This window comes from Pteronotus mesoamericanus, unplaced genomic scaffold, assembly GCF_021234165.1.
Source record: "Pteronotus mesoamericanus isolate MK-2021 breed Mesoamerican mustached bat unplaced genomic scaffold, CSHL_Meso_final contig_226, whole genome shotgun sequence".
NCBI classification, from domain to species: Eukaryota; Metazoa; Chordata; class Mammalia; order Chiroptera; family Mormoopidae; genus Pteronotus; species Pteronotus mesoamericanus.
Window position 1 is genome coordinate 607160 of NW_026555093.1, and position 72089 is coordinate 679248.

Sequence of the window (72089 nt, forward strand, 5' to 3'; positions counted from 1 at the left end):
ACTCAACCTAGTAAGTGAATTTGGCCAAACAGGAATACAAAGTCAATATTCAGAAATCGATGGCCTTTTTGTACACCAACAATGAAAGATCAAAAACAGAAATTAGGGAAAAAATCCCATTTGATATTGCAACAAGAAAAATATAGTACCTAGGAATAAACCTAACCAAGGAGGTAAAAGACCTGTACTCAGAAAACTACAGAACACTGAAGAACAAAATTAGGAAGTCACAAATAAATGCAAGCATATACTGTTTTAATAGACTGGAAGAATTAACATCATTAAAATGTCCATACTACCCAAAGGAATCTATATATTCAACACAATTCCTGTTAAAATACCAATGACATTTTTCACAGATGTAGAACAAATATTTCAAAAATGTATATGGAAGCATAAACAACCCCAAATAGCCTCAGGAATTTTTAGAAAGAAGAACAAAGTAGGAGGGATACCTGATATTGGAACATGTATAAAGTCCTTATGAACAAAGACAATGGGGAGGGTAAGATTAAATGTGGGGGCATGAGTAAGGCAGGGTAGGGTAATGGGAAGGAAATAGGTATAACTGTAATTGAACAACAATACAAAATTTTTAAAAAGAAAAAAACCAATACCTGATATCAAACTATATTACAAGTCCACTGTAATCAAAACAGTCTGGTACTGGCATAAGAACAGACATATAGATCAGTGGAACAGTATAGAGAGCCCAGAAATAAACCCATGTATCTACAGTCAATTATTATTTGACAAATGGGGCAGAAGCATAAAATGGAGTAAAAATAGACTCTTCAACAACTGGTGGTGGGAGATCTGGACAGCTACATGCAAAAAAAATGAAACTTGGTCACCAACTTATACCATACACAAAAATAAACTCAAGATGGATAAGAGACTTAAATATAAGTTGTGACACCATACCAGCCCTAGAGGAGAACATGTGAGGGAAAATATTAGGTATTCCATTGCAGCCATATTTTCACCGATATGTCCACTAGAGCAAGGGATATAAAGGAAAGAATAAACAAATGGGACTACATCAAATTAAAAAGCTTCTGCACAGCTAAAGAAAACATAAGCAAAATGAAAAGGGAACCAGCGATATAGGAAAATATGTTTGCCAATGATACCTCGGACAAGGATTTGATCTCCAAAATACATAAAGAACTCACATGACTCCACACCAGGAAGACAAGCAATCCGATTAAAAAATGGGCAAAGGACCTGAACACAAACCTCTCTAAGGAGGCCATACACAGGGCCCAGAGACATATGAAAAGATGCTCAGCATCACTAGCTATCAGAGAGATGATGCAAATTAAAGCCACAGTGAGATACCAGTCAGAATGGCCCTCACAAACAAATCAACAAACAAGTGCTGGCAAGCTTGTGGAGAAAAGGGAACCCTAGTACACTGTTGGTGGGAATGCAGGCTGGTGCAGCTACTGTGGAAAATAGTATGGAATTTCCTCAAAAAACTAGAAATGGAACTGCTTTTGACCAGGCAATCCCACTATTGGTATTATACCCTAAGAATCCTGAAACACCAATACAAAAGAACCTACACACCCCAATGTTCATAGCAGTGTTATTTATAATAGCAAAATGCTGGAAACAGTGTAAGTGCCCTTCAGTAAATGAGAAGGTCAAAACACTGGTACATTTGCACAATGGAATACTATGCAGCAGAGAAAAAGAAGGGACTCCTATCCTTTAGGAGAGCATGGATGGAACTGAAGAGTATTATGCTAAGTGAAATAAACCAGGGAATGAAAGATAAATACCATATTATCTCAACTATAAGTGGAACCTAGTGAACAAAACAAACAAGCAAACAAAATAGAACCAGAGGCATGGAAATAAAGGACAAAGTGATAGTGACCAGAAGGGCAGGGGGAGGGGGCTAATGGGAGAAAGAAGGGGAAGGGTCAAGTCAAAGAACATGTAAAAAGTACCCATGGACAAGGAGATTGGTGGGGGGGGCAGGGTTGAATGTGGGAGAGGAGGTGTGGGCAGAGCAGGGGAGTGTAATGGGGGGAAAAATGGGGATAAATGTAATAGAACAACAATAAATTTTTAAAAAATAAAAAGAAAAAGAATTTAAAGGTCATTGTATATTTAGAATTTGTCATTTTTATGTATATTGTCCAAGTATGTAAAACTAGAATATATTCAAGAAAATTTCACTCAGAAAATTTACCTTAACAGCATATTTTGTGCCATAAAATAACTTAACAAATTTTAATATATTGAAATTATAAGAACCATGATCTTTTATTAAAAAAAGCAGTACTTAACCGTAAGTGACTATATTATTAAAAGAGAAGAACCTTAAGTAAGCTAACTTACCTTAGGAAACCCGAAAATAAAGAGCAAAAGGAAGTGAAAGCAAATAGAAGGCAAGGAATAATAAAGAGCAGAAATCAATGGAATATTAAACAAACTATAGAGAAAAAAAGTCAATGGAACCTAAAGGTGGTTCTTTAAGAAAAATCATTCAAAGTGATAACTCTCTAGCCAGGCCTATCAAGAGGAAAAAAAAAGAGAGAGAGAGAGAGAGGACCTTTACATTACCAATATCAGGAACAGATGTTAACATCACTACAGATCCCAGAGTCATGAAAAGGATAATAAAGGAATACTATTAAACAACTGTATGGACTTGTGTATTTGAGCACGTCACCTCAGGAAAGATACTGCCCCCATAATGTGTAACTGAACCCTCCTAAAAATGCCTCACTAAGGATTCCCAAAGTACCGTCATACGACTGCTTAACTTCACAAGATCTAAACATACCCAGACCTTTCATCTGGAGCCCCCAAAATGTCCCCCTCCCTCAAACTATTCATTCTATGGTTGTTTGTTTTGAGCGTTTACTATGCAGGGGGTCTACCTTACCCCCACTGGATATGCCCCGCCCTAAGCCCGATCCTGTCTTCAGAATTTGTACTCAGACCCGCGGCCATCTTTCCCAGCTTTCTGCAAGAAACCCGGCATCTCAGACTTTAAATCCCACCTCATAGTGCTGCAGATCTGCATCAGGCTCCACGAGAAAGTCATCTGGTGAAAGTTACATGCAGAGCCAGTTCTTTCTTCCGTCACCTCAGGCGTCCCATCGGTTACTAGGGATGCTGTTCTTTTGCTCAGTCAGTTGGTCCGGAAGGGGTGGGGCCAGGCTCAGCAGCCATCACCCTCGTGGCTGGCGGTGTACGACGACGCACACATGGGGTCGTCTGTGTCCAAGGCTGCCCTCGGGGCCACCACGGATGAGTTCATGGAACCGGAGCCGAAACACCTAGCTGGTAAGTAGGAGGTCTAGTGCAGGTGGCTCACAGAGGGCTAGCCTGCTCTGAGTACCTCTAATGGTGAAACCTCCCCCTCTTCCCCCTCCTCCTCCTCTCCCCCTCCCCAGCCCTCCTCTCCGTACTCCGTGTCGTTACAGGACCAGTGAGATTGGGTTCTCACTTCTAGTAAATTTTGATTGCGCCTAGAAGAGAACCACTGGGTTTTTAAACTCCAAGCTGTAATTTCGAAATAACTTAGTACACAAGAGGTGGTGGATTAACACCTCAGGTTTCTGAGAGAGGTCTCAATTCCAAAGTCCACCTCAGGCCCTTTTATAAATCATGACATTAGCAAGTCTTTTGAAATGAAGGAAAAGACAATCAAGCAGGCCTTCCCATAGGTAGTCCTTATCTAAGTTCCATGAATAGACATTAGAGCAAGGGTGTCCAACCTTTTGGCGGCTTTGGGCCACACTGGAACAAGAAGAGGTGCCTTGGGGCACACATTAAATATATTGTGACTTGTAAGCACAGAAAAAAATCTCATAATGTTTTAAGTAAATTTACAGTTTTGTGTTTGGTTGCATTCATAGCCATCCTGAGTTGCATGTGGCCCACAGACCACAGGTTGGACACCCCTGCTTTACAGTGTTCACCCCAACATTTTTTTTTGTCCTGTGTATGTTTCCAGGGAAAAGAATTTTGATTCTTAAAGCTACCTTTTGCTCAAAGACAGAATAGCCTCCAGGATCTCCCGACTCCCTATTGTCTGAGTTCATTGTGAACAAGGACTTATTTGAATAGTATGTGCTGTTGGCAATATACCTAAATCCTACTGCTGTTGAAACTCTCGTAGCTGACTCAGTCAGTCTTTTCATCGCCTCTTAGCATTTTGCTTTAAAACTCCATTGGCTTAATATATATTTGCCTTCTGAAATTTTATCTTCTTATCATCTTGACAATGTGCATGTATTACGGCAATTTCAAATCCCAGCCCTGCCACTTAACTACTTGTATGTCCTTGGGTATGTTACTTACCTTATCGAGTCCTATTCATTTAACAATTATTTACCATAACCTGTTATGTACCAACTGTTGTGCTGCATCTTGGGGGGACAGTGGTGACCAAAATGAATACAGCCCCCACCCTCGTCAAGTATACAGAACTCTAGGGTAGATAGGCATTAAATGTCATGTAACATGTCATTACAAATTGTAATACTTGTAATGAAGAAAATGTTTTGGATTATTCCCTTTGTCATTACTCTGAGATTTGATTCTGTGTTTAAATTAAAGTTACCAGTTTTGGTTTTGAAAATTATTTCTCACTCCGCATTTTAATACTTGTCACTTTCTCTAATTTAGATCTAATACAGTACATAAATGAAACAAATATGAGTGTTAAAGGCCTGGCTGATGTTCTTTCTGAGAAAACTAGGAGCAGCAGCTGGGTAGTGGTGTTCAAAGCCCTGGTTACTGTGCATCACCTTATGGTGCATGGAAATGAGGTGAGCATGGTAGATACAGAAATGGTAGTCATTTGCAACTGCAAAAATGTTCTTGATTTGACAAAGGCTTACCGCCTTTTACTGTCAACTGTGACAAGTAAGGGAAATGAGCAGTGGATATTAAAACTGTTTTTTTTTTCATTTTACATATGAATATATCTTTATAATCAGTATTTAAGGTATACTATTTTAGCCACTGGATAATAAAGTGGACAATAGGTTGGGTATTTCACTCAGTTCTTTAAATGATTTAGACCAAAAAGAGAAAGCCCTCAAAAATGTATTGCTACATAACTGCTTTATATTACCAGAAGAAACTGAACACTTGAGTGTATTATATCATCACTTGTCCACCTCTTCCCACATATACTTTTTTATTTTGTGGAACAGATGAAATGTTCTATAATATTAAATTACTTACTGTTTTCTACTTCAAATTAACATTTTATCTCAGTAAACTTTGCATTAAAAATTAGGATTTGGAAATTTACTGGATTTTGAAACTTACTATAAAGCAGTAGTAACTACATAGCATAGTATTGGTAAAGATGGAACCTTTATATAAATGCATCACAGTGGAGAGCTCAGAAGTAGAACTGTACTTATATAGGAGTTTGGTGGCACTAAAAACATGGGGGAAAGTATGGAATTAAAAATAAAGCCTTTTGGTACAAGTAACATCCCTGTGAAAAAAATAGAATGAGATCTTTATCTTACCTCATATACAAAAATAAATTCCACATGAATGAAATATCTATAAATGCAAAAACTTAAATTTTAAAATAAAAACATGTAGGAGAATGTGCTTAAGATATTTTAGTAAGGAAGATAGTATAAAGTTGGAATAAGATTTTTTATATTACAGACAAAAGATTAATATTTAGAATATATTATCAATAACAAAAGGGCAGTCCTGGCCAGGTAGCTCCGATGGTTGGAGCATTGTCCTGTGCACCAAAGGTTGTGGGTTTGACCCCTGGTCAGGGTTACATACCTAGGTTGCAGTTTCAATCCCCCATCAGGGTGCATATGGAAGGCAACCAATCGATCTTGACCTCTCTCTCTCCTCCTCCCTTCCTCTCTTTCTAAAAACTCATTAAAAAAAACATACCCTCAGGTAAGGGTTAAAAAGAAAGAAAGAAAATGGCAGTACAATAGAATAATACACACAAAAAATGAACAGACAATTCATGGAAAGGGAAACCAGAATGATAGCCATCAGAGAACATGCTCATATGAGCAAAATTTAAAATGTATGACAGTCTCAAGAGTTTCAAAGACCTTGAGGAACTGGTAGCTGACAAACCGTTGGATGACATGCAAATATTAGTTGCTGCAGTTTATCACTATCAAAGGAGAGCACTGAGACATGTTTAGTAAAACTGAAAATGCCCAGCGCAGTAACCCAGCAAATCCACTACTCATAGCATATTTATAATACTTAGAAAGTAAAAATCACCTAAATTTCAGTAAGTAGGGAACAGAGAACTAAAATGAGGTGTGTTTGTACAATGAAATACTACATTGCATTAAATGGGACGTATACGAACAAGGCTACATCTTAGGAAAAAAACCAATGCTAATAGAGGAAACAAACTGCAAAATGATAGAGTATAGTATCATTTATATAAATTTTAAAAATGCATTTAATATTTTTCCATGGAACAAATATATATGAAGCTATAAAGAAAATAGACTAAAGATAGCACATTACAATTATGATACAGGTTCATTCTAGGTAAGAGAAAGAAATGGAACTTAGGGATGGGGTTAAGGACATTTTTAACTTTATCTGTAATACTTTAATTCTCTTATTTTAAAAATAGGCTTGAAGCAGCTATGTCAAAAAGTTAGCAGTTGCCATTTCTGGGTAGGGGAGTGGAGTACACGGACGTATAAATTTAAAAAAATTTTCTCTAATTTATTAAGTAATGTGCTATTAAAGTAAGTATATAATTAATTAAATATTCTCAAAATAAAAAAGGAGGAATGGCTAGATAGAAAGTCTTGCAGGGGAAGGGTATGTATACACATGAGCTTTAATGTTTAACTCCTTATTTACTGGGGAGGTATATAAACAGAGGACAACACTGCAGGTCCTATGTTGTGTTGCCCAGGAAGTGATCATGCTCACCTTAATCAATGCTCATGAAGTACATAGACCTGGTAAGAATTATGTTAAGGATTCGTTCACAATGACAAAATCATTAATGAACTCTGTTTGTGGGAAGAAACTAATTTTTGGATTTGGCCCATTTGTTTGACAGCGTTTTATCAAACATCTTGCATCTAGAGACTCTTTGTTCACTTTACACAACTTCCTGGATAAAAGTGTCACAGAAGGTAAGATGATTCTTTGATGGAAATATTTTTATGTGGCAAGGAGGGAAAAGTTCTGAAAACCATGCCTGTTTTTTAAAAATGGTTCCAAATTATTGCACTAGCTGGTGTGGCTCAGTGGATTGAGTGCCAGCCTGCAAACCAAAGGGTCACCAGTTTGATTCCCAGTGTAGGGCACATGCCTGGGTTGCAGGCCAGGTCCCCAGCAGGGGATGCGCAAAATGCAACCACACATTGATGTTTCTCTCTCTCTCTCCCTTCTCTCCCCTCTCTAAAAATAAATAAATAAAATCTTTTAAAAAATGGTTCCAAATTATAAAGAGTGTGGTGTGTTGTACATTTTATGATGGTAGATAATTTCTAAATGCATTGATACAGCACATTCGGGTGCTTATTGAGAGTAACAGAATATGCTAAGTGCTAAAGAGAGAGGAAACTGCTCTCTCCAGGTATCAGTATTTACTCAGTAAGGTCTTCCTTGTTCAGTCTACCAAAAATTGTGGCACATCCCTGGGTCCCTTCTCTGCCTGAGTTTTATTCTTTTCATTTCTTGCTGACTAACCATTTCTGTGTTTTTCTTTCCTTTTGCTTGTCTATCAGTTCCACATTGGAATGTAAGCTCCATGAGGGCAGAGATTTTTATCTATTTTGTTCACTGCTGAACTTCCAGCATCTAGCATAGTGCCTGGCTCGGTAGGCACTCAGCAATTGTTGAATGAATAAATAAATTCAATAAATGAATCAAGGTATGTTTGGAAGTTGAGTTTCCATCATGGCCTCTTTTTCTCCATTTTGCTTTTGAAGTAGGAGTCAAGGTCATTTGCTTCATGGAGTGAAGGTGAGGGAGGGATGACTACAATGAGATGGGGAGTTTTAGGGAAATGCTAAGAATTTACAATAGTTTTTGTGGAAATGTGAAAGAAATTGATAAAGTTTAATTATTTCCCCTGTTCAGGAATGTTAACATCAACACCACATCATGAAGTGATATAAAGGCTTTGAGGAAATAAAAAGTAATATTTAACAGGAAGTTTGAGGAATGTAGGACTAGATGATTAATGAAGGCCATTCTAGCTTTTGTGCTTCAAAGATATTGTTGAGGTATACGGGTGAATGTGGAATGATAAGTCTTTGTGTTTATTGACATATATTGCAAATGGTTAATATTGGTTAAATTAAAAATAATTAAAATATTTTATTTTTAGGCCCTACTATGTCAACTTTCATCAGACAGTATAGCAGGTACTTGAATGAAAAGTCACTCGCATATAGACTGATCTCATCTGACATCACCAAAACCAAGAGAGGGTCAGTAAATATCATTAATGTGTAAGCAAGAAATACTGAAATAATTACGTGCTCTGATATGTAGTTTGTCAAAAACACAGCGGTATTTAAATATGCTTATGTCATAGTACTTCTCAAACTGTTAATTATTGATGTTATAAATTTCTTTGATCTTTTACAGGATGGATGGTATGATGAGAACTATGAATACTAAAGAGTTGCTCAACACACTTCCAGTAATTCAAATTCAGTTTGATGCTCTTCTTAATTTTAATGTAAGAGCTTTATAAATTCTTTTTTAAAATATTGGTAAATGGCATTGTTTAACTATTGGTGGGGGAAGAAATTTTTTTAAACTGTGTTAGTAATTGATTTCATTTTTACTTAACTTTCAGGCAAATCCTGATGAACTAACTAATGGTATAATACATGCTGCTTTCATGCTTCTCTTTAAGGATTCTCTTTGCCTCTTTGCAGCCTATAATGAGGGAATCCTTAATCTTCTAGGTAGGCTAAAGAATAAACATTACATACTTTTTAAAAAACTGTTAAAAACAACTTATTTGTAAAAATCTTTTATGTCTAGATTCATATTTGTTTCAGACTAAAGATAGAAGATACTTTCAAGGTCATAAGTGCTAACTGATATTTCTGGGAAATTTACCAGGGAATCAATATGGGTTGCCATATTTATGCACTACTCATTAAGGCACACTCCACCAAGGTCAAAAATGCAGTTCAGACTTTTCTAAGAAAATGTAGCCTATAACATAAGTAACCGTTATTGATTAGATAGAAGCATATATTTTGTAGGCTTTTCAAGAATTAACTGTCACCGTCTTTATAGAAAGCATTCTCCAGACTTCATTGATGAGAATTAGATTTTTTTTGTTATACTGAAGAAGTACCTGTACATTTGTAGAGTTATAAAAGAGTAGGAAACACAGCCCCTTCCCTCAGAGAGCTTCAGAGTTTTCAAAAAGATTACAGGCTAGAAGTTGTAGAAATTGAAACTAAACTATCCAAACAATCTCTGTATGCTATTAAATTTTAGATGTATTCCCAGCACCAGTGTTTGGCATGCAGTAGTTACACCATAATAATCTGTTAAATATATAAATTGAGCAGCGTTGTTGCTTTTAAAAACAAAATAACTGGATTAAAACTGTAATTATTTTGAACAAGTTAAAATAATATCCAGGAGCAGCTTAAAATAGAATAATCAGAATGAAATGAAACTTGAAAATTGCTAAGTTATTGGCTCCTACATGATAATATTTTTTCTATTTTAGGCAAGTTTTTTGACATGAGGAAAAGCCAATGTGAGGCAAGTTTGGATATCTACATCAAGTTCCTTGATAGAACAACCAAATTAGCACAGTTTCTGAAAGTTGCAGAGGTATACAACTCTATTTCTATCCCAGGCTTTTCTGTTTTGTATAGTAGCTTAATAACCAATATAACTATCCCCCCTACCACTACCAGCACACACACACACACACACACACACACACACACACACACACACGGAAATTGATAGTAGTTTAAACTATTTTGTAAACAATAAAACGGAAAACTAAATTAAAGTACCTCAAATGTACTTAATTCAGTGCACTTGTGCGCAAAAGCAATCTGACAAGGATTTCTGTTTGCAGCCATGAGGATAACCGTTCATAAGCTCACCCTCAGCAGAAACAACTCTAAAACTGGGCCAAAATATATATGATGTCTTTTCAGGTAGAACAGGTCTGTGGTCAATGAGAGAAGGAAACACATAACATGAGCCTCATATCTGCCCTGATATTTAGAGGAATCCAAGTAGGATAAATACAAAGAGAACCATGCTTAGGCAACCAATAGCAGAACTTCTGAAAACGGGGGAAAAAGACATATTACCCACAGGGGAACAATATGAATAATAGCTGACTCTGACTAATTGAAAAATTAGAACACATTTGTATGATGTCCAGACAGCAAAGGCTCAGTATCTGACAAGTCTTTTGTTTTATAGTTTTATCCTTAGGACAAGTATAAGTTTGTGCTTAAGTGCACAAGGCCTACTTTATTTAGCCTGATAGTTTTCTTGATCTATTGGATTGGCCAAAAAGTCTGCTTATTTTTTTCCATAAAATAAAAGACACATTTTTTATCTTCACCAATAACTTTATTGATTTGGCTGTTTTAAGTATATCAGCTTTCTCCCACATGGTATAACATTGATTGTTCTCAATTAATGTCCCGATTTGATTGCTATCAACTTCAACTGGCCTACCCAACTGTGGAGCTTCATCCAGCACAAAACTTCACAAACCACTTTTGACACATTCAGTTGGTCACAGCACCTTCTCCATACACTACACAAATCATTTCTTATGTTTCAGTTGCATTTTTACCTTTCTTGAAACAATAAAGCATAATATGCCAAAAATGTTGCTTCTTTTCTTCTGTCTTAAATATTAAAATGGCTACACAAAAATTCACCAGTTTTTTAAAAAGAATTTATTTATTTATTTTTAGAGAGGGAAAGGGAGGGAGAAAGAGAGAGAAACATCAATGTGTAGTTGTCTCTTGCATGCCCCCTACTGGGGATCGGGCCTGCACGCCAGGCATGTGCCCTGACTGGGAATTGAACCAGGGACCCTTTGGTTCGCAGGCTGGCATGCAAACTCAATCCACTGAGCCACACCAGCCAGGGCAAAAATTCACCAATTTGATAAGTTATTTTTAAATGCACGCTGATATGGCAACTGTCACAATACACTCTCTAACAAAATTGTTTTGAATGAAGTTAAAGACAACTAAGTGCTACTAGAGACATCTTTTAGTAAAAAACCAAATGCACTTTTTGGCCAACCCAAGTAGATAGGTACCAGCCTAGCAAGGCATTCATGTTCTTGCGGCATTTTCTCTTTTGTGGATACATTGGTCTCACAGTTACTTTTCTTTGTTGCCATGCTCTGCTATAATGTGTGCTTCCCTCTACCTTTTTGTGAATTCAGGAAGTTGGAATTGACCAAAACAACATTCCATATATTACTCAGGTCAGTGTATCTCTCTTATGTATTTAAATGACTTTTCTATCTTTGTGTGTTTATTATATTAATTATAATCTGAGAATCTACCCTTTGTCATATACCTATGTGTGTATTTTTGTTTCCACGTGAATAACATATGTATATACCGGCAATTTCAACCTTTTTCATATGGCACACATAAACTAGTAAAATTCTGCTGTACACCAAAAAAATTTATCTTTGCCAATTAGACCAAAAAATAGGTATAATTTTGATTCGTTCATGCTGGAAGGCTGTTGTGTTGGCTGTTGTCTTTTTTATTTGACAGTCTAAGGGAAAAGAAGTCAGTGTCCCTGACTAATTAGGTATTGCATGCTGTATTTTTATTTTTTTAAAGATTTTGTTTATTTATTTATTTTGGAGAAGGAGAAAGAGAGAGAGACAAACATCAATGTGTGGTTGCATTTCGTGTGGCTCCTGCTGGGGACCTGGCCTGCAACCCAGGCATGTGCCCTACACTGGGAGTTGAACCGGTGACCTTTTGGTTTGCAGGCCAGCACTTAGTCCACTGAGCCACACCACTGAACTAGGGAGGTATTGCATGCTGTACAAATTCTCATGGCACATCGGTTGAAAATTGCTGGTCTATACACATAGACTTATATCTTCTGAGTAGATCTGTGAGCTATTGATCTTATAAAGAGGTTGTTTCCTTTTGAGTGCTAAATGATGATTCATAGTATGAGTTTAACAACTAGAATATGCTTTTTAAGTGGGCAAAACTGATCAGTGGAAACAGCAAAATATTTGGAATAATAAACTTAGGTTTGAGGCTGCCTTGTCCACTTTTCAGGATTGTAACCTCAAACAACTTATTCCATTCTCCATGCCTCATTTCTGCAACTGTAAAATTGGTGTGATAGTATTGTCTATCTCATAGCAGCATTGTAAAAATCAAATGAACTCAAGTTTTTTCCTTCCCTAGAAGCTGGTCATGGGGAATCAATCCCTCACATGGCAATGGGTGTGATGTGAGGTAAAGGTGGAAATTCAGCAGGTGTGGATGAAATGAGGGTCTGGCAACCTGCTCATGCAGTCTGCTTGTGCCCTCTGGACCTGCCTGTACTCCATTCCAGTTGTACCCTAGGGCTGGCCCAGCCAGAACCTGTACAGAGACCTTTTTTGCTCTGGGCCCCAAACTAATGTGGCAGGATTTTAGATAACCTGGGCTATGGACCAAAGCAGTCTTCCTTCTGTGGGAAATTGTTGTCTCCAGAATCCAAAGGACCTACCAGGTGTTGTGTTTCCTTTTAAATGGTGGAAGGTGCCCGATGCCTACTTTATGTTTTAGGGAAGATTTCCTGATAGACCCCTGGCCACTGAAACCTTAAACATTTTACTGATGTAGAAAGCTCCTGAATCTTTATTAACTACCCTCTGGAGCACATGTAGCTTTCAAAAGTCTCTACTGTTCTGGCCAATTCATGCTCATCTGATTCAGTCAGCACGAAGTCATGGATACAAGTGGATCCATGTGATTTTTCTGAGGGGTAACTAAATGGTCTAGATGTTTTCTGACCATATTACGACAGAGGATTGGTCAAAACTGTACTGTTTATTTCATATGCCTGCTAACTTTTTCTCATCCACAGTTTTGATAGCAATAGAAAGCAGAACATTCACTAAACTTACAGCTCAGGTACCTACAATGAACCTGAGACTGTGTTCTCTCTATCAGAGAAACCGTAGTGGCACCATGGCTGCAATTGAATGACTACTTGATTGAGAATGCTGTAGTTTTGTCATTCTCCAGGGCCTGACTACTTTGAGGGGGGGGTCATACTGGTGAATTACATGGAGATCATGGGGGTTGTTATCCCTGCATCCTTTTTATCTTTAAGATTGACACTAAGTTCTGCCATCATCTGAGGGGGAAATCTTGTTCTTTATTTACTATTAATCCTGGAGGGCAGATGGAGGCTGTTTCAGAGGCATGTCCCTAGCTGGGCTCTGCTGTGACTTAACTGTAGTTAGAGTCCTAGAGGTCAGGAGGGGGATGGGGACAGATCCTGATGGAGCATGTCACTTGTGGGGCATCATGTCCAACAAAGGGGATGGAGGAAGACACTTCTTCAGGCTCAGAGGTTTCTAGTGAATCTGGAGACACAGGACTTTCAGGCCATCCCTGCAGCTCTCCCCACTTAATAAATCAGGGGCTTTATTCTTTATCCAACCAGGTCCCTGGCCCTGGTGTGGCAGACCTGCCTTAGTGGTGACTGGAGGAATATACACTATTCAGAGTGCCTGGCTCAGGCGGTAGTCATGTGTGTGGGAAGAAGCCTGTGAAGAGAGAGGTACCAGATTGAGATCCCCTAGGGAAAGAGAGGATATTGGATCCAGAACACAAGTGGAAGTAGTGGCGTCAAAAAAGAGGATAGGGGAGGCAAGGAGTAGAAGATGGTTGCAAATGTAAATAAATGTTAGATGTGGTTGCAGAGAAGGAGGGAGTTTCTGTCTGATGTCTTCAGAAATACAGACACACACACACACACAACCTCTCAGGTATATACAGCACAAGCATTCCTCAAGTAGAGATGAGGGACTTGTGCATAGACATTGAACCACACAGAGTGGTCCACAATGGGAACCACTGTTGGGTAAAATAATGCATGGCTTCCTGAATGAGAAGTCAGATAACCAGACAGAGACAGTGAGAATATCTGAGTTAGTAGGGGAGAACATGGGATTCCATTGTCCAAAGACACATACTAGTGCATTTCTATCAATGCTCATTCACAAACAAATACTTGACCCCTACCAGGTGGAAGCTGCTGTAATGAATAAGACACAGTCTGAGCCCTTGGGTTCCTGAAAAAGACAGAACAAAGACTATACAAGCATGATTGGATATCTCCCAAAATGTAGTTCTCTCATTTTTCTCCACAATGAGCTCAGTTCCTTAAGGCAGGTGGGAAGGGTTTCTTTGCTGAGAACCTCAGCTCAGCCATTATGGGGTCACAGGCGAGCGTTAACTGACCTGGGCTCAGCCTCCTTCAGTGCTCGGCGCCTGGAGCTGGAGCTCTAGGGGGACATTTGGAGGAGCTCCAAAATGGAGGTACATGTTTCCCCTTGTGCCACCCTCTCTCCTCCTTACCCTGACTCTGGTCTCCAGGACCCCTGAATCAAAAGCAAAGTAGATGGCTGTGGGAAAGGCTGCAGAAGATAGGTGAGGGTCTTTGTTGGTAAACCTTCATGCAGATCCCCATTCCTTCCTCTGTACATCATCTCATTTCAACTAAAAGAGCTTGCTTTTTAAAAAATATGTATTTATTTATTTATTTTTAGAGAGAGGGGAAGGGATGGAGAAAGAGAGGGAGACAAACACCGATGTGTTAGAGGTTGCCTCTCACAGGCCCCCAACCAGGGAGTGGGCTGGCAACCCAGGCATGTTCCATGACCGGGAATTGAACCTGCAGCCTTATGCCTTGCAGGGCCATGCTCAACCAACTGAGCCATTCCAGTCAGAGCCAGAAGGACTTTTTATTTTTTTATATTGTTCAATTATAGTTGTCTCAGTTCCCCCACCTTGCTCTCCCCTGCCCTGACCATGCCTCTAGAAAAGCTTTTTTATCAGTATGTGGCCTCTGGCCCTCAGCCAATACAGAAAGTCACTTGTCATATATGGTCTTGGGTAGCTTTCTCAGGTGTCCTGGAAACCCTGGAATGGAGTGAAATGCAAGGCTCTGTGGGAGGGGAGGGAGCCTAGAGAGAGATGAGAACTAAGTCAGCTTCACCTTTGCCCCACTCATTTGGTCTCTGAGAGAGGTCCACTCAAAACAATGCACAGATTCAAGGAGCATTTTCAGCCAATCTGCGGCTACATCCCTCGAATGGTGTTAAGGTCTCCCTCTGTGACTGTACGCTGGCCAGTTTCTCCTTGTGCTTCCAGCAGTCTTTACTTTATGTGAGTAGATGCTGTTAGGAGTAGGCTCACCATTTTAAGGCTCACTCAACCCCTTTTGTTTTCTTAAGAGCACTCTCCCTGGTTTCCTCAGCTCATCCTTTCTGCCTTGGTTTCATTGACGTTGTCTGGAGCTCTCAGAGCCTCCTCTTGTGAGCAGCTGTGTCTATCCCTGTCCTTTAACCATTCTGTGCAGTTAGTGTTGGGTGTGACTCACCGGGGTCTGCTCTGTCTGCAACCCGATGTATTTTTATTTTTCACTAGAATAGTTCAAATACACGTCTCTGGGCCACACCCATCATCAAAACCCCAGGAACACAAATTCAGGGACCTATTCATGTTTCGCCCTGAGGTGTGTCGATGCATTTTCCCACCTTCACCACAGCGCTTGATGGTTTGGGTGGGTGGAGGGTAACTGTGTGCTTCTTGGAAGAGGTCTTATGGCCTCACAGCTACCCTTTCATTGTAAAGCACCGTGTTGCATTTTACGTTTTCAGTAATTCTAAGCAGTGTTCTGCTAATCACGTCTGCTGACCTTGGGTGGCAGCATTTGCACAAATTTATAGCTATCAGTGAATCATCTGAAAGTGCATCAGATGAAAAAGAATGTTTTCGACCAACATTGTTCAAATATTGATATTTATTTACTTTTGTTAGTTATTTTGTTTTCTATTTATTAAATGACTGATTGAATGAACCAGAAATACTTGGCCCATGTGCCAAATGTGTGTTTGCCCTGGTGACACTGTCAGTCAGTCCCCTGATCATTTTGGGGGACCCTCTACCTCTTCCTGCCCATCTTGTATGTTTGAACCTTTGAGATTCACCCTGGACCTCAGACTTTCTCGTCTTCCCACTGCAGAGGTGCCTGTGAGCTCTGTCAAGGGACGGTTTCTATAATTCTTTTGTGCTTAAGGTGTGTATGTTGTTATCATGCATCCCTGGGAAGATCTTCTTCTGGTCCCTACAATTGGCCCAACAGGAGAACCCCTCTGAGTAGATTTCTGCTTGGCTGCCTTATTCTGGCAACTCCTCTACAGTGAGTGGTATCCGGGCTTCTCTGACTATTTTCAGGCCCATGTGTTTGTTGCCCTTCCTAGTACCTGTTCTGACACTATAATCATTAACAGCATTCCTTTTTTCCTCTCAGTATCCTCACTTAGCCCTACCCACAGCTCCGTAAACAATTCCTTCATTAAACCTTCCTCCAACTGGCATTTCATCGGTCATCTATGTCTATCTTTGCCACAACACCATCATCCTAACTTCAGTCATCTCTCACTTTCCAGTCTGCCTCCATATCCTCTGCCCCCTGCTGTTTGTTTTACACAGTGAAACCATAATGCTGATCTGATAGGTTGCAAAGAGCACAGATCTGATCATTCCACCCTTCACCTAAAAGCCCTCCAGTGGTCAGCCAGTATTCTTCAGATAAAGTCCAAACTCCCAACATTGCCTTTGTTTAAGGTCTTGCATTGCCTGAACCCTGTCTACTCTCCAGCTTCATCTCACTCACATTCCCCTTTACTCTCTTTGCTCTAGCAACATGGCTCATCTTTATTCTTGGTCTGTGCCATATGCCCTTCCTAGGTCCTTTGCATGTGTTGTTCTTCTGCCTACAATGCTCATTTTTCTCCTATCATCCTCCTTATGCCCTAGATGTCCTTCATATCTCAGCTTAACTGCTACTTTCTTCAGGAAGGCTTGCTTCCCTGACCTCCCTGACTTGGTCAGATTCTGCTGCTTAAACCTGAGTGTCAAGTACCTCTCTTTCATATAATAGTACTTTTCACAACTTTGATTTCACATTTCTTCATGAGATTATTTGATATGTCTCCACCTCTAGACCCGTAGACTGGAGCTTTTAAGGTCATGAAGTCTGGAAACAGGATGTTTTTGCATGTAGCTGTATCCCTAGTGCCTTGTATACTGTTTATCCATATTTTTTGGAAGAGTGAATGACTGGATCAGGAGAGAGGTGGTTGGATATATAGAACCCTGAGGAGAATTGACCTTATGCCAGAACTCCACTTTTACCATTTATAATTGGGAATAGAGAATGAAAAGATGCATCCACATTCAGTCAACAAATATTACTATGTGTTAAGCACTTAAGATTCATCAGTGAACAAAACAAAAAAAAATCATGTCTTTGTGGATGTTTATATTCTGTTGCTAGGAGACAGTCAAAAAACATACAAAGAAACAAATCTACAATTTCAATAAAAATAAAAATAAGTGAAGGAAAATAAAACATAGTGAAAGTAAAGAGACTGTTGGGAGGTACTGTGTTATGTAGGGTAGTCAAGGAAATCTCTGTTGAGGAAGTGACATTTCAGCAGAGACTGGAAACCATGATTAGATTTGCTAATATGAGGAAGATTCTCTTTTTTCTTTGTCTAGCTCTCAGTTTCATTCTCTACTCTTCTCCCTCTTTGCCTTAATGTTTTACTTAAATTTATTTTTTGATCTTGTGATTCTTGAAGGGACCACAGATAATAAATGATATCAAGCCCAATGTATTCTCCAAAGAGGATAGGTGTTTTAGCAGTTTTTTGATCATTTTAAGAGACTTTTCCTATTGTTTTTAAAAATATTTTTATTGTACAATTACAGTTGTCCCATTTTCCCCCATTACTCTCACCTGCTCTATCTACCCACCACCTCCCATATTCAGTCCTCCAGTTCCCCGTTGTCTTTGTCCATGGGTCCTTTATACATATTCTTTGACTTGACTCTCCCACTTATTTCCACCATTATCCTCCTCCCCCCTCCCCTGGTCACTGTCAATTTCTTATTTCCAAGTCTCTGGTTCTTTTTTGCTTGTCTTTTTTTGTTTGTTTTGTTTTGTTGATTATCACCCCCTGGCTTATTTCACTTAGTGTAATGCTCTTTAGTTCCATCCATGCTGTCATAAAGGGTAGCAGTTCCTTCTTTCTTTCTGCTGCATAGTATTCCATTGTGTAAGTGTACCGCAGTTTCTTGATCTTCCTATTTACTGATGGGCACTTAGGTTGCTTTCAGCACCTGGCTATTGTAAACAAGCTGCTCTGAACATCAGGGTGCATAGGTGTTTTTGAATTGGTGTTTCAGGATTCTTAAGGTATAATCCAAGCAATAGAATATCTGGTCAAAAAGCAGTTTCATATTTACTTTTTTTAAAGGACTTCCAAACTGGTTTCCACAGTGGCTGCACTGGTCTGCATTCTCACCAGCAGTGTACTAGTGTTCCCTTTTCTCCAAAACCTCGCCAGCACCCGCTGTTTGTTGATCTGTTTATGATGGCTGTACTGACTGGTGTGAAGTGGTATCTCATTGTGGTTTTAATTTGCATTTCTCTGATGGCCAGTGATACTGAGCATCCTCTCATATCTTTTTGGGCCCTCTTTATGTCCTCCTTGGAGAAGTGTCTGTTCAGGTACTTTGCTCATTTTTTAATAGAGTTGTTTGTCTTCCTGGAGTGGAGTCGTGTGAGTTCTTCATGTATTTTGGAGATCAGAGCCTTGTCTGAGGTATCATTGGCAAATATATTTTCTCATACGGTTGGTTCCTTTTTCATTTTGCTGATATCTTCTTTAGCCATGCATTTTTAATTTGATGTAGTCCCATTTGTTTATTCTTTCTTTTTTATCCCTTGCTGTAGAGAGACATACTGGTGAAAATATGGCTGCATGGAATATCTGAAATTTTTCTGCCTATGTTCTCCTCTAGGACTTTTATGGTGTTTAAACTTATGTTTAAGTCTTTTATCCATCAGAGTTTATTTTTGTGCATGGTGTAAGTTGGTGGTTGAGTTTGTTTGTTTACATGTACCTGTCCAGGTCTCCCAACACCATTTGTTAAAGAGGCTACTTTTACTCCATTTTATGCTCCTGCCCCCTTGTTGAATATTAAGTGACCATAGAGACATGGGTTTATTTCCGGGCTCTCTATTCTGTTCCATTGAATCTATGTGTCTGTTCTTATGCTAGTACCAGACTCTTGATTACAGTGCCCTTGTAATATAGATTATCAGGTATTGTGATTCCTCCCAGTTTGTTCTTCTTTCTCAAAACTGCTGCAGCTATTCGCAGTCGCTTATGGTTCAACATGAATTTTTGAAATGGTGTATATCTGTGAGTATGTCATTGGTATTTTAATAGGGATTGCATTGAATCTATAAATTGCTTTGGGTAGTCTGGACATTTTGATGATGTTATTTCTTCCAATCCATGAACACGGTACATACTTTCATTTGTTTATGTCTTCCTTAATTTCTATATTCGATGTTGTGTAGTTTTCTGAGTACAAGTCTTATACCTCCTTGGTTAGGCTTATTCCTAGGTACTTTATTTTTCTTGTTGCTATCGCAAATGGAATTTTTTTTCTGCTTTCTGATTCTGATATTTCATTGTTGGTGTACAAAAATGCCTTCAATTTCTGAATATTGACTTTCTATCCCACTGTTTTGCCAAATTCACTTATTAGGTCGAGTAGTTTTTTGGTGGAGTCTGTAGGGTTCTCTATGTACACTATCATGTCATCTGCAAACAATGATAATTTTACTTCCTTCTTTCTGATTTGGATGCCTTTTATTTATGTTTTTTCTTGTCTGATCGCTGTGGCTAGAACTTCCAATACAATGTTGAATAGAAGTGGTAGAAGTGGACATCCTTGTCTTGTTCCTGATCTTAGTGGGAAAGCTCTCAGTTTTTGTCTGTTAAGTATGATGTTGGCTGCAGAATTATCATATACAGCCTTTATTATGTTGAGGTATGCTTCCTATACTCCCATTTTGCTGAGTGTTTTTATCATAAATGGGTGCTGTACCTTGTCAAATGCTTTTCCTGCATCTATTGATATGATTGTGCCATTTTTGTCCTTCCTTTTTCTTATGTAATGTATTATGTTTATTGATTTGTGAATATTGTACCATCCTTGCACCACTGGCATCAATACCAATTGATCATGGTGTAAAATCTTTTGAATGTATTACTGGATGCAGTTTGCCTATATTTTGTTGAGGGTTTTAGTGTCTATGTTCATCAGTGATATTGGCCTGTAGTTTTTCTTTCTTTGTTATATTTTTGTCTGGTTTTGGGACTAGGATGGTCCTGGCCTCAGAAAAAGAATTTGGGAGTCTTCCCTCTTCTTGGATTTTGTGGAATAGTTTGAAAAGGAATGTTTTGTAAAATTCTCCTGTGAAACCGTTCAGTACAGGGATTTTGTATGCTAGGAGGTTTTTGATCTCACTAACTGTTTTCAGTCAGTTCAGGATTTCTGCTTCTTCTTGACTCAATTTTGGAAGATTATATGTTTCTAGAAATTTGTCCATTTTGCTTATGTGTTCAAATTTCTTGGCATATAGTTGTTAGTAATTTCGTACAATTCTTTTTATTTCTGTGGTATCTTATAATTTCCCCCTCTTTCATTTATGATTTTATTTATTTGGATCCTCTCTCTTTTTTTCTTGATGAGTCTGGTAAAAGTCTTTTGATTTTGTTTCTCATTTTTTAAAAGTGTTTTTTTTTTTTAGATTTTATTTATGTATTTTCAGAGAGATAGGTAGGGAGGGAGAAAGAAAGGGAGAGAAATATCAGTGTGTGGTTACTTCTCATGTGCCCCCTTCTGGGGACCTGGCCTACCACCCAGGCATCTGCCCTGACTGGGGGATCAAACTGGCAACCCTGCGACCCTTTGGTTCACAGGCCAGCACTCAATCCACTGAGCCACACCAGCCAGGGATGTTTATCTTCTCTTTTTTAAAGACTTCATTTATTTTCAGGCAGAGGGGGAGGGAGGGAGAAAGAAAGGTAGAGAAACATTAATGTGTGGTTGCCTCTCATGTGCCCCCTACTGGGGACCTGGCCCACAACCCAGGCATGTACCCTGACTGGGAATCGAACCGGTGACCCTTTGGTTTGCAGGCCAGTGCTCAATCCACTGTGCCACACCAGCCAGGGCAGGGCTGTTTGTCTTTTCAAAGAATCAGTACCTGGGTTTTTTCATTCTTTTAATCTTTTGGTCTCTATGTCATTTAATTATGCTCTGATCTTCACTATTTCCTTCCTTCTACTTGTCTGGGCTCTGTTTGTTCTTGATCGTCCAGTTCTTGTAGATATAGGTTTGGTAATTTATTTGAAATGTTTCTGTCTTTTTTAGGTAGGCCTGTAGTGGTATGGATTTCCCTCTCAGGACTGCCTTCGCTGTGCCCCATAGGCTATGTACTGTTGTGTGTTCAATCATTTGTTTCTAGAAACTTTTTGATTTCTTCTCTTATCTCATTATTGATCCATTCATTGTTTAATACCATGCTATGCAGTCTCCATGAATGAATGTTTCTGAGTTTATTCCTTCAGGTTGGTTTCCAGTTTCAAGACCTTGTGGTCTGAGAAAATGCTTGATATGATTTCAATTTTCTTGATTTTGTTGAGGCTTATTTTGTGTCCTATCATGTGACCTATCTTTGAAAATGTTCCATGTGCATTTGAAAAGACTGTGTATTTTGCTTCTTTGGGATAACAGTTTCTATATATATATCCGTTAAGTTTATTTGTTCCAGTGCCTCATTGGTGCCACAATATTCTTGTTGATACTTTGTTTGGAAGATCTATCCATTGTTGATGGCGGGGTGTTAAAATTCCCTACTATCAGTGTGTTGCTGTCTATATCATTCTTGAAGTTCCAAGATTTTCCTTATATATTTGCATGCTCCTCTGTTGGATGCATATATGTTTACAATGTTTATATCTTCTTGATGGATTCTTCCCTTTAGTATTAAGAACTGTCCCTCTGTGTCTCTTTTTATGGCCTTTGTTTTGAAGTATATTTTGTCTGATGTAAATATTGCTACCCCGTCTTTTTTTTCATGTCCATCTTGGTTTATTTTATTCCAACCCTTCTCTTTCTGTTGGTGTAGGTCTTTTGTTCTGAGGTGGGTCTCTTGTAGGCAGCATATGTGTGGGTCATGTTTTCTTATCCGTTCACCTACCCTGTGTCTTTTGATTGGACCGCTTAATCTATTTACATTTAAGGTTATTATTGACAGGTACTTATTCATATTTTCCTTTTGTACCTGTGTTCCTCTCTCTCACTCTTTTTCTTCATCATCTTAAAGCAGTCCCTTTAGCATGTCTCTCAGTGCTGGTTTGGTGGAGGTGTATTCTTTTAGCCTTCTTTTGTCTGGGAAACTTATTTTACCTTCCATTTTAAATGAAAGCCTGGATAGAGGAGTCTTGGTTGCAGGCCTTTGCTTTTCACTACTTGGACTATTTCTTCCCATTCCCTTCTGGTTTGTAGTGGCTCTGGTGTTAAGTCAGCTGCTAGCTTTATCCAAGTTCCTGTGTTTGTTATTTCCTGTTTCTCCCTTGCTGCCTTTAATATTCTCTCTTTGTCTTTGAATTTTGCCATTTTAATTATGATATTTCTTGGAGTGGGCCTCTGGGTTCTTCTTGATTGGGACCCTCTGTGCTTCCTGGACTCGTGTAACTTTTTCTCTCATCAAATTAAGGAAGTTTTTGTCTCTATTTTTCATATAGGTTTTCTATCCCTTTCTCCTCTTCTTCTCCTTCTGATATCCCTAGTATACATATATAATTATGTTTCATGTTGTCCTGCAGGCCCCTTAACCCTTTTTCATTCTTTTTTCCTTTTCTTGCCCTTTTCTGGGAATTATTTTCTATTTTCCTCCAGCTTGCTGATTCAGTCCTCTGCTTTATATAGTCTGCTCTTAATTCCTTCTACTGTGTTCTTCAATTCAGAAATTGTATTCTTCATTTCCTCCTTGCTCTTGTTGATGGTTTCTATGTCCTTTTTCATGCTTATATCGTTTGCAGTAAGTTCCTTATAGCTTCCCTGTAGTTTTTGTAATTCTCACTGAGCTCATTGAGGTTAGCACCATTGCTTTAAACTCAGTATCTGACAGTTTACTTGCCTCTATTTCATTTAGCACTCTTTCTGGGGATTCCTCCTTTTCTTTTCATCAGTGGTTATTTCTTTGTTGTCCCATTTTAGGGGGGACTCTTCTTGTTTGCTTCTGCTTCTTAACATGATCTGCTTTGACTCCCTGTCTTTGTGGTGTGAACTTCTATGGTAGGAGACCCGTGTGATTCAGTGGTGCTCTCTCCTTGATCTTCTGAACTTGATGCTCTTGGGATGCCCTTTATGTCGGCTCTCTGGATGTAATTGGGTTTTAATTGTTGTTGGGTCATTCTTTGGTGGGTCCTTCCCTCCAGCTGGCTGGTTGATGGTCATTCTAGCTACCACGTCTTATATGCTATTGTGGAGGTGCTGCCAGAACATAACCACAAAGCCCTGGAAAAAAACCCACACCTGCTAAAATAACTCCCACCCACAATCCCAGTATTGGACAGGAAATGAACCAGTATTAAGGGTGTAAAGAGATTAAGATTATTATAAGAAAGGAGAGTGAATATGAGATGTCCTACTGAAAGGAAAATGATTTTGGTAGGGTAGAAGGATGAGTACTAATAAGAGTAGGAAATCGGAGTAATCCAAAGAGAGAGAGTAAAATTTACATCATAAATTTGAAAAGAGAATGAAAAAGGTGGAATGGAGTAAGAGAAGGGAAGCATATAGTATTAGGTTGAAACAGAAATTAAAGTGAAAGAAAGAATAAGAAAAAATGTAAATAAATAATTAAAAAAATAGGAACTGAATAGGAGAGAATGATCCACTATAGCACTGTCAACAACAAATGAGATAAACTTAATATAGGTGGGATGGGAATAAAGGGGAGAAAAGAAAGAAAAGCTTAAGACATATCTAGAGGAAAGGGAAGTGATTTTGAGATGACAGAGGGAGAGGGATTATTAAGAGTGAGGAACGAAAACCAGGCTAAGACAGGGAAAAATTAAAATTTGATATGAAAAAGAAGAAAAGAGCAGGATGAAAGAGAAAAAAGAAAAAAACAGGCTAAGACATGGCAAAATTAAAATTTGAGACAAAAAAAAGAGTAGGAGAGGGTAACGGTAAAATTTGAGATTTGAAATATAAAACTAGTATAGATCTAGAGATAAAATTTTTAAAAATGGAAGAACAACTACCCTATCCACAACCAACAAGCAAAGATTGCTAAAGGTGGAGAGAGAATGTCAGTACTTTAAAGGTGGGGGGTGGGGTGGGGGAAAGTGTGTGAGATGTCATTCATACGAAAACTGGTTTCTAGAGGCTGGATGGGGCAGAAATAGCAAGAGTGCAGAATGGAAACATGCTGTAGCAAGAGAGAAAACAAAATTTAAAACAAGAGTAATAGGAGAGAGGAAGGTAAAATGGGGTAAGAGAAGGAAGGGGCAAAATATGTGAATTGAAATAAACTATAGTATAAAACCTAGTAACTTAATATGCACAAACTTGAAGGACAAGAAATGAATGTTAAAAAGCTATGCAGGAAAGAAAATACCGCAAATCATGAAGACCACGGTCGACTTTGTCTTGGTAGCATCTAGTATTTCCCACTGTTTTTTCTTTCTGGATCCACCTATGGTGATGTGAGATGGTGAACCCGTCTGACCTTAGCCAGCCTGTTTGGGATTACCAAGGATCTACTGTTAGTGGCTGACTCTTTCAGTTGTTAATGTAGTCACTCAACACTAAGCAGTCAGGCCTAGGCACCTCAGACTTAGGGCAGAGTCCCTCCTGGGGCTGGAGCTATTGCTTCTTCTTAGGCTGCTTCTGCTCCGCGGGGAGTGGTCTGCCTGAGCACGCAGGCTGCTGCAGTATGGGGGATTACTCAGCACTGGGATTCCTACATCTACTCTCTCATCCCCAGTCTCTCCTCAAGCATATCTAGTCCACTCTGACCCCACCTTTGCTGGAGCCCAGGGTTAAGTGGCTGCAAATAAAATATTATGTGTTGGCCCTTTAAACAACTCTTTGCATCTCCAGCCACCCATCTCTGGCAGAGAGCACCTGTGCCACTTTTCGCCAAAGGTTGTTATCTGTGTACTTTTTGGGCTGTGGTGTTGTAGGCTGGAGATCCCCGCTTATAGTGTAGACCCCACTCTTCTCAGGGGGATCCAGTTGGCCTTTTAAATATCCCTCTGGCGCTGCTGCCTGTGGGTGCCCAGCCAACTTTCTCGAGTCTCCACTGTACTCTGTACCAGTCAGGTTGTGCTAAAGCTGATTCTTCTGTCTCCGAGGTTATAAGGCTCCTCTTTTGCTATTGTTCAGTTGTTTGTTCCAGGTGATTTTCCACAATTTAGTTGTAATTCCAGATTGGTCCTCGGAGGTGGTCAGTGTAACTTCTGTTCACTCCTCCGCCATCTTCGATCTCCCTGCCTTTGCTGTTTTTAAAGAATGTACGTGAAAGCATAGTTTGAAAATCTGATTTGGTACCATGATGTCACTTTTAATAAGAATTTACTTGTATCAGTTATTTAGCTTTAATGAATTTGCTATACAGGTGTCTTAATTTTTGTTCCAAACCTTTTTATGATGTTGGAGACTGAATTTGCTAAAAAGTATCAGAAAATAACTCTTTAATAATAACTTTATTTTTAGGCACCCCACACTTTACTTGAAGCACTAAAACAACATGTAGCTTCTTTGGAAATGAAAAATGACAATTTTCCTCCTTCCAAGTAAGTTAATAAATATTTAATAAACATCTGAGTACAGGTTAATTTTGTTTCCCTCTAAATAATTTCTCTCATTTTAACAATGTGAGAGTGGCTAAATAAATTATAGGATTTGAATATGATGGAATACTATGCAGTGATTTTAAATGATAATACAGAAGAGTTTTTCAGTCTTTTGTGGTGATTGCTCTTCACAAAGGTGATTGCTTCCCAAAGGAACATCTTTTATTACACTGAGTGATTCTCAAAGCCAGAGTGATCACACTGGAATAACCCCTTCTTTTGAAGAATTTGATTTCCTCCTTTTCGGGCTCCCCTAATGAATAAAACTGATGTAGATGATTATTTAGTGGCACGGCAAACTGTTTAACCACAAAACGGTATGCATGAAAACATTCAAGGAGTATATCATGTGAAAATGTTCTCACTAGCTATTTCTGAGTGGAAATTTATGGTTGATTTCAATTTTATTTTTTATACTTTTCAGATGTCTAAAATTTCTGTAAACATCATGTGTTATTCATTCCACTTTTAGTTATGTTCATTATACTTGATTTATATTACCACCTTCTGTTAAACAAGTCTGTTGATTACTTCTTAATTATCTCTTCATCACAGATAGATTTAGAATTAGTATATAGTTGGATGAATGGATTGATTGAAAGGTATATAGATTGATGAATTAAAGAAATGTAGATTCAGTTGGGTAGTATATATGTGATTTTATTTATTCTTGACTGTGCCTTGCCTCATCTTTCTTGTGATCTCTTAAGTCTCCAGCATTCATTGATTCCCTCCATCTCAGATAGTTCACTTGTGAAAGCTTCATCAAGCCAAGCTTTGTTTTCAGGTAATATTATATGATTATGTCATATAATATGAACATATTATATGAATGTCAGTAATAATTAAGGACAGGATTTGAATCTTTAATTCTTCCACTGCATAGCCACCTGCTGTTTTTGCTGCCTCTTCCTGAAAGCAGTCTTTGATCTAGCAATTTCACTTCTAGGAGTTTATCTAATGTGTATATTCACAGTTTTGAAATGATGTATGAACAAGGATATCCATTGCAACATTCTAATAGCAAAATGACTATCAATAAGGGACTTGTTTTTATGTACTGAAATAGAATGACAGCTAAGATGTATTGTTAAATGGAAAATGAGTAAGGTGTGAAACAAAGTATAGTATGCTATCATCTTTTTGAAAAAAACAGAGAAAGAATATATGTATGTGTTTATATAATTTCTATATACAAGAAACATAAAATACCCTTCCTCCAAAAAGAACTTGGCAGTTTGTGGAAAGAGGTAGGTGGGAAAATCTTCACTGTATACCAGTTTGTAATTTTTGAATCTTGTACATGTAAGTAATCACTAATTTAAAGACAAATTTTACAAAGAAACACATAGATACATACAGTGTGATACCTTATAATGCTTAGCATGTAAATCTATTGTAATTTCTTAAGGTTAGTTTGCTTCATATTTAAGTAGTGTGCTAGATACAGCTCACACCAGCTTACAAGAGCCTGTTGCTAAATTTCCAGGAATTTCACACACTGATTGATGTCACATTAGTAACTTGAAATTGGCCATGATGTATTTACACTACAGGAATGTACAAACACTACAAAACAGGCTTTCTGTTTTTTCCTCAAGAGCTGGTTGTTACAAATTTACTTGCACATGACTGTCCATAATCAGCCATATTCTGTTTTTTGATGGGTGATTGTTTCAATGTTACTGGATCTTCTAGACACACATCCATGTAATAATGAGCTATATGTATCTGAATTGAAGTTTGTTCTTAATTTAACTCAAAGACTTAAACTATCTATTTTAAATGTTTTTATTTTTCTTTTGTGCATATATTCTCAATGGATACACCTGCAATTTCCATGGGTGAGTGTAACCAAAACTATGATGCACTTAATTCCTTTGAGTAAAACCATATATACAGCAGAAACTGTACTTTTGCTTAAAGAATAACTACTTTTCCGAGTCACTATGGTTTGGGAATAATTAGTGCTTACAACAGATATTACAACACTATTAAATGTAGTATTTGACAAGCTGTGTATTGACTGTGCTGTGAATATGAATCCCAAGTAGAGTGTAGGGGGAGTAAGGGAACTACTACCATGCTATTATAAAGGTCTCTGGGCCTGATTACCAACAGACCCAAACTGACTTCGGGTGATCTCCCCCCATGCTACCCTGAGCACTTGGCCCAGGTTGTCTAACCCTCATTCCTTGAACCAATTCCGTTGAAAATTCTATGGCCAGCTGAAACCAGTTTTTCTCTTAAATCACTGTGATTTAAAAATATTGGCCATATTTTTAAACATTTGAACCAGAGTGCTTGGGTTCAAATGTCACTCTACCATTCATGGACTTTGTGACTTGGAGCAGATGGCTTAACTTCGCTGTGCTTCAGCTTCCTTATCCTCACAAGGGTGTTATCAGGATAAAGGAGTCAATACATGTAGAGTGCTTAGAACAGGGCCTGACCCATGTCTTACTTAGAAGCACATTTTAAAATCACATGTATATAGGGATCTCCTTATTATCTGTTTTGCTATTGAATTCTAGTTTATTTGCACTATGTCAGAGAACCTTCTCAGAAATTTCAGTCCTTTGGAGTTTGTTGATACATGGCCCAGCCTATAATCATTTTTTTAGGGATTAGTTTCATGTGCACTTGAAAACCATACCCCGTCATGTTGGATACAGTGTCGATTAAGTCAAAATTGTTAACTGTGTTGTTTAAATTCTCTATATCTTAATTGAGTATTTTGTCTGCTTATTCTTAGAATTACTAAGAAAAGTGTGTTAATATTTCCCCTATTTGCTTTTGAATTACTTTAAGTAATTAGGTAATGCAAATCAGGTTTCTGAATCCATCAAAACACTAAAATGGCTCTTGTTAAAGTGACTTCTGTGTTGCAGAATCCAATGGTAATTTCTCAGTCTTCATCTTACTGGGATGCCTCAATAACATTGGACATAGTTCATCATTTCCTCTACTTTGATACACTTTCTTTGGTTTGCCTTTTGGTTTTCCTCTTATCAAACTCTCGGCTCCTTTTTTAAAAGAGTTTTTCCACTGATTCATCCTTATTTCTTTTCTTTTTCTGTACATATTCATTTCCTAGATGATCTCATCCAGGCTGATGGTTTTAAATACCGTTTATATGACAGGAACAACCAAGTTAGTATCTCCAGCTACAGCCATTCCTCCGGAACTCCCAAATTGTGTCCTTTCAGTGGTTTCACTTGGATATGTGATAGTGGCTCAAAACTCAGTATGTCCCAAACTAAACTCCTGGTACTTTACCCCAAACTTTCTTTTTCCATGGATTTTCTCAACTAAGTTAATGGGAAATAACAGTTCATTTATTCTGGTTGCTCAGGCCAAAAGCTTCAGAGTTCCTTGACTTCTTTCTTTCTGTAATATCCCATGTTTAATCCATCAGGGAATCTGTTGACTTTACCTTCAAAACATCTAAAAGTTGACCACTTTTCACTGTGTCCAGTGCCACCACCTTAGTCCAGGTTATTATTATCTCTTAACCTAGACAAGAGCTTTCTGACCACTTACCTGCTTCTGTCTTTGCCCCTACAGTCCATTTACCCCCCATTTTTATTGTGTATTGGTTTTGGGTGTACAGCTTAGTGGTTAGAAAATCATATATTTTACTTAGTGCTCCTCTTGATATTTCCAGTACCCCAACTGGCACCATACATAGTTATCACAATATTATTGACTATACTTCCTATGCTTTGCTTACATCTCTATGACTATTTTGTAGCTACCAAATTATGCTTTATAATCCCTTCATTTCTTTCACTCAGTCCCCCAAAATCCCTCCCCTCTGGCAACCACCAGTTCTCTCTCTGTATCTATGAGGTTTTTTGAATTTTGATTGTTTATTTTATTCTTTAGATTCCTCATATAAGTGAAATCATATGCTATTTGTCTTTCTCTGACTGACTTGTTTCACTGAGCACAATATACTCTAGGTCCATCCATGCTGTCGCAAATGGTAAGATTTCATTCATTTTATGGCCTGTAACATTCCATTGTGTACCACATCTATTTTTACCCACTCATCTACTGATGGGCACTTGGGTTGTTTCCATAGCTTGGCAATTGTAAATAACATTGCAGTGAATGTGCAGTGCATATATTCTTTTGAATGAGTGTTTTGGGTTTCTTTGGATAAACTGCCCTGAAGTGCAATCACTGGGTCATGAGGCAGATCTATTTTTAACCTTTTGAGGAAACTCCATACTGTTTTCCATTCTTTATGTAACAGAGTGATCTCATTAAAATACAACTCAGGTAGATGTTCTCCTCTATTCAGATCTCTCTAATAGCTTCCCCACATCAAGGAAGTTAACTGGAGATTGTGCCCATGGAGGCAAAGCCAAAATCCTTACAACTCTTTACAAGGCCTTCCATTGCTTTTCTGACTCTTTTGATCATTCTGACTCTAGATATATTGACCTCCTCACTACTCTTTAAACAGATCAAGCAGACTGTTTCCTCAGGTCCTTTTCTTATGTTGTTCCTTCTGCTGGATCTGTGTGGTTCCCTTTCTCACATCCTTCAGTTCTCTACTTAAAAATCCCTTTCTCAGTGAGCCTTTCTTATCTAAAATTTCAGTATCCCCACCCTCCACCTGCCTATCATACTACTTTTCTTGATGTTTCGTCTTTAGCATTTATCACAATCTAGCATACTATGTGCTTTATTTGTCTTGGTTAATTTCTCTCTTCAGTAGAATGTAAACTATATGAAGGCAGGGATTTTTATCTTGTTTATTCACTGCTGTATCTTTAGCACCTAGTACAGGGTTTGGCACATAACAGGTGCTCAATTAAAATTTATTTAATGAGTAATTTAACATGACATTATTTATACTCATTAACCTAATAATTTGAGATCCTGTTATTTTGTACTTGGAGGGTACATATATGTGATTACTGTATTGATATAAATTTGGTTTAGATTTTCATCTAATTCTCTCTTTATTTTCAGATTATTTTGTCTGCATGACATATTACAACTAACATTACCTTCATAAGCCTACAAACCTGTTGAAGCCAGACAACGTTACGGAACATTCACAGGAGACAACCTGGGTGACTCATTTACTAGCCTTCTAGAAAGTATGCATCCTTTTTTAAATTAATATTTTATATGTAGATATGTTTTTTATTTTTTTAATTCTAGGAAAGTACTGTCCTTATTTATTTATTTTTGTTTTTTTCTTTTTTATTCTTTTTTTTGTATTTTTTCCATTACCATTTATACCCCCTATGCCCTCTTCCATCTCACCCACCCCTCCCCCCACAATCACATTGTTTCTTGTGTCTGAGTTCTTTCTCTTTTTTTCTTTTAAATGTATTTTAAGAAAAAGTATTTATACAAAAATAACGCATTTTTTTTGTTTTATTAAACAGATTTTAAATTTGGAGAAAGCAGTTTTAAATTTGGAGAAAGCCTAGTCAACAAGTAAGTTTGTTTTATTGTTGACAATATTACAGATGTCCCCCAGTTTCCACCCCACCTTTGCCCACCTCCACCTAGCCCCTGACCCTCCCTGGCCTTCACCACATTGTGGTCTGTGTCTGTGGGCTGCATATATGTTCTTTGGCTAATCTTTTCATCTTTCTTTATTCAGTTCCCCAGCCCCCCGACAGCTGTCAGTCTGTTACATGTGTCCATGCCTCTGTATCTATGTTGTTAATCAGTTTATTTTGTCCAGTGTGAAAACTAATCAACAAGTAAGTTTTTGTTATTTTAAAAAAGCAGCCAATAAATACATGTTAGAAGAAGAGACTTATAAGAGTAACAACCAGATAACTATTTTAAAATTAGATATAAGAATAATTTGTTATAAAACTCTATACCATGTGAATTTTTTTTACTAAATGAAGGTAGAAAATTTATTCATTATATACTAACCTGATTTTTGTAGGTATATTTCTTGATTAAAGTATATTATATTGCATAGTTCTCCTCCTCCCCTCTGACAATCTCTTTATGGTTCATTTGAAGGATCTTTTTCTAAGCATGTCTTAAGTATTGGCATCCTCATAGTTCTTTGTATTCTTGAGTTTTTTCTTACTTTATGATATAGACTGTATTAAATGATTAATACTGATACTTTATTTTATTAAACAAAGACAATAAAACTACCAGATCAGTATCATATGATAATCAATGTTTCTCCAGTAAGTAAATCTCTAAATTTTCAGGTGCCCCCCAAACAGACAAATGGAAACTAAAGGTAGGCAGGAGTGATCATATTGACAATATTAATAATGTGGAATGTAAGGTTAAAAGCACTAAACAGAATAAGGACGGATATCATATAATGATAAAGGGTACTATTTATGGATGTACAAAAGTCTTAATACTATATATACAAAGCTAAATACATAAGCCAAAATCATTAGGACTATATGGAGAAAGATACAATTGTAATCAGTGATTGCAAACCACCTCATTCATTATTAGATGGATCTAACAGATAAAACAAAGACATAGAGGAACTTGAATAATACATAATAAATAATAAAACTCCTTGTACATACACACACAGAATGTTTATTTTCTTCCAAGCAATCACAAAGAAAAGATTAACCAAAAACTTAACAGTTTTACAGGCTATGTTTTCTCATAATCCAATAAAATTAGAAATAATAAATAGGTACCATGAAAAATCTTAAGTGCTTATAAATTTTAAATATAATCTTTTTGTCAAAGAGAAAACCAAAAATAAAGTTATGAATTATCTAGAAGTAATGAAAAAGTGAACTTCATACCAAAGCCAATGGATCAATGTGAAAGATAAACTCAGAGGAAAATTTTATCTTTTTTTATAGATTATAATCATTAATACTGCAATTTAATAAAGGAAAATCTAATACAAAAACAAAACTAATTCTGACTGGTGTGAAATAGTATCTCATTGTGGTTTTAATTTGCATTTCTCTGATGGCTAGCGATGCTGGGCATCCTTTCATATGTCTCTGAGCCCTGTGTATACATTCGTTGGAGAAGTGTCTGTTCAGGTCCTTTGCCCATTTTTAAAATTTTTTTATTTTTAAATTATGTTTATTCTATTACGGTTGTCTCAATTTTTTCCCCTTTGCCCTCCTGAACTGATTCCATCCCACCCTCCTCTCCCACAGTCAATTACCACTCTGTTGTCCATGTCCATGGATCATTCATACATGTTTTTTGTCTAGCCCCTTCTCCCTCTTTTCACCATTGTCTTCCTTCCCCATCCCCTCTGGTTACTTTCAGTCTGCTGCATATTTCCATGCTTGTGGCTTATTTTGTCCATTAGTTTATTTTGTTGAATAGATTCCTCTTATAGGTAAGATCATATGGTATTTGTCTTACATCTTCTGGCTTATTTCATGTACCATAATATTCTCCAGTTCCATCCATGATGTCGCAAAAGGTAGAAGTTCAGAAGCTCTTATTTTGGTGAATTCCCATTTGTTTAGTCTTTCCTTTACATTCTTCCTCTAGGGGACATATCAGTGAAAATATTGCTGCATGGAATCCTGATATGTTCCTGCTTATGTTCTCCTCTAGGATCTTTATGATGTTGCGACTTATATTTATGTATTTTATCCATCTGGAGTTCATTTTTGTGTATGGTGTAAGTTGGTGGTCAAATTTCATTTTATTTGCATGTAGCTGTCCAGATCTCCCAGAACCATATCTTGAAAAGACTATTTTTATCCATTTTATGCTTCTGCTACCTTTGTTGAGTATTAATTGACCATAGAGACATGGGTTTATTTCTGAGCTCTCTATTCTTTTCCATTTATCTATGTGTCTGTTCTTATGCCAGTATCAGACTATTTTGATTACATGGCCTTGTAATATATTTTGAGGTCAGGTATGGTGATCCCTCCTACTTTGTTCTTCTTTCTCAAAATTGCTGCAGCTATTCGGGGTCATTTATGGTTCCATATACATTTTTGAAATTTTTTTTCTACATTTGTTAAATATGTCATTGGTATTTTAAGAGGGATTGCATTAAATCTATAAATTGCTTTAGGTAGTACGAACATTTTGATGATGTTAATTCTTCCAATCCATGAACACGGTATATTCTTCCATTTATTTGTGTCTCCCTTAATTTCTTTCTTCAGTGCTGTGTAGTTTTCTGAATTCAGGTCTTTTACCTCCTTGGTTAGGTTTATTCCTAGTTACTTTATCTTTTGGTTGTGATTGCAAATGGGATTTTTTTTCCTGATTTCTGATTCTGATATTTCATTGTGGTGTACAAAAGTGCCTTCCATTTCTGAATATTAACTGTGTATCCTGATGTTTTGGTAAATTCACTTATTAGGTCAAGTAGTTTTTTGGTGGAGTCTATAGGGCCTTTTTATGTACACTATCATGTCATCTGCAAACAATGACAGTTTTACTTCATCATTTCTAATTTGGATACCTTATATTTCTTTTTCTTGTCTTATTCTTGTGGCTGGGACTTTTAATACTACGTTGAATAGAAGTGGTGAAAGTGGAGAACCTTGTCTCATTCCCAATCTTAGTGGGAAAGCTTTTAGTTTTTGCCTGTTGAGTATGATGTTGGCTGTAGGTTTTTCATATATGGCCTTTATTATGTTGAGGTATGCCCCCTTTATTCCCACTTTGCTGAGTGTTTTTATAATAAATCGATGCTGTACCTTATCAAATGCTTTTTCTGCATCTATTGATATGATCGTTGACTTTTTCTCTTTCCTTTTGTTTATATGATGTATTACGTTTATTGATTTGTGAATATTGAACCATTCTTGCATCCTTGGGTTGAATCCCACTTGACCATGGTGGATGACCTTTTTAATGTATTGCTGCATGTGGTTTGCCAATATTTTGTTGAGTATTTTAACATCTATATTCATAAGCAATATTGGCATGTAGTTTTCTTTCATTTTTGGGATTAAGATGATGCTGGCCTCATAAAAAGAGTGGGAGCCTTCCCTTTTCTTGGATTGTTTTGAATATTCAGAGAAGGACAGGGGTTAGTTCCTCCTTAAATGTTAAAATTCTCCTATGAAACTGTTCAGTCCAGGTCTTTTGTGTGCCAGGAGTTTTTTGATTACTGCTTCAATTTCACCAGCTGCTGTCAGTCCATTCAGGCTTTCTGCTTCTTTTTCATTCAGTGTTGGAAGGTTATATTTTTCTAGAAGTTTGTCCATTTCATTGAGATTTTAAAATTTCTTGGCATATAAATGTTCATAGTAATTTTTTACAATCCTATGTAGCACTTTTCCTACACATCAGTTGGTATCAGTTGTAATTTCTTGTCTTTGATTTCTGATATTATTGATTTGGGTCCTCTCCCTTTTTTTCCTGATGAGTCTGCTTCAAGGCTTGTCGATTTTATTCATCTTTTCAAAGAACCAGCTCCTGGATGTGTTGATCCTTTGAATTGTTCTTTTCGTCTCTATGTCATTCAGTTCTGCTCTCATCTTCATTATTTCCTTCCTTCTACTCTCTCTGGGCTTTGTTTGTTGTTTTTTCTACAGTTCGTGAAGATGTAAGGTTAGGAAGGTTAGGTTGATTATTTGAAATATTTCTGTCTTTTTTAGGTAGGCCTGTAATGGTATGAACTTCCCTCTCAGGACTGCCTTCACTGTGTCCCATTGATTTTTGGACTATTGTGTGTTTATTTTCATTTGTTTCCAGAAACTTTTTGATTTCTTCTTTGATCTCATTATTGACCCATTCTTTGTTAAACAGCATGCTATGCAGTCTCCATGAGTTTGAATGTTTCTGAGTTTTTTCCTTCACGTTTGTTTCCATTTTCAAGGCCTTGTGGTCTGAGAAAATGCTTGTTATGATTTCAGTTTTCTTGAATTTGTTGAAGCTTGTTTTGTGTCCAATCATGTGGTCTCTTTTTGAAAATTTTCCATGTGTATTTTGCTTCTTTGGGATGAAATTTCCTTTATATATATCAGTTAAGTCCATTTGATCTAATGTGCTGTTCAATTACAGAACATCCTTGTTGATATTCTGTTTGGAAGATCTATCCATTGTTGATTGTGGGGTGTTATTAAAATCCCCTACTATCAGTGTGTTGCTCTCTATATCTTTCTTGACGACCTCCAAGTTTTTCCATATATATATTTGGGTGCTTGCATGTTGGGTGCATATAGGTTGACAATGTTTATGTCTCTTTGATGGATTCTTCCTTTGAGTATTATGAAATGTCCTTCTGGGTCTCTTTTTATGGGCTTTGTTTTGAAATCTATTTTATCTAATATAAGTATTGTTGCCGTGGCCTTTCTTTTCCTGTCTATTTGCTTGAAATATTTTTTTCCATCCCTTACTTTCAGTCTGTGTATGTCCTTAGTTATGAGGTAGGTCTCTTGTTGGCAGTATATGTGCAGGTAATTTTTTTTTTTGTCCATTCAGCTACCCTATGTCTTTTGATTGGAGAATTTAATTCATTTACATTTAAAGTTATTATTGATAGGTACTTATTAATTTTTTCCCCTTGTACCCCAGTTCCTCTCTCTCTCACTCTTTTTCTTCATCATCTTAAAGCAGTCCCTTTGGCATGTCTCACAGTGCTGGTTTGGAGGAAGTGTATTCTTTTAGCCTTATTTTGTCTGGGAAACTCCTTATTTCACCTTCCACTTTAATTGAGAGCCTTGCTGGGTAGAGTAGTCTTGGTTGCAAGCCTTTGCTTTTCATTAATTGGAGTATTTCTTGCCATTCCCTTCCGGCTTGTAATGTTTCTGTTAAGAAGTCAGCTGCTAGCCGTATTGGGGCTCCCTTGTGTATTACTACCTGTTCCTCCCTTGTTGCCTCTAAGATTCTCTCTTTGTCTTTTAATTTTGCCATTTTAATGATGATGTGTCTTGGAGTGGGCCTCATTGGGTTCCTCTTGAATGGAACCCTCTGTGCTTCCTGGACTTGTGTGGCTTTTTTTCTCCTCTAATTAGGGAAGTTTTCCATCATGACTTTTTCAAATAGGTTCTCTATCCCTTGCTCCTCTATCCCTCTGGTGTCCTTATTATCTGTATATTATTATGTTTCAGGTTGTCCTGCATTTCCCTAAATGTCTCTTCATGCTTTTTTAGTCATTTTTCATTTTCTTGCTCTTTCTGGGACCTTTTTTCTACCTTGTCCTCCAGCTCGCTGATTTTATCTTCTGTTTCATCGAGCCTGCTTTTGGTTCCTTCTTCTGTGTTCTTTAATTCAGAAATTGTGTTTTTCATTTCCTCTTGCCACTTCTTGATTGTTTTTATGTCCTTTTTCATGCTTACATAGTTTGAAGCAAGTTCCTCATAGTTTCCTTATAGTTTTGGGTAATTCTCTCTGAGCACAATGAGCTCATTGAGCTTTCTTATAACCATTGTTTGGAACTCAATATCTGATAGTTTACTTGCCTCTATTTCATTTAGTTCTTTCTGGGGATTCCTCCTTTCTCTTCATTTGAAGGGTGTTTCTTTGTCTTCCAATTATTTGTGAGAATCCTTATTTTTGCTTCTGCTTTTTAAGTTGATTTGTTTGACTTCCTGACTTGGTGGTAGGAAACGTTTGAGATTCAGTGGTGCAGTCTCCTTGATCTCCTGACCTTGCTGCTTTTTGAATGCCTTTTATGTCATTTATATTGTCTCTCTGGAAGTAACTTGGATTTTATTGTTGTTTGGTCATTCTTTGGTGGGTCCTACCCTGCAGCTGGATGACTGAAATTTACTCTGTGCACCACATCTTTCATGTTTTTTGCAGGGGCTTATAGAGAAAACTACAAAGCCCAGGAAACAAACCCCCATCCACAAAAATAACTCCCCCCTGCAATCCCACTATCAAAATTAAATGAACCAGTATTAATAAGGCTGTAAAAAGATTAATGCTATTATAAGAAAGGAGAGAAATAAATTATTATTATAAAATCTAATGACTTACTATGCACAGACTTGATGGACCCAAAATGAATGTTTAAAAGCTATTAGTAAAGAATATATCACCAATCATAGAGAAGACCACAGTGGATTTGTCATTGTAGCCTCTAGTATTTACTGCTGCTTTTTCTTTCTGAATCTACCTCTGATGATGTCAGATGTTGACCCCATCTGACCTTAGGCAGTGTGTTCAAGACTTCCAGGAATATATTGTCTGTGGCTGTCTCCTTCAGTTGTTTTATCTATTCACGCTGCACTCAGAAGTCAGGCTTAGGCACCACAGGGCAGGGTAGAGTCCCTCCTAGGGGTGGGGCTATTGTTTCCTATCACACTGCTGCCACCCAGGTGTGTGGTCTGCCTGAGCAAGATGACTGCAGTAGTACGGGGGAGGAGTCAGCACTGGGATCCCACCTACTGCTCCCTCAGTTCTCTCCCCAAAGCCTCCTTCCCCAGTCTCTTCTCTGGTGTCTCTAGCCCACTCTGCCACCACCTTTGCTGGAGCCCAGGGTAAGTGGCTGCAAATAAAATTTTTTTTGTTGGCTCTTTTAACTGCTCTTTGCATCTCCAGATGCCTGTCCCTGGCAGAGAGCAAGCCTGATGCTTTTCGCAGCTGGCTGTTATCTGTGTACTTTTTGGGCTCTGGTGCTATTGGATGGGGATCCTCACTTATGGTTTAGATCCCACTCTTCTCAGGGGCATCCAATTGGCCATTTAAATATAATTCTGGCGCTGCTACCCATGGGTGCTCAGCCAACCTTCTTGAGTCTCCACCACACTCCTTACCAGTCAGGTTGTGCTAAAGCTGATTCTTCTGTCTGTCCAAGGTTTGTAGGCTTCTCTTTCACTATTTTTCAGTTGTTTGTTCTCGGTGATTCCTCCACAATTTAGTTGTAATTACAGAATAGTCCTTGGAGCAGGTCAGTGTGACTTCCATTCACTCCTCCACCATCTTGCCCTCTCATTGTTTAAAAAAGAAATTAAAAATAATTTAAGTTTTATAATATTAAGTAAGTAGACATAAAAATGTATTAAGATGATAAAATTTATAAATATAGGAGATCCAAGATGGCAGAGGAGTAAGTCAAAACTACACTAACCTCCTCTGAGGACCATTCTGGGATTACAACTAAATTGTAGAGAAATCATCCTCAGTAACCAGCTGAACACTAGCTGGAGAGAAGCCTTATAACCGTGGACACACAGAAGAAACCACTTCACCAAAAGAAGACTGATAGGGAGAGCATAAGAGGAATGAGAGGGCTGGTTGGGCTGCAATGGCAGCAGGTGAAGTTCCAGAGGGTTAATTCAGCATCCAAAGGGTTTCCCCTGATAAGTTTGAGGTATGAACCTCAAGGTGGGCTCCTCAGAGCCAGAAAGGAACCCAGATAACATCCAGTAGTGAAAAGCAGTAGGGTTGCTGTCTGCTAGGGAGAGATCTGGAGACTCAGAGACCTCTTAAAGGATCAACACACAAAATTTCAAAATTTCATTTGCAGCCTCTTACCCTGGCCTCTGGCAGAGGGAGGACAGAGTGGACTAGAGATGCTTGAGGAGAGTCTGGGATTGGTGGCTCTAGGGAGAGAACTGAAGAGTCAGCCAGCAGGATTCCTGAGCTGAGTCATTCTCCCATAATGCAGAAGCCATCTTCTTTAAGCAGAGCACTCCTCTCCAAATGGCATCAGCCTGAGGGGAAGCAGTAGTCCCACCTACAGGAATTATTCTGCCCCACCCTGTGGAGCTTAAGCCAGACTCCTGATTATAGTTTGAGGGTATATCATCGATTAGTTTAACAACGAAGGTGGATCTCTGGGAGCTCTAGGGGACTTCAGCTGACCCTTTCCAGGGCCTGGAGTTAGTAAAAGCCAGCATTGGTGTACACAGCCTGGTTATTTCTGCACGCAAACAGGACCTGCAGAGGGAACCACATGCTGTGGATAATTGATAGTTCCAACCAGGTTGACTAGGGTCAGTCACAAACAGTGTGTGTGGCAAAGGCCTACACCAGAGTCTTTGCAAATCTACCTAATACATCAAAACAAATAAAAGGAAGAGGGAAAAATAGTAAGACAAAGAAACAGATGCCAAATGAAAGAACAAGAGAATTCTCCCAAAGAAGAGCTAGATGAAATGGAGGCAAGCAATTTATGAGATAGAGAGTTTAAAGTAATAATTACCAGGATATTCAACAGCATGAAAAAAGACATATAGAAACTGTAAAAAGGACCAGTCAGAAATAAAGAATGCAATATCTGAAATAAATAATACACTGGAAAGAATAAACAGTAGGTTAGATGAAGCAGAGGATTGAATCAGTGATTTTGAGAACAAGGTAGAGAAAAACAGCCAAGCAGAGCAGCAAAAAGAAAAATAATTCAAAAAATGAGGAGAGCTTAAGTAACATCTTGGACAACATGAAGCATAACAACATCCTCATCATGAGAATACCAGAAGGAGAAGAGAGCAAGTAAGAAGCGATTGAGAACCTATTTGAAGAAATAATGACTGAAAACTTCCCTAATCGGGTGAAGGAAAAAGATGCACAAGTCTAGGAAGCTCAGAGAGTTTCAACCAAGTTGGAACTAAAGAAACTTACACCAAGACACATCATAATTAAAATGACAAGGCTTAAAGACAAGGAGAGAATACTAACAGCCACAAGAGAAAAGCAAGTAGTTACCTTCAAGGGAGCACCAATTAGACTGTCGTCTGAGTTCTCAACAGAATTACATCAGGACAGAAGGAAATGGCATGAAATATTCAAGGTGATAAAAAGCAAGGATCTACAACCAAGAAGGCTACTTCACGCAGCAAGGCTATCATTTAAAATGGAATGAGAAATAAGGAGTTTCCAAGACAAGAAAAAGCTAAAGGAGTTTGTTAACACCAAACCAGTATGGCAGCAAATGCTTAAGGACTTGCTTGAAGGAGAAGAATGAGGAGGAGGAAGAGGAGGGGGAAGAGGAGGCAGGGGAGGGAAGGGAGGGAGAGAAAACAGAGGAAAACAGTCTAACAACAAAATTACATTAAATACGTATCTATCAATAATCATCTTAAATGTAAATGGCTTAAATTGCTCCAGCCAAAAGTCATAGGGTAGGTGAATGGGTAAGAAAACAAAACCTATATATGTGCTGCCTCCAACAGACACATTTCAGATCAAAAGATACATGCAGACTAAAGGTAAAAGGATGGAAAAAAGATATTTCATGCAAATGCAAAGGAAAAAAAGCTGGGATTGCAGTACTTATACTCCACACAATAGGCTTTAAAAACCAAGACTATATAGTAAGAAACGAAGAAGGACACTACAAAATTTTAAAGGGAACAATCCAACAAGAGGATATAACCCTAATAAACATTTACACACTTAACATTGGAACACCTAAATATGTGAAGCAAATCTTGATGGACATAAAGGGAGAGACAGACAGCAATACAGTCAAAGTTGGAGATTTTAACACTCCATTGTCTTCAGTGGATGGATCTTCCAGGCAGAAAATCAACAAGGAGACAGCAGCCTTTGAAAACCTATTTGAAGAAATAATGACTGAAAACTTCCCTAATCTGGGAGCTCTAGGGGACTTCAGCTGGCTTTTACCAACTGGAGAAAAGCAGTCAAGGAGACACTAGATCAAATGGATTTAATTAATATCTTAAGAGCATTTCCCCCTGAAGCAGCAGAATATGCACACTTATCAAGTGCACATGGAACGTTTTCTAGGATAGAGTACATGTTAGGAGACAAAACAAGTCTCAATAAATTTAAGAAGATTGAAATCAGATCAAGCATCTCTTACTACAACGCTATGAAATTAGAAATCAACCATTTGTAGAACACTGAAAAGCACCCAAAGACATGGAATCTAAATAATGTGCTGTTAAACAATGAATGGGTTAACAATGAGATCAAGGAAGAAATCAAAAGATACCTTGAAACAAGTGAAAACAAGAACACAACAATCCAAAATTTATGGGACATAAGGAAAGCAATCCTAAGAGGGAAATTCATAGCACTACAGATCTATCTCAAAAAAAAGAAAAGAAAAGAAAAGAAAAAGTTCAAATAAACTATCTAACTACACACTTAAAGGAACTTGAAAAGGAACAATGAACAAAGCCCAATGTGAGCAGAAGGAAGGAAATAATTACAGAGTAGAAATAAATGGAATAGAGCTTTAAAAAATGATACAAAGGATTAATGAATCTAAGAGCTTGTTCTTTCAAAAGATAAACAAGATTGACCAACCTTTGACTAGACTCATCAAAAAAAATAAAAAGAGAAAAGATCCAAATAAATAAAATCAGAAATTAAACAGGAGAAAAAACAACTGACACCAAAGAAATACAAAGGATTGTAAGAAAATATTATGAACAATTATATGCCAACAAACTGGATGACCTGGATGAAATGGGTATATTCCTCGAAACAGACAATCTTCTAAAACTAAATCAGGAAGAATCAGAGAATCTGAATAGACAGATTAAACCTAAAGAAATTGAAGTAGTAATAAAAAAACTCCCAACAAACCAAAGCCCTGGACCAGATGACTTCACAGGTGAATTTTACCAAACATTCCAAGAAGAAGTAACACTTCTCCTTCTCCAACTATTTTAAAAACTTCAAGAGGCTCCCCAACTCATTTTACAAGGCTAGTTTTATCCTAATTCCAAAACTAGATAAAGACACTGCAAATAAAAAAAAGTTATAGGCCAATATCACTGATGAACATAGACACTAAAATCCTCAACAAAATATTAGCAAACCTAGTACAGCAGTGCACCAAAAAGATCATACACTGTGATCAAGTTTGATTTATTTTGGGACTGCAAGGATGGTACAACATTTGCAAATCAATAAATGTGATTTACCATGTAAACAAAATGGATAAAGACCACATGATCATTTCAATACATGCAGAATAAGTATTTGATAAAATCCAGGACCCATTTATTATCAAAACTCTCAGCAAAGTGGGAATAGAGGAAACATACATAAACATAATAAAGACCATTTATGACAAACACACTGCTAGTGTCATATTCAATGGACAAAAAATACAAGCATTCCAATTAAGATCAAGAACAAGACAGGGATGTCTGCTTTCACCACTTTTATTCAACATAGTACTGGAAGTCCTAGCCACAGCAATCAGACAAGAAGGAGAAATAAAAGGCATCTAAATTGGAATGGAAGAATTAAAACTGTATTTGCAGATGACAGGGTACTGTATATAGAGGACCCCAAAGATTCCACCAAGAAACTACTTGGAACTGAAAAATGAATTCAGCAGTGTAGTAGTATACAAAATCAATATCTAGAATCAGTTGCATTTTTATATGCCAATAACAAACTAACAGAAATGGAAATTAAGAAAACAATCCCATTCACTAGTGCTTCAAAAAGAATAAAATACCTAGGAATAAACCTAACCAAGAATGTAAAAGACCTATATTCTGAAAATTATAAAACACCAAAGAAAGAAATGGAAGAAGATACGAGTAATTGAAAGCACATACTGTGTTCATGGATAGGAAGAATTAGTATCATTAAAATGTCTATACTACCATAAGCACCTGTAGATTCAACACAATTCCTATCAAGATTCCAGTGATGTATTTCACAGAACTAGGACAAATCTTTCAAAAATGTATATGGAACCATAAAAGGCCCCACATATCAACAGTGATCCTGAGAAAGAAGAACAAAGTTGGAGGAATCATGCCACCTAATATTAGACTATACTTTAAGGCCATAGTAATCAAAACAGCCTGGTACTGGCATAAAAACAGACACACAGATCAATGGAATAAAATAGAGAACCCAGTCCCCCACACCTTTATAGTCAAGTAATATTCCATAGAGGAAGTAAGCATATACAATAGGCTAAACATAGTTTATTCAACAGATGGTGTTGGGAAAATTGGACAAATATGAGCAGAAAAATGAAACTAGACTACCTTCTTACACCACACACAAGAATAAATTCAAAATGGATCAAAAACATAAAACCATGGTTAGACCAAAACTATAAAAATTGTAGAAGATAACATAGGCAGTAAAACTGGACATTGCTCATAGCAATATTTTATCAGATATATCTCCCCAGGCAAGGGAAACAAAAGAAAAACATATAGGACTATATCAAATTAAAGTTTTTCCACAGCAAAGTAAATCATCAACAAAATAAAAAGACAACATACAGAATGGGAGAATACATTCACCAATACATCTGGTAAGGGGTTAATATCCAAAATCTATAAAGAACTTTAAAAACTCAACACCATATTGAATACAATGATAAATAAATGGCGAAATAATAATAATAATATTCACAAAAACCTTAAAAAAATAAAACGCAACACCAGAAAACAAATGACCCGATTTAAAAAATGGGCAAAAGATCTGAATAGATACTTCTCCAAAGAGGGCATACAGATGGCCAATAGACATATAAAAAGATGTTCGACATCAGTAATCATCAGAGAAATGCAAAGTAAAACCACAATGAGATATTATCTCACACCTGTCAGAATTACTATCACCAGCAAATTAACAAACAAGTGCTAGCGAGGATGTGGAGAAAGGGGAACCCTTTTGCATTGTTGTTGGGGATGCAGATTGTTGCAGCCACTGTGTAAAGCAGTATGGAGACACCTCAAAAAATTAAAAATAGATCTGCCTTTTGACCCTGCTGTCCCACTTCTGGGAGTTTATCTGAAGGAAAACAAAACACTAATTCAAAATAACATAAGCAGCGCTATGTACATTGAAGAGTTATTTACAATCACCAAGATATGGAAGCAGCCCAAGTGTCCATCAATAGATGAGTGGATAAAGTAACTATGAGACATTTACACAGTGGAATACTACTCATGTGTAAAAAAGAAGAAAATTGTACTGTTTGTGACAGTATGGATGGACCTGGAGAACATTATGCTAAGTGAATTAAGCCAATCAGAGAGAGACAAATACCATATGATTTCACTCATATGTGAAATCCAATAAATAAAGTGACCTAACGAGGTAAATGGGGACAGAATCTTAGATGGAGAGCAGGTTGACAGCTACAGGGCAGGAGAGGTTAGGGTGTGGAGGGACTGAGCTAAAAGGAAAAAGGACTCATGGAAATGGACAACAGTGTGGTGATTGCTGGGGGTAGAAGCATATAAGAGAACTAAATGGTAATGGAAAAAATGTACAATAATAAATTAAAAATTAACGTATGAAAACCCCTAAAATTTCATAAAGATAAAAGCTTAATAACATTTCAAGAAAGAAGAAATAAATCCAAACTTATTTACTTTTAAAGTTCAATCAAGTGGGCTTGTCTGATTAAACAGAGAAGAGAATGTTAAAGTATATGACACAAAGAATAAGAGAGCTGACATAACACATGTAGGAAAGATTAAAATAATTATAAGGGAATACTTTTTGCAACTGATTGGATATAACATATTTGAAAATCTAGAGGAAATTGATTATTTCCAAGCAAAATATAAATAATAAATTTGAGAAGCAGCGCAAGCATGCATGGAACAGTCACCACATAAGTTTTTGTAAAAGTAATTTAAGAACTGGTGATGCATCATGGGTTCATGGTTGAACTCTAGCCATTAAAGAATAGGATATTTCAATTACAGACTATAGCAAAAAAGGAAAAATCTACAACTTAGTGTATGAAATTATGTAACTTTAATATCAAAGCCCAACAAAGATATGAATCTGCTGACCAATCTCATTTATTATAGATGTCAGAATTTTAAATAAAATATTCACACATAAAATCCAGGAATATATTTTAAATTCTGCTACCTGTACAGACTGCTTCTTTTCTTTTGGAGTGTGCCATGTGAAACATCTTGTCTGGGATGGTAGTCAAGGAGGTGGTATAATGAAAGGTGCATGTGTGTTGGATGTGTTTTGGTGGTAGAATTGATAGTACTTGGTATTAGAGATGAGGGGAAAAGAGAAATTAAGTAATGGTGTTTAGGTTTTTGGATCATGGCGTCATATACTGTGATGAGAAAAAGATTGGAAGTCAAATAGTTTAAGTAGGTAAGTTGAATCAAGTTGTGCTTTGACATGTTATGTTTGAGATATGCATTAGACGCCTAAGAGACATGCGAGTCTGAATATTAGGGTTAGAGATAAAACTTTGTGAGTTATAAATGTGGTAGTTAAAAGCTATAAGACTAGATGAACTCATCTTGATAGAGAATAAAAAGGGTAACAGTAGGTCCAGAATTGTACTTTCAAAATATCCTGATATTGTGGAGGCTGAATAGAGAAGGTGTGTGTCAAGGATTAAGGAAAAGAAAGTATAAACAATTGATCAAGAATAAATATAGCATGGAGCCTTTAAACAATAATCCTGGAAGGCAGAAGATAATATTTCAGCCTGTCAAATATTCTTCTTGGTGAAATTTATTTCCAATCTAAAATTTTGTACTCAGACAAGCTCTCAGCCAAATAAAAGAGATAAACATTTTCAGATACCCAAAACCTAAAAAAAAAAAAAAAAAATCCTACTGTGCACCTTTTCTCAGGAAGCTCCTACAGGGTGTGCTCCAGCAAAGTAGAAAAGAACTAAGAAAGAGGAACACATGGGATTCAAGGAAACAAAGAGCCTTACTTAAGTGAGAGGTGGAGGGAAGTCCCAATATAACAACAATGAAAGTCCCAGTGTGACATTTGTACAGTAGCCAGTTTAGATTGGAACAGAAGGATATAGAGCCCCAGGAAAGAGATGTTCAGGAAAAAATGAAAATGACATTATTTGCTGCTAACATTTATTGTTTACTCTGAGCTAGATGCTGTTCATTTTAAGTATTTTACACATAACTTATTTAATCTTTCTAGTTGGAATAACTATTATTTCCATGAGATCTAAGCTCCACGAAGTCAGATATTTTCATCTATTTTATATATATTCCAAGCACCAAGAATAGTAACTGGTACTTTAGCAGATATTTAATGGATATTTGTTGAATGAATGGAATGAATCTACAGTGCACATTTTACATATGGAACAACTGCGATACAGAGATTCTGTAACTTGTTCAACTTTGTACAGTTAAGTGGGTAAAGTAGGATTTAAAATAGGAAAACAAAACACTAATTCAAAATAACATAAATATACAAACCCAGGCAGTCTTGATCTACAGTTGGAGCTAATAACCTCTATAGTAGGCATATGTAATATTTCAAAGTTGAGAGGAGGTGGGAAGTATTGTATCAGAGTGCTGTATCTTCTAGAGTAAATTAATAACATCTAAAATTTATAAATTAAGACATAGTAGTATAAACAGCTTCTTAAGGATAATGGAATGAAATATAAGAAAAAGAGTAGCAACTTTTGGGAAGGGGAGCTGGTGACTGATGTTTTGGTTTTAGATCTTTCAGTACTATTTGATCTTTTAAAATCCATATCACAGATAAAAATTAAATGTGGATTAGTCAAATGATTAATTTGGAATAAATGTGAGCTTTTAGAGACAAGAATATCTTAGAATTAACATTAAAGTGTATGAACAATAGAGTATTACATGATTTGGTAGAGGAGATTAAAAGATGTAGAAGATAAGGAAAATAAACTTAACCACTAATTTAGAGTGTAGGCTCCTATTCCTACCATTACTTAACTGTAGGACCTTAAGCAAGATATTTGCTTTCTCTGAGACTCAGTTTTGTCATCCATAAAATGAGAATTTATAATACTTCAAAGAGTTGTTATGAAAATTAAATAATACTTAAGATTATTAAAACACCTAATAGAACCTAGTAAGAATAGATACCCAGTAGAGTTTGTTTCCTTTTCTTTCTATTTATTCTCTTATTTATACAAAATATATCCTATACAACATTACTTTTCTCATAACTCTTAACAACTCTCTTTCTATGGAGCAGATAGGTAAAGCATTGTTTTTCCCATTTTACAAATAAGGAATGAGGTTATGTAGTCAAGGTGGCTAGCGAATAGCCTTGGTGGGGCTCAGAATTCAGTACGTATGCCCTTTTGACCTACTACCTTGGAGAATACTAGTTTTTTTTCCCTCTAAAACTATTAAAATAGAATAAAATATAGTCAGTCAAGTCAGTTTGCTTATACAAAACTGCTGCTATTGAATTCTTTCTGTGGACTCTCAAACTTTGTTATTGGGGAGTTTAAAGTTGGCATTATCTGTCAAACCTAAGCTGAGACATTTAGTTTGTAATGATAACTTAATTTTTTATAGAAAATAGCCAGTGGCTTTTTTGGGCTTCGTTTTGTGATTCCGTCCTATTATCTCTTACTTGTTGGTAAATATAAACATTGTATCAAAGGCTGTATCCTGACTGGAGTTTTAAATGGTAGATTTGTCATTCTCCTAAATAGACTGATTTTTAAATCCCATTTTAGATTTGACGTGAAGTCTTACCAATCTTCAGAGATGGAAATTACTGGTGGAATGAACTGGTCGTTGAGTCCCATTTCTATTGAACCTTTTGTCCAGAAGGTAAAATTTGTGATGTATTATTACCTTACCTTTTTATTTTAACCTTTTTTGGTATATATGAATAATAGCATAGAAATTTGTATGAAGGAAGAGGGCAGAGCAATAACTGTCTTCTTTTTAATCAACTTAATATATTGTGCTAACATTTGTTTTAGACATATTAAGCTGTTTCATAAATTAAAATGTGAAGATTCAAATTTAGGGTTTCTATAAGGTCTATAGTTATCTCCACATCACAGAATCTTCACTTCTCCTATTTTGCTCCACATTTATTAAGCATTTATTAGGTGTCAGGGACTATGCTGAGAGATAAAGATACAGCAGCTGTATTGCAGAAAGACATGCCATCAAATAAAGGCATTGAATATTGTAAGTGCTAAGATAGAATACTTTAGAGAGTGTGCTGGTTAATTTCATAAAGGAGCTGAATGTGAGGCAAAAGGAGATGAGGTGTCTTGACAACACGGATTAGCAAGTGGGGCATTCTAAGCAGAGGGAGCAGTGTGAGCAAAGGCAGAAAACTTCGTGGGCTATTCAGAGAACTATAAGTACTTTAACATGGCTATAACATAATGTATGATGGGTGCAACAAGGGATAAAACTGGAGTGTTTAACAGAGACCATACCTCATAGAAACTTGTGTAGGAGTTTGGGCTTTATCTTACAAGCAATGGGAGCCAATGCTATAATGCGATCACTTTTATATTTTTGAAAGATTAGTCCAGGAAGAGTGTGAAAGATGGATAATAAGGAAATAAGATGCAGATTAGGAAAATCAGTTAGAAATCTTTTCAAGTTGTTGAAACAAGATATCTAGAGTGGCCTGGTCTAGAATGCTACACTAGTTGTAGTAGATTGAAAGAAAGAGATTTGAGATACACACACACACACACACACACACACACACACACACACACACACAAAATTGATAGGAGTTGCTAATAGATTGGAGTTTGAAATATAGATCTCCACTAAACTATCTGCAATTCTAAAATTCAAAACTCTCTGGAAAACAAGATTTTATTTAAGTTTGCAACAAACTCTTTTGGCTGAAAAACATTATCTGAACTATAATGAGGCTATCATCATTATTTCACTAAGTGTAAATATTCATACATGAATTTTGGATTTGCATTTTGCTGCAGAAATATTAGTGTCTTTGATTACAGGGTGCTATTCCAGTTCCCCTGGGGTGTTACTAATATGTTCTATATGTAATTTCTAATTATTTTTCTAAAGTACAAACCATTGTGAATTCCAAAACACATTTGTTCTCAAGGACTTAAAGGATGTAGACCATTGTGTTGTTGTGAGTATTAAATGAAGCAATGCATGTAAACTGCTTAGAATACTGTCTAGATCACAGTAAGTGCTCAGTAAATATTAGCCAGCAGTATGATGATGGTGATGGTGACAATAATGATGATAGAGATTTTGTGCACAATACTCCCACTCACTAGTATATGAAACATAGATCGTTAAATTAAAGTTCCTCAACCCTCAGACAGGGATATGAAAATAGGAAGGCAAGGAGAGTAAGCATTCTCCCTAACAATAATGAAGGTGTTCTGGGGGAACTGTGAAAATGCTGGGCATACTTCTTCCTTGAAAGACCTTCCTAGACCCTTGCTACACTTTCTTATTCTCAAGCTTTAATGTGCATATGACTCACCTGGGGTCTTGTTAAAAATGCAGCAGATCTGAGATGGGGATTGAGAATCTGTATTTCTGGCAAACTACCAGCTGATGTTGATGCTTCTGGTCCATGGATCAGATTTGAGTAGCAAGTGCCTGGTAATAGGGCACAAGCTGCAAGAGTAGAAATTATTTATGAGACAGTTACCAGTTTGGCTGAGGAAAAAAAATACGTGTGTGTGTGTGTGTATCTATCTCAAGAATGAAGGAAACTTTTTATAGCAGAATGAGGAGCCAGGATAGAATACTTTGGAAAATATCAGAAAGATTGATAACAAAGATGTATTTTACCTCTTTGTTCTAGTCCCTTCTGGCCAGTTACTAGCACTTTGGGGTATGTTTAAGGTCAAAGCTCTCTGCTGTCTCTCATATCACCTAGCAGCACACAAAGCAGTAAGACAAGAAGTAAAGTTGTGACTGGTATAGGCTAGGAGACTAAGGGTTGAAAGCCAGGCATAATTGGATGTTATGCCAATAGCACTAAATAGTGTATATTACTCTGCTTTTCATCTGATGTGATGAAAGCCAAATTATATTTATTTTTCACATTATCATATAGCTAAATGATGTCATAACCAAAGACTGGAAGGGAACATTGAAAAATTAAGAAAGTTTTATTTGTTGGAGGTAGTGAGATTGTGGTTGAAAATTTTCTTTTGTTTACTAATGTTACTATTTTATTTATGCAATATAAAAAGAAGAATTATAACTTTTTCTTTCTTATCTGAAAGTCCATATTTCTCTTGGGTGTGTAATGTTGTCCAAGTGAGTTCCAACTTCTTGGGGAAGTTAAGCTACCGTGAACTGTGCTATGATTTCCAACACAACATACCAGTAATTAGAAGTCCTCAAACTCCTAAATTTCTCAGGCTCAGGGAAAGATCATTGCCCTGGCTATAAATTACTCACTATATGTGTCATCAATATTAAATATATAGCAGAATGTTTCCTAATTTTATAATATTTCTTATTAAATAAAAGTAGAAGATGTACTACATAGTAACTGACTCTTTGCTTCAAGGTACCACTTCCAGTGGCCTGCCCAGTGACTTCACAGCATGTGCCTATGTATGGAATGGTAAGAAAAAACCTTCTAATATATCAAAAGTGGGAGATTGAGGTGAAACTTCCCATGACTTACACTAACAGGAAACAATGAGATGTAGATAATTTAAAATGGAAGGTCATTTATCCATGTCCTTTTCTTGCATTGGAAAAACAAATAGCCCTCTTTTCACAAAGGCTCTGTGAGATGGCTAAATGGAATAGATAAAGGAATCCTAGAAATGGGGAAGAGAAGGGATGTACAGAACTGGGTTAAGGAAAGCTGTTCCAGAATTAATAGATAATCCAAAACAGGAATAATATGCACATAATAGAGATTCAAATATAACTTAGTTTACATTCTTGGTTTATACCAAGAGTTATGAGCTACTGTTTGCTTCTGGTTTTCTTCCCTTTCTACACACATTTGGTTGTTCGATTTTGTTTTGTTTTATTTGCCATTTTGCTGTTTGGGATCACTTCCACTCTGCACCAAGCAGGTAAAAAAAAAAAAAATAAGTGGGACTTAATAAGGTTGAATTTTGTTTATTATGCAAGACTTCCAGTGGGAGAAATTAATACAGATGGAATATCTGGAACTTTTCTGATTTCAGGTTTTTTATCCAACTTTTTCTAACTCATTTTAATCTGTTATTTCTGCTCTGCATGTTTGGAAATGTTTTCATAATTAAAAACTTTTCTTTACACAGTAAAAAATTGTTGCATAAATTTCATGTAACATAGTACAGGTAATGAAAACTTCGAAGTCGTTCAATCTGCAAATCTCACCACCAGTTCATTCAACTCATGTTTTTGTTGTTGGTGTGTATTTTGGAAAATGTAAAAAATACAGGAAAGTAGAGAAGATAACAAAAATCCATACTTCAACATCCTGAATTACTAAATGTTGACTTTAAGAAGTATATTTTATTGATTACACTATTACAGTTGTCCCATTTTTACTCTCCCTTCTATACCCCTACACCCTGCATCCCCCTCCTTCCAATGTCACCCCCCCACCCCAGTTCATATCCATGGGTCATACATATAAGTTCTTTGGCTTCTCCATTTCCTATACTATTCTTAACTTCCCCCTATCTCTTTTGTACCTACCAATTACGCTTCTTATTCCCTGTACCTTTTCCCCCCATTCTCCTTCTCCTGCTCCCCTCTGATCTCCACTTCTGTGATTCTGTTCCTATTCTAGCTGTTTGCTTAGCTTGTTTTTGTTTTTATCAGTTGTTGATAGTTGTGAGTTTGTTGTCATTTTATTGTTCATAGTTTTGATCTTCTTTTTCTTAGATAAGTCCCTTTAACATTTCATATAATAAGGGCTTGGTGATGATAAACTTCTTTAACTTGACCTTTTCTGGGACACAATTTATCTGCCTTTCCATTCTAAATGATAGCTTTGCTGGGTAGAGTAATCTTGGATGTAGGTCCCTACATTTCATGAATTTGAATACTTATTTGAGTCCCTTCTTGCCTCAAAGATTTCTTTTGAGAAATCAACTGATAGTCTTATGGGAACTCCTTTGTAGGTAGCTGTCTCCTTTTCTCTTGCCGCTTTTAAGATTCCCTCCTCATCTTTAATTTTGGATAATTTAATTATGATGTCTTGGTGTGTTTCTCCTTGGATCCAACTTCTTTGAGACTCTCTGAGCTTCCTGGACTTGCATGTCTACTTCCTTCACCAATTGGGGAAGTTTTTTTTTTTTTTCATTATTTTTTCAAATAAGTTTTCAGTTTCTTGCTCTTCTTCTTTTCTTACTGGCATCCCTGTGGTTCAGATGTTGGAATGTTTAAAGTTGTCCCAGAGGTTCCTAAGACTCTCCTCATTTTTTTGAATTCTTGTTTCTTGATTCTGTCCTGGTTGAATGTTTATTTCTTCCTTTTGTTCCAAATCATTGAATTGAGTCACATTTTCCTTCCCTTCACTGTTGGTTCCCTGTATATTTTTCTGTATTTAACTTTGTATAACCTTCCCTTCTTCCTCTATTTCGCAAACATACTCAATCATTTCTGTGAGCATCCTAATTACAAGTGTTTTGAACTCTGCATCTGATAGGTTGTCTATCTCCTCGTCACTTAGTTTTTTTTCCTGGAGTTTTGATCTGTTCTTTCATTTGGACCATATTTCTTTGTCTCAGCACATCTGTCATGTTGTAAAGGGTGGAGCCTTAGGTATTCGCCAGGGCAGGGCAACCGTCTTTGCTGCGTTGTGATGTCATATGTGGGGGAGGGGTCAGAGAGGGAGCAATGCCACTTGCTTGGCTCTCGCCCTGCTTTCAGTCACTTCCCTCACTTCCCACAAGTTGATTGTGCCCTTTCATGTGTTGATTCCTGGGTGGGTGGGCTTGTGTATGTTCTAGGACCCCATGGGCCTCTCCAGTGGGCTCTCCTGTGAGACTGGGAGTTTCTCCCTCTGCCGCAACCTTGCAGACTTTTATAACGAGGGGTTTTGAGGCTTTCGTTTCCCCACACTGGAACCCTAGGTTGTGCGGTTTGTCTCGTTCACCAGTTGTTCCTCCTGGTTTATCTGCATGTGAATATGGGACCACCCAGTCCACCAGCTACAGCCTCGCCTGCCGCAATCCACCAGTCATCACCTTTTCACATGTCCTTGCTGCCCTGGCTTCCTGTCTGCGCCCCTCCTACCAGTCTGGATGAATGTTTCTTCTTTAACTCCTTGGTTGTTGATTTTCTGGCAGTTCTGATTGTTTTTTGTTTTTAAATTGGCTGTTATCTTTCTTTTGGTTGTGCAAGGAAGTGACACGTATCTACCTACACTTCCATCTTGGCCAGAAGCCTAAATGTTAACTTTTTATCATATTTTTTTCAGTTCATTTGAAAATGAAATTTTACAAATAAAATCAAAGTCTCCTTGGCAGACTCCTAGTCCCAGTCATCCTCCACCACCTCAGAGACAATGACTATGGTGAATTTTACATACTGTTTTACCATGGAAAAATAAATAGTACTATTCTACATGATTTTTAAAAGTTGAATATAATTGGCATTATTCTGTACTTATGTTTTTGAGATCTATCTAGATTGATACATATTCATTATAATGGCTCATTGATATTCCACATATGAATGTAGTTCCGTTTAGTAGTATATTTTATCCCATTAATGAAAAATTTATCAAAAAATTCTCTGTATGCTATGTCACTACTTCTTTTCCTCTCTCCTTCTCTCCTGAACCTCTCTTACAGTAAGGATTCTGCCTACCCTTATTGTTCTGATCTCAGTCACAAATGACCTTCATACTACCATATTCAGTGGTCACTCCTCAGTCCATGTAGTGTCTTATCAGTGGTTTTTTATACAACTGACCTCTCTTTCCTCTTTGAATTGCTTATTTCATTTAACTTCCAGGATATCATGCTTCCAACTGGTTGTTTCTTCTCAATCTCCTCTTTCCTAATACTAAATATTAGAGTACCCCAAGGTCAGTCATTGAGCACCTTCTCTATGGACACTCACTCCGTTGGTGATTCCTTCCAAGTCATGGCTTTATAGGTACATGGCTTTATGTACCCATGACTCCCAAAATTGTATCACCAGCCTAGAGCTTTCCCCTGTTATCCAGATTTATATATCGAACTAAGTGACATCTTCACTTCAATGTGTAATAGGCATCTCAAACTTAACATGTCCAGAACTGAACTCTTGATCTCCCCAAAGCTGTTTTTCCTATAGCCTTCACAATCGCAGCTCATGACAATTCTGTCTGTCCAGTTGTTCAGGCCAAAAACCTTGGAGTCTACTTTGATGCCTCGCTTTCTTTTCCTCCATATAAAATTGATGAGCAAATGCTATGGGCTTTATTTTCAGAATGCATCCTCATCTTTTCTAAGTCACCATCATCTTTCACCTGAATCACTGCAGTTGCCTCCTACCTGGTCTCCCTGCTGCTGCCCTTGTCGCTAAAGTCTTTTCCACACTGCAGACAGAGTGATTGACTTACAGTGTAAGTTAGATCAAGCCACTCTGCTGCAACTTGCCCCTGTCCCCAGTTTGTCTCAGTAAAAACCAAGGTTCTCCATGCTACCTCTCTGCCTTTATCTCCTGGCACTCTTGCCTTTCTTAGTTTATTCTAGGCATAGGGCTTCCTTGATGTTCTTTGAGTATATCAGGTACCCTCACCTCAGGGCTTTTGTACTTTCTGTGCCCTGTGCTTGCAGCATTCCTCTTTTAGGTGCCCATTTTGCTTACTACTATTCTTCCTTCAGGAATCTGACCAAAAGAGTCCTTTTCTACCCCATATGAATAGCACCCTACTGTTGCCAGGTACTTCCCCCTCCCTTACCCACCATTAGTTCTCTCCATAAGACTTAGGAATACCTGATATATATGTTTGTTTATTGTCTGTCTCCCCTGACTTAAATGTCAGCCCCTTGACTGTAGGGACTTTGTCTTATTCATCACTATGTACAGAATACCTAGTACTTAAGACATGGAGGCTGCTCAGTAAATATTTCTTGAAGGAATACAGAAATAACCAATGCCTCTATTAATGGACATTTAGGTTTTTTTCCCTGGTTCATTTTTCAACGTACTTCATGTGGCAAAATCTAATAGTTCTCTGTCCTTTTCTTGCTCAGTTCTTCTCTCCTTATCACTCAGCTAGCATATATTCATTAAGCATCTACTATGTTTCAGGTACTATCTTAGGAGCTGGGAATATAGCAATATTTAAAAGAAACAAAAATCCATGTACTTACGGGACACACATTCTAATGGTGGTGGTGGCACAAACAAATAAAATAAATAGCGTGCAAAAAAATTGAAGCAGGGAAGAAGCATTATGAGTATTGGGGTAAGTTTCTATTTCAAATAGGCTGTTCAGTAAACTTTATTGAGAATGTGACTCGGTCTTGAGGAGAAATTCAAAGAGAAGAGGAAAAAAAGGCTATGTGGAAGATTGTTTCATGGAGAGGGAATGGTCAGCACAAAAGCTTTGAGGAGTGTCATTAGAGAGTGGATGAGACCACTGGGGGGGAAATCTAGACTGGTGCACAGGTCTAAGGAGTGAACCCTGGGATGACATCATTACTAGGCATGAAGATGAGAAAGAACTTGCAAAGGAGGTAGAAAAGGAATGACCAGTGAGGGAACTGAAATGCTTCTTGAAACACTTTCTTCTCTTTTTTGCAAACACCATACCCTCTTAATTTTCCTCCTACCTCACATCTACTTTCAGTCTTCTTTTTGGACCTTGTATAACTTCTGTGATAATTTTATTTGTCAGTGAATCCCTAGAAGAGGATTAGAGTATTATATAATGCTCTAATAAGTTGTGCATGTATTCTAGAAGTAAATGTGGACTTAAGACTGGATAATGTAGTTTTAATAGGAATATAAGGGAACAGTGATATAAGGAATATAAGAGCTGAGATACTCCACAACAATGTATGGGCAGTCATGATGGGTCCAAATCCCAAAAGAAGTGTGGTAGATTCCAGGTCAGTGATCAGGAATCAAAGGGCATCTATTGATAGTGTAAAAGGGCTTAAGGCAAAATGTGTGGATCACAGATTAAAAATTGAAGGGCCACATAGAAAGTCTGGTTATATTGTGGATTCATTCCAAACAAGTGAATGAAATAGAACCAATTTCCTAGGGAGTGGAGTTTACAGGAACCAAATACAAATTAAGCCGCAGGATTGGCTGGACTACAGAAGGGGTATCCTGCTCCTCAAGCACAAGAAACTACAGACCCAGATGAATTGAAGGAGGTATATACACTAGGTTCCTGGAAGGGAATAGGTGCTCAGTTTAGCCACCACATGGAGCTCTTGCAGGGTTCAGTAATATGATAGCATCATGGAAGTGTAACAAGATCTCCATCCCTAGGCAAGAATAATTTCTAAGCAGCACTGGTTTGTAAGGTGAAAAGTCTTGGTACCTTACTCAGGCCCATTGTTTAGTCCTGTAGAGGTGGCAGCTCTGTACACTGAAGGTAGTTGGGAGCTGCTTCTAAATTTCGGGCATGGGGTTAAGATAAGATGAAGTACAGGAAAACTTAACCTCAAAACTTAAGCTTACTTTTAAATTAGAAATCAACTGCAAAAAGGAAGAAAAGAAACCCACAGTATGTGAAGATTAAACAATATACTACTAAAAAATTACTGGGTCAAAGAAGAAATAAATGGTGAGATCAAAAGATATATAGAGGCACACAAGAATGATGATACGACATATCAAAACTTCTGGGATGCAGCAGAAGCTATGATAAGAGGGACGTTTATATCATTATAGGCCTATCTCAAGAAAAAAGAGAAATCCTAAGTAAACAACCTAATACTACATGTTGAAGAACTAGGAAAAGAACAAAAGCAACCCAAGTCAGCAGAAGAAAGGAAATAATAAAAATTAGAGCAGAATTGAATGAAATAAAGACCATACAAAAATTAATACAACAAAGAGCTGGTTCTTAGAAAAAAATTAGTAAAATTGATAAACCCCTGGCTAGACTTGCTAAGGAAAAAAGAGAAAAGATTCATACAAACAAGTCAGAAATGAAAGAGGAGAAAGAAATCACAATATACAGAGGATTACACTAGAATACTATGAAAGACTGTGAGCCACCAAATTCAATAACCTAGAAGAAATGGATAAGTTCCTAGACGTATATAAACTTCCTAAACTGAATCATGAAGAACTGGAAAATCTAAATAGACCGATCAACAGTGAAGAAATTGAAACAGCCATAAAAAACCTCTCCAAAAATAAGTCCAGGACCACATGGCTTCATTAGTGAATTCTACCAAGCAACAATATATTTAAAAAATAACACTTTACGATCCAGTGGAGTTCATTCCAGGGCCACAAGGATGGTTCAACATATGCAAATTGATCAATGAAATATACCATATTAACAAAACAAAGGATAAAAATCATATGATCTTATCAATAGATGCAGAGAAGGCATTTGATAAGATACAACATCCATTTATGATTAAACACTCAATAAAATGGGTATAGAAGGAAAGTACCTCAACATAATAAAGGCCATATATGACAAACCCTCAGCTAGTATCATACTTAATGGTGAAAAACTGAAAGCTTTTCCCCAAAATCAGAAACAAGACAAGGATGCCCACTCTCACCACTATTACTCAACATAGTGCTGTAACTCATAGAGCAACCTCAGGCAAGAAAAAAAAGAGAAAAGGCATCCAAATTGGGAATGAAGAAGTTATAGTGTCTGTTTTTGGAGATGACATGCTTCTATAGAGAGAAAGCCCTAAAGACTTCATAAAAACTATTTTTTTAAAGATTTTATTTATTTATTTTTAGATAAAGGGGAAAGGAGGGAGTAAGAAAGGGAGGGAAGCATCAATGTGTGGTTGACTTTTACTCTCACGTGCCCCTTTCTGGGGACCTGGCCTGCAACCCAAGCTTGTGCTCTGTTTGGGAATTGAACCAGTGACCTCTTGGTTTGCAGGCCGGCACTCAGTCTACTGAGCCACACCATCCAGGGCTGAAAAACTATTTTACAATAAAGAAATACAGTAAAGTTACAGGATACAAAATCAGTGTACAAAAATCCACTGCATACCTATATACTAACAATGAAATTTCAGGAAAAGACGTGAAAAAACAATTTATTTTGCAACTGCAACCAAAAGAATAAAATACCTAGGAATAAACTTGACAAAGGATGTGAAGGACCTATATACTGACAACTACAAAGAATTATTAACAGAGATTGAAAAAGACGAAGTGGAATCATATCCTGTGTTTATGGATTGGAAGAATCAGCATAGGTAAAATGGCCATTTTACCCAAAGCAATAGACAGATTTAATGCAATCCCCATCAAATCCCAATGTCATTTTTTTTTGTCAAAAATAGAATAAAAAATAATCAGATTTATATGGAATCACAAAAGATCCTGAATAGCCAAAGCAATTCTGAGAACAAAGAATGAAGCTGGAGGTATCACAGTGCTTGATTTCAAATTATACTACAGAGCTACAGTAACCAAAATAGCATGGTATTGACAGAAAGACAGACACACAAACCAATGAAACAGAATTGAAAGCCCAGATATAAAAACACATGGATGGCCCGGGCTGGTGTGGCTTAGCTGGTTGGAGCATCATCCCATACACCAAAAGGTTGGGGGTTCGATTCCTGGTCAGGGCACATACCTAGGATGCAGCTTCAATCCCTGGTTGGGATGCCTATTGCAGGCAACCAATTGATATATCTCTCTCACACTGATGTCTGTCTGTCTGTCTCATTCTTCTCTCTCTCTCTCTCTCTAAAATCAATAAACCAGCCCTATCCAGTGTGGCTCAGTGGATTGAGTGCTGTCCTGCACACCAAAGGGTTGCTGGTTTGATTCCCAGTGTAGGGCACATGCCTGGGTTGCTGGCCAGGTCCCCAGCAGGGGGCACGTGAGATGCACCCACACATTGATGTTCCTCTCCCTCTCTTCCTCCCTCCTTCCTTTTTCTAAAAGTAAATAAATCGTTAAAAAAATGAAATCGATAAATATTTTAATTAAAAATAAATAAATAAAACACATACATACGGGCAAATAATTTTTTTTGTTCTAATACCCTTGTCTCCATTTTGCTGCCATCATTTTCCCCTGCCCCAACCACCCCCACCTCCCACACTCAATCTTTCCACACTTTAGCTTTGTCCATGGGCCCTCTGTACATCTTCTTTGATTTGACCCTTTGCCTTCTTTTCCGTTACCCCCTTCCTCCTTTCCTCTTGTTACTGTCAGTTTTTTCTTTCAGTGTTGCCAGTTCTATTTGGCTTTTTTTTTAATTTTGTTGATTAGGTTCCACTTATAGGTGAGATCATATGGTATTTATCTTTCTCCCCCTCGCTTATTTCACTTAGCATAATGCTCTCCAGTTTCATCCATGCTGTCGTGAAGGGTAGTAGCTCTTTCTTTCTTTCTGCTGCGTAATATTCCATTGTGTAAATGTACCAAGATTTTTTTGCTCCATTCATTTGCTGAGGGGCACTTAGGTTGCTTCCAGCACTTGGCTGTTGGAAATTGTGCTGCTATGAACGGTGGGGTTCATAGGTTCTTTGGAAATGGTGTTCGGGGATTCTTACAGTATAATCCCAGCAGTGGAATCACTGGGTCGAAAGGCAGTTCCATTTTTTTGCTTTTTGAGGAAATTCCACACTGCTTTCCACAGTAGCTGCAACAGTCTGCATTCCCACCAGCAGTGCACTAGGGTTCCATTTTCTCCACAGCCTCGCCAGCACCCATTGTTTGTTGATCTGTTTATGATGGCCATTCTGACCGGTGTGATGTGGTATCTCATTTTGTTTTTTAATTTGCATTTCTCTGATGGCCAATGATGCTGAGCATCCTTTCATGTGTCTCTGGGCCCTGTGTATGTCCTCCTTGGGAAGTGTCTGTCCAGGTCCTTTCCCCATTTTTCAATTGGAATTTTGTCTTCCTGGAGTGGAGTCGTGTGAGTTCTTAATATATTTTGGAGATCAAACCCCTATCTGATACATCATTGGCAAATATATTTTCCCATACGGTTGGTTCCCTTTTCATTTTGCTGATGTTTTCTTTAGCCATGCAGAAGCTTCTTATTTTGATGAGGTCCCACTTGTTTATTCTTTCCTTTATGTCCCTTGCTTTAGGGGACACATTGTGGAATATATTGCTGAAAGGAATATCTGAGAGTTTCCTGCCTATATTCTCCTCTAGGACTTTTATTGTGTCACGACTTATATTTATGTCTTTTATCATTCTTGAGTTTATTTTTGTATATGGTGTTAGTTGATGATCCAATTTCAATTTTTTGCATGTAGCTGTCCAGCTCTCCCAACACCATTTGTTGAAGAGGTTATTATTGCTTCATTTTATGCTTCTGCCCCCTTTGTCAAATATTAGATGCCCATATAGATCTGGGCTTATTTCTGGGCTTTCTATTCTGTTCCACTGGTCTATGAGTCTGTTCTTGTGCCAGTACCAGATTGTTTTGAGTATAGTGGCTTTGTAGTAGAGATTGATGTCCAGTATTGTGATCCTTCCTACTTTGTTTCTCTTTCTCAAAATTGCTGTGGCTATTCGGGGTCGTTTATGGTTCCATATAAATTTTTGAAATGTCTGTTCCATTTCTGTGAAATACATCATTAGTATCTTAATAGGGATTGTGTTGAATCTATAAATTGTTTTGCGTAGTATGGACATTTTGATGACATTAATTCCAATCCATGAGCACAGTATATGCTTACATTTATTTGTGTCTTCCTTAATTTCTTCCTTCAATGTTGCATAGTTTTCTGCATACAGGTCTTTTACCTCTTTGGTTAAATTTATTCCTAGGTACTTTATTTTTCTTGTTGCTATATAGAATGGTATTTTTTTCTGATTTCTTCGTCTTCTATTTCATTGCTGGTGTACAACAATGCCTTTGATTTCTGAATGTTGACTTTGTATCCTGCTGTTTTGCCAAATTCACTTATAAGGTTGAGGAGTTTTTTGGTAGAGTCTACAGGGTTTTCTATGTACACTATCATGTCATCTGCAAACAATGATAGCTTTACTTCCTCCTTTCCTATTTGGATGCCTTTTATTTCTTTTTCTTGTCTGACCGCTGTGGCTAGGACTTCCAATACGATGTTGAAAAGAAGCGGTGAAAGCGGACATCCTTGTAGTGTTCCCGATCTTAGTGGGGAAGCTTTCAGTTTTTGCCCGTTGAGTATGATATTGATTGTAGGTTTCTCATATATGGCCTTTATTATGTTGAGGAATGCCCCATTTATTCCCATTTTGCTAAGTGTTTTCATCATAAATGGGCACTGTACCTTATCAAATGTTTTTTCTGCGTCTATCGAAATAATCATGTGGTTTTTGTCTTTTCTTTTATTTATGTGATGTATCACGTTTACTGATTTGCGTATATTGAACCATCCCTGCATCCCTGGGATGAATCCCACTTGATCGTGGTGGATAATCTTTTTAATGTATTGCTGGATGTGGTTTGCCAATATTTTGTAGAGGATTTTAGCATCTATGTTCATCAGCGAAATTGGCCTGTAGTTGTCTTTCTTTGTAGGGTCTTTATCTGGTCTTGGGATCAGGGTGAAGCTGGCCTCATAGAAAGAGTCTGGGAGTCTTCCTTCCTCTTGGATTTTTTGGAATAGTCTGAGAAGGACAGGGGTTAGCTCTTCTTTCAATGTTTTATAAAATTCTCCTGGGAAGCCAGTCCGGCCCTGGGCTTTTGTGTGCTGGGAGTTTCTTGATTACGGCTTCAATTTCCCCAGCTGTTATCAGTCTGTTCAAGCTTTCTGTTTCTTCCTCCTTCAGTATTGGAAGATTATACTTTTCTAGAAATTTGTCCATTTCATCAAGCTTTACAAATTTCTTGGCATATAATTGTTCATAGTAGTTTCTGACGATCATTTGTATTTCTGTGGTATCAGTTGTTATTTCTCCTCTTTCATTTCTGATATTATTAATTTGGGTCCTCTCCCTTTTTGTCTTGATGAGTCTGCTTAAAGGCTTGTTGGTTTTATTTATCTTTTCAAAGAACCAGCTTCTGGATTGGTTGATCCTTTGAATTGTTCTTTTCATCTCTGTCATTCAGTTCTGCTCCAATCTTGACTATTTCCTTCCTTCTACTTGCTCTGGGATTTATTTGTTGTTGTTTCTCCAGTTCTTGAAGTTGTAGTGTTAGATCTTTTATTTGAAATGTTTCTGTCTTTTTTAGGTAAGCCTGTATTGGTATGAACTTCCCTCTCAGGACCGCCTTTGCTGTGTCCCATAGGTTTTGGACTGTTGTCTGTTCATTTTCATTTGTTTCCAGCAATTTTTTGATTTCTTCTCTTATCTCATTATTGACCCATTCATTGTTTAATAGTGTACTGTTCAGTCTCCATGAGTTTCCAAGTTTTTGAAGTTTCTCTTTGAGGTTGATTTCCAGTTTCAAGGCCTTGTGGTCTGAGAAAAAGTTTGGTATTATTTTAATTTCCCTGAGTTTTCTGAGGCTTGCTTTGTGTCCTATCATGTGGTCTATCCTTGAATAACTTCCATGAGCATTTGAAAAGAATGTGTATTTTTCTTCTTTGGAATGAAAGGTTCTATACAGGTCAGTTAAGTCTCTTTGATTCAGTGTGTCATTCAGCTGCACAATATTTTTATTAATGTTTTGTTTGGAAGATCTGTCCATTTTTCACAGTGGGGTGTTGAAATCCCCTACTTTCAGTGTGTTGCTGTCTATATCTTTCTTGAAGTCGTCCAACAATTTCCTTATATACTTGGGGCCTCCTATATTGGGAGCATGTAAGTTTACAATGTTTATGTCTTCTTGATAGATTCTTCCTTTAAGTGTTATAAAGTGCCCCTCTGGGTCTCTTTTTATGGCCTTTGTTTTGAAATCTACTTTGTCTGATACAAGTATTGCAACCCCTTCTTTTTTCTCTTGCCCATTTGCTTTGAATAATTTTTTCCATCCCTTTACTTCCAATCTGTGTAGGTCTTTTGCTCTGAGGTGGGTCTCTTGTAGGCAGCATATGTGTGGGTCATGTTTTCTTATCCATTCAGCAATCTGTGTCTTTCGATTGGGGCATTTATTCTATTTACTTTGAGAGTTATTACTGATAGAAACCTATTCATTTTTTCTCTTTGTACCTGTGTTTTTCCTTTCTCACTCTTTTCCTTCATCTTCTTAAAACAGTTCCTTTACCATATCTTGTAGGGCTGGTTTGGTAGAGATGTATTCTTTTAGCCTTCTTTTGTCTGGGAAACTTTTTATTCCCCCTTCTATTTTAATTGAGAGCCTTGCTGGGCAGAGCAGCCTTGGTTGTAGGCCCTTGCTTTTCATGACTTGGAATATTTGTTGCCATTCCCTTCTGGCTTGTAGTGTTTCTTTTGAGAAGTTAGCTCTTACCGGTACCGGGGCCCCCTTGTATGTTACTTTCTCCTTTTCCCTTGCTGCCTTGAGGATTCTCTCTTTGTCTTTGATAGTTGCCATTTTAATGATGATGCATCTTGGAGTGGACCTCTTTGGGTCCCTCTTGTGTGGGGTCTTCTGTGCCTCCTGGATCCATGAGACCTTTTCTCTCCTCTAATTAGGGAAATTTTCCATCATTACTTTTTCGAGGAGGTTCTCTATCCCTTGCTCCTCTTCTCCTTCTGGGATCCCTATTATACAGATATTATTGCGTTTCAGGTTGTCCTGCATTTCCCTAAATGCCTCTTCATTCTTTTTGTGTCTTTTTTCCATTTCTTGTTCTTTCTGGGAGCTTTTTTCTACCTTATCCTCCATCTCACTGAGTCATCCTCCATCTCACTGATTCGATCCTCAGCTTCATCCAACCTGCTTTGGATTCCTTCTACTGTGTTCTTCAATTCAGAAATGGTATTCTTCATATCCTCTTGTGTCTTCTTTATAGTTTCTTTGTCCTTTTCCAGGCTGATATAGTTTGTTGTAAGATCCTGATAATTTCTCTGCAGTTTCTCATAGTTATCTTTGAGCTGGCTGAGCTCATTGAGCTTCCTTAGAACCATTGTTTTGAATTCAGTATCTGATAGTTCCCTTGCCTCTATTTCATTTAGCTGTCTCTGTGGGGAGTCTCCTTTTCCACTCATTTGGGGGAACTTCTTTTTCTTCCCATTTTTGTGAGAGTCTGTTAAGTATTTTTGTCCTTTTCTTTCTGGGCCTGCCTCTGATGATGTCAGTTGTTGACCCTATATGACCTTGGGTCATTTGTTTGAGCCTTCCAGGAGTCTATTTTGTGTGTCTGACTCCTGTTTAGGGCAGCTTTGTGACCCCTTCAGCCAGGGATCCACTATTTCTGTGGATTCCTTTGTACTCTCCCGCCGGCTCCTTGAGCGCACTCCCCGGCCCCTCAGGATCCCCGGCCCCTCAGGATCCCCGGCCCCACAGGATTCCTCGCCCGCCTGGGCTAGCGCGTGCTTGCCCCAGCCCAGGGGGCTTATTCGCGACCTCATGTACTTGCCTGGGCCTCCAGGGCGGCGGGCACCCCATCACTGGTCAGTTTAGAGTCTTCTATTGTGTGCTTTCCCCACTTTTGGCTCTTTGGGTGCGTTGTATGCCCTCGCCAAATGGAGACTACGGAAATGGGAGGAAGTCAGCTCCAGGATTCTCCGGTTAATCCTGTCTCCAGACTCTCCTCCAGGGACTCTGGGCAGCTCTGTGACCGCTTCCGCCTGGGATCCACTATTTCTGCGGACCGCTCTGCACTCACGGGCCTGCGCCGGTCGGGTCGGTTTTCGCCTGCCATCCCCGATCTGCCCACTCCCTCACAGGCCCCGTCGGCCCACGTGGGTCCACACTCACGCTCGCCAGCCCTCGTTGGCCACTCGGCGCGAGTGTGTGCACCTTCCATGAGTGGTTTTTGGGTGTCTATTATGTGCTTTTCAGCTTTTGGCTCTTTGGGGGTGTGGCCTGTTCCCGCACAGTGGAGACTAGGGAAAGGAGAAGTAGTCGGGATTCCCCGGTTTTTCCTCCCGTTCTTTCCCCAACGCCTCCGTTTCCAGTCTCTCTTCATGGGTCTCTGGGCAGTTCCGTGATCCCTTCGTCCAAGGATCCACCCCCTGTGCGGACTGCGTTTCAATCGCAGGCAGTCTGGTTCATGCCCGCCCCGCTTCTGCCTTTTTGGGGGTGCACCTTTCCAGCCCGCAATGGAAACTACAGAATGGGGAGGGAGTTGGGACTCCCCAGTTCCTCCTCCCGTTCTGTCCCCAAAGCCTCCGTCTCCTCAAGGCTCTCTATGCAACTGTGTGGCTCCTTTGGCCAGGGATCCTCTCTTTCTTCCAGCTTGTCTGCACTTAAACCCCCAGCTCACACGCCCACAAGCTGTGTGCGGAGCACACAAAAGGCAGGTTAATTGATTCCCTTCTGCCTGAGGGAGATGGTAGCTGCAGAGCGGGAGGCGTGCCATCACTGGGGCTCAACCGGCCGCCGTGTCAGTTCTCTTCACAAAGTTTTCCTCACCAGTCTTTTCCCAGGCTCCAGTGCACTCTGCTGCCGCCTCTACCCAGAGATCAAGGAGCGTGGCTGCCACTGCAAATTTTTCGTTGGCCCTTTAAATGTCTCTTTGCATCCCCAGTCACCTGTCTCTGGCAGAGAGCGCCCCTAAGCTTTTCACACAACCCCTAAGCAGGGTTGCGTTTTGTCTGCGCGTTTTCCTGGTTTCACCTGATGTAGTCTAGGGGTCCTTGTTTATGGTTCAGACCCTCTTCTTCTCAGGGGGATCCAACTGGCCATTTCAATGTACCTCTGGTGCCAGTGCCCATGGGCACCCAGCCCACCCTCTCGAGCCTCCACCGCACTTCTCACCCGTTGGGATGTGTGAGAGTCGAATCCACTGTCCGCAGCACCAAGGCTCCTCTCCCACTATTGTTCCATTGTTTTCCAGGTGATTTCTCCACTATTTAGTTGCAATTCCAGTTTGGTCTTGGGAGGAGGTCAGCGTGACTCCCATTCACTCCTCCCCCATCTTGTGGTCCAAGGATGTGTCTACTATTAACTAAAATTTTATTAGCCTTTGTCACTTCTTCCCCATGAGGATATAAAACATTTGCACAGGTATTTTTTAATATCCCACTGGAAAACATAATAGTTATTTTTGTTATGCTTCATCTTACTCAGTTAGCATCTTATTTCTAGACTGTTAAGAACATTAAGGTTTCTGATTCTATTTAGTGTAGTTTTTATACCTTCCAATATATATGTTATTCACATGTTCAATGAACATGTTCTCTCCATTTTCATTAACAGTTTGGATAAAGAACCTAGAAGACCAAGGACATAGTCCTGCGGCATATCACCAGACACCTCTTAGCAAGTCAACACGTTAATCATTAGCCTTTAGATATGAGTCATTTTGAACAGTTTGTAATTTACCCTGTTGTCCATGAGTACATTTCATATTGCCTCAACTTGTGAAGGAAAAGCACAATAAAGACACAGAAGCAGTAGGCTTGGTAACTTGTACTAAGGAGTTTACATACTATCTGTAGTCAATGAGGATCTATTTTAAGAGTTTTAAACAGGGTGGGAGATGGCCAGAATCTTATATTAATGGGTCTGTGCAACTTCCTTATATTTGTCCTTCATTAAATGTTCTTTTATCTTTTGAATGCATTTTAAAATTTGTATATATAGTGTATATCAAATCATATTGTATATTTTTCAGAATTTTATGTTTCAGTTACAGTTTACATTTAGTATTATTTTATATTAGTTTCAGGTGTACAGCATAATGGTTACCCAATCATATACATTTACAAAGTGGTCCCCCCAATATATCCAATACCCATCTGGCACCATACATAGTTGTTACAATATTGTTGACTATATTCCCTATGATGTACTTTGCATCCCATGACTGTTTTGTAACTACCAATTCCCACTTCTTAATCACTTCACCTTTTTTACCCAGTCTCCAGATACCCGCCTTTCAGCAACCATCAGTTTGTTTCTATGAGTCCATTTACACTTTGTTAATTTATTTTGTTCTTTAGATTCCATGTATTAGTGAAATTATATGGTATTTGTCTTTCTCTGACTGACTTATTTCACTTAGCATAATACCCTCTAACCTTCATCCATGCTGTCACAAATACTAAGGTTTCATTGTTTTTTATGGCTGAGTAATGTTCCATTGCATACATGTACCACCGTTTTTTCATCCACTCATCTACTGCTGGTCACTTGGGTTGTTTCCATGTCTTGGCTATTGTAAATAATGCTGCGGTGAACATAGGGCTGCATATATTCTTTTGAATTAGTGTTTTGGGTTTTTTTTTTTTTGATATATAGGGGTTGGCAAAAGCATGTTTACAGTTGTGAGTACATGAAACACAGAGTTTATTCTTATATTATTATTGTTGTATTATTTATTTGTATTATTTGTTATTTCACACTCTCACAACTGTAAACCTACTTTTGTCCATGCCTGTATACCCAAAGTGAAATCGCTGGGTCATAAGCAGTTCTATTTTTAATTTTTTGAGAAACCTCCATATTACATTGCATATCTTAAACATATACAGTTTTATTTGTCAATTTTACCTCAGTCAATCTTCCCTCACCCCCTTGACCTGGTGTGCCTACCTTGCTCTCACTCCTTTAACCAGGAAAATTCCTGTACACTCTTCACATCTTCCTTCCTTCCTTCCTTCCTTCCTTCCTTCCTTCCTTTTCCCTCCCTTCCTCCTCTACTCTCCTCTCCCCTCTCCTTCCCTTCCCTTCCCTTCTTTCTTTTAAAAAATCATTTGATAAAGAGTTTTGTTAGATTTTCTCCAGGCTACACAGTGGTCATATTTAGCAAACTCAGCTGTCATTCAAACTGAAATACATCATATCCAAAGGTCATGGAGCATGTTTGGAGGCAGTGCTGTCCGTATCTCCCTGAAAGAACGGTAATGTCAAGCTAGAGGGAGGCCTATAGATAGTGCATTCTAGAGTACCGACATTAACCTACACTGTCTGACAGAAACATTAAAACAGGGAGAGATCTGACACATTCTACTGAAATTTCTTTTACTAAATGTAGCCAGGCTGCAGGCCTTGAGAACTGTTGAAAATTCTTTATGTATGGGTGTGTGTGTGTGTGTGTGTGTGTGTGTGTGTGTGTGTTTTATTGATTATGCTATTATAGTTGTCCAGTTTTTTTCTCTCCTTTATTCCCCTTCTCCCTGCACCTCCCTCCCACCAACATTCCCACCCCCCTTAGTTCATGTCCATGGGTCGTACATATAAGTTCTTTGGCTTCTCCATTTCCTACACTATTCTTAACCTCCCCCTGTCTATTTTGTACCTACTATTTATGCTTCGTATTCCCTGTACCTTTTCCCCCATTTTCCCCCTCCCCTCTGATCTCCATTTCTGTGATTCTGTTCCTGTTCTAGTTGTTTGCTTAGTTTGTTTTTGTTTTTGTTTTTGTTTAGGTTCAGTTGTTGATAGTTGTGAGTTTTCTGTCATTTTACTGTTCATAGTTCTTTTGCTCTTCTTCTCTTTCTTAGATAAGTCCCTTTAACATTTCATATAATAAGGGCTTGGTGATGATGATGATGTTCATATGATCTCACATATTTGTACTAAAATATTTCATCAAAGATATATACATACCATTATATATTTAACATGTTCCATGCCTATAGTCTTCCCTTCCCTTTCCAATGAGAATTATTGGCCTTTAGATGTAGGAGTTCTATTTCTCATAGAGTCTCTGCTTTTCAAGAACTATTCTTTAGGTCTTCTCACTTCACTCATTATCAGTAGCAACTACTTCACAGATCTATTTTTCTGTCTCTTTTTTTGTATTTGGCACTTAACATTCCTTTCAGTTGACATTCATCAAATGTAATGATTACTCTGAAGGAGCTCCTTGTCCTCTTGGTACTATTGTATTAGGAGAGAAATTAAATACAAATAAAGTTTTCACCTTTCTGTTTTCTTAATTATAGCCATTCTGACAGGTGTGAGGCTATCATTAATAAATCAAAGAAGTGCTGGCAAGGATGTAGAGAAAAGGGAACCCTAGTGCACTGTTTGTGGGAATGCAGGCTGGTGCAGCTACTATGGAAAACAGTATGGAATTTCCTCAAAAAATTAAAAATGAAACTGCCTTATGACACAGATATTCTGCTGCTGGGAATATACCCTAAGGATCCTGAAACACCAATTCAAAATAACTTATGCACCCCAATGTTCATAGCAGTGCTATTTACAATAGTCAAGTGCTGGAAACAGCCTAAGTGCCCATCAGTAAATGACTGTATCAAAAAATTGGTACATTTACACAATGGAATACTACACAGCAGAAAGAAAAAAGGAACTCCTACCCTTTGAGACAGCATGGATGGAACTGGAGAGCATTATGCTAAGTGAAATAAGCCAGTTGGCAAAAGAGAAATACCATATGACCTCACTTATAACTGGAATCTAATGACCAAATAAACTAATGAGAAAAATAGAACCAGAGACACGGAAACATGGAACAGGCTGATAGCTGTAGGAAGGAGGAAGAAGAGGGATAATGGTGGAAGGAAGGGGAAGGGACTAGTCAAAGAACATGTATGAATGGCTTATGGACATGGACAATGGAGAGGGGATTGACTGTGGGAGAGGGGGGGCGGAAGGGGACAAAAGGGAAAAAATTGGGACAAGTGTTACAGAATAAGCAATAAAAAAACTTTTCACATTTTGTTTTCTTTTCCATTCAAATTAATAGGTTCCAGTTTCAGTGGGATCTCCTTTCTCAGTGAAACCTCAATCTGTGATTTATACCCAACCAGGTTTAGGGCCCAGAATATTTCCGCTCTATCAACCAGAAATAAGGTATGTTTGAGTTGTTCCTTAGGGCTGTGGTAGAGATGTACAGTCACTGGAGGCGGGAACAGTATTAGAACTGAGTTTTACAGTATGTACAATGTTTTTGCACTGTTGGTCTCTCACAGAAGAAAAACTAATGCACATTTTCATCATCATAAAGAGATACAGATCTGTGCAGGCCTGGTCCTCTATAAACTTGTGTTATTAAACATCAACTGGGTTATGGTAGCTACTCAGCAGTTCTTTTATTCATTCATTTAACAAGCCCAACTGTGATCAATGCTCATGAGGTGTGTAACTCAGCATGAAAGTTTCAAGGACAGCTTCCCAAAGAAGTGATACCTAAGTTGAATACTAAGATTTAAAATAGGTAGCCAGTCAATGGAGTAAGGAAAGGATATTCCAGACAGACATATAAACAGATAGGAAAGCACAAAGTTCCATAGGAGGTCAAAGGAGGGAATGATTAATTTAGGATGGAAGGTCTTGGTATGCCATGAGTATCAAATGATGAGAATTTCAACTAGTAGATGTACAGATGATAGAAGTTTGGCATTACAGACAGAGAAAATAGATTGAGCACAGAAGTGGAAGCAGGCAGTGGTAATATGGATGAGTATAGCTGAAGAGTATGGGAGAGTATAATGATCCAAATGTTTATTGACCCAGAGTGTAGTTTTCTAGAAGTCTTTTAAAAAAGATTTTATTTATTTATTTTTAGAGAGAAGGGAAAGAAAGGAGAAGGAGGGAGAGAAACCTCAATGTATGAGAGAAACATTGATTGGTTGCCTCTTGCACATGCCCCAACCAGGGGTGGGCTTGCAATGGAAGCTTGTGCCCTGACCAGGAATCAAACTGCAACCATTTGCTTTGCAGAAAGATGTCCAACCAACTGAGCCCCAGCAGTCAGTGAATTCTCTAGAATTCTTTACAAGATTTTCTCCTTCAGCCTTCAGCCAATGTATTGGGCCCCCTGGTTCCTAAATGTTTGTTTTAGGAGGCCTGACCTCCTAATGAGAAGATTGACCAGTTTTGTGTGTAATAATATTTATGATTTATTTTACAACTGCAGAGAAAAATATGGAGAAATGATGAAAGATTTACATATATATCTTTCTTTCATGCAGGTACAATCTATGTGGAAGTATGGAAGAAAAAAGATTAGAATTTAGAGGTGAAAAAAAATGATTACCTCTCTACAGCCTGAACTAAGTTATCCACATCTTCCGAGTAATATAAACATTAAATACTCTTGAGATTCTTCAATTTAATGTTTTAGAGGTGATACACTGTATTTCTCTTGTTTTAATAGTTATTCTTCAGCATTATCAAAAACTAAATTTAATACCTTAATCTTTCCTCTCAAGGAACACTAGTACCTTAGAACACATTTAAGTTACAAGGGCATTTCTAACCAACTTACATGCTATGGTGGTGAAATATTTTAGACCTCTGAAATTGAAAGTATTAGTACTTATAGAAACTGGTTTTGCTTAGACTTAGCTATGTGTTTAGAAAATGTTTGTTTACCATCCCCAAAGTACATCTTTTAGAAGTTTAGTTAGTTTTATTTTATTGGTGATAAACTGTTTTTGTTAATGTGAAAATATAT

General features: G+C 37.8%; 1 protein-coding gene across 1 annotated transcript; it reads left to right on the forward strand.

Annotated features, from left to right (window-relative positions):
• The first annotated feature begins 468 nt into the window (after positions 1–468).
• On the forward strand, positions 469–12845 carry LOC129069586 (phosphatidylinositol-binding clathrin assembly protein-like). The gene is made up of 10 exons (XM_054572252.1): positions 469–505; positions 3112–3306; positions 4654–4796; positions 7064–7139; positions 8342–8444; positions 8605–8698; positions 8819–8930; positions 9716–9822; positions 11423–11464; positions 12789–12845. The coding sequence occupies exons 1-10, from the start codon at positions 469–471 to the stop codon at positions 12843–12845; spliced, it is 966 nt and encodes a 321-aa protein (XP_054428227.1).
• The last annotated feature ends 59244 nt before the right edge of the window (positions 12846–72089 follow it).

What these genes read in the sequence shown, in the direction of transcription:
- LOC129069586 (XM_054572252.1), top strand. Translation starts at nt 469, where the DNA reads ATGTATAAAGTCCTTATGAACAAAGACAATGGGGAGG. An exon ending in ATCACCAAAACCAAGAGAGG is followed by an intron (nt 8,445 to 8,604) that starts GTCAGTAAATAT and finishes GATCTTTTACAG; the next exon opens with GATGGATGGTATGATGAGAA. An exon ending in ACATTCCATATATTACTCAG is followed by an intron (nt 11,465 to 12,788) that starts GTCAGTGTATCT and finishes TTTATGTTTTAG; the next exon opens with GGAAGATTTCCTGATAGACC.